Source organism: Parasteatoda tepidariorum, chromosome 3 (assembly GCF_043381705.1).
Source record: "Parasteatoda tepidariorum isolate YZ-2023 chromosome 3, CAS_Ptep_4.0, whole genome shotgun sequence".
Classification (NCBI taxonomy): domain Eukaryota; kingdom Metazoa; phylum Arthropoda; class Arachnida; order Araneae; family Theridiidae; genus Parasteatoda; species Parasteatoda tepidariorum.
In genome coordinates this window covers 87,584,321-87,655,289 of record NC_092206.1, presented here as the reverse complement: position 1 = coordinate 87,655,289, position 70,969 = coordinate 87,584,321, and the positions used below count along the sequence as shown (strand labels likewise).

At 29.3% G+C, this 70,969-nt stretch overlaps 2 protein-coding genes across 2 annotated transcripts in view; both read left to right on the top strand.

Annotated features, from left to right (window-relative positions):
• Positions 1 to 12,209: 12,209 nt before the first annotated feature.
• Positions 12,210 to 38,980, top strand: LOC107454077 (paired mesoderm homeobox protein 2-like). The gene is made up of 5 exons (XM_016071130.3): positions 12,210 to 12,391; positions 17,830 to 17,902; positions 21,080 to 21,214; positions 27,205 to 27,449; positions 38,596 to 38,980. Exons 2-5 carry the CDS (start codon positions 17,834 to 17,836, stop codon positions 38,828 to 38,830), a joined length of 684 nt encoding a protein of 227 aa, XP_015926616.1. The 5' UTR covers positions 12,210 to 12,391; positions 17,830 to 17,833; the 3' UTR covers positions 38,831 to 38,980.
• Positions 38,981 to 57,720: 18,740 nt separating this feature from the next.
• Positions 57,721 to 70,969, top strand: part of LOC107454090 (uncharacterized) — a 72,903-nt gene continuing 59,654 nt past the window's right edge. Inside the window, exon 1 of the mRNA XM_016071146.3 lies at positions 57,721 to 57,845. Coding sequence (XP_015926632.1) covers positions 57,773 to 57,845 — 73 coding nt within the window. The 5' untranslated portion in view covers positions 57,721 to 57,772. The remainder of the gene's footprint in view (positions 57,846 to 70,969) is intronic.

Sequence of the window (70,969 nt, the reverse complement as noted above, 5' to 3'; positions counted from 1 at the left end):
AGAAGAAATGCATTTTACCTTAATACACACATCTGTAACAGTATCCGAAATCGGAAGTCATCAGTTGCAAGTTTGTTGATAATAGAAATTAAAAATTATTGAGGAATTTTTCTTCAAATGTTTGGCGTGTTCTGTTCCTGAAAGATTTACTAATATTCTGGAGATTTTTTTCAAGTTCTTCGGCCTTTTCCTTAGGGAAATTTTGTTTCTTATTTGCTGCTAAAAAATGGCGTCTGATTCAGTCAATGATTTCGATGGAACTAAATGAAAACGTGATAAATTAATGTCCGATATTTACAGGCTCCCGCTAGACGGCGTACTCGAGCGTTGCGATCGCGAATATGATTTTGAAAGGAACAAAAATTGTTTCCGTAGAGGTGTTTGTTAAAAAAAAATTGTTTCCGTGCATGCTCTAGAAACCTTCTAGTAGCACACTCATTAGAAACCTTTCTCAAATTACCGAATAATATTAAAATAAATATATTTTAATATTATATTCTCCCTCTGTTTTTAAAATAGGTAGGTAGGAAGGTATTTTATTTGCATCACACTAGAGCTGCACAATGGGCTATTGGCGACGGTCTGGAAAATATTCCCGAGGATGATCCGAAGACATGCCATCACAATTTTGATCCTATACAGTTAGGAATGCTTCTCCACTTTGGTAGCTCGAATTGGAGCCCTTTACGGTAGAACTGTTTAGCGAGGACCGATACCGCGCACCCTCAGTCCCTACGAAGGCTGATCAAAGTGGTCACCCACCAGCTTACTGACCGCAACCAGTGATGTTTTTAAAATAGATGAATACACATGCATTTTCTTTCAGATTCATGTTATAGATTTCAAATTTTGCGCAACTGTTATAATAAACCTTGATAAGATTTTTTTTATTCTGAAATATTATTGCGGAGGTAGAAAAATTAAGTTTTTGAGCGAACACGAGCAAAAACATAAACTAAGCAATTTTGCAATCTTTTAATTTTGAATCACTTCTAAGATTTAAGAGGAAGACAAATATTGAATAGAATCTAAAGCGCTTTGCATTGAAGCAAATATTGTGTTCAAACATTTTTAGTCATCTTAATCCGCAATTTAAAATGCAAATAATTGTTAGAGTTATTGTTTAAGTTAATTTCATAACTTATAAAAATGTAAATAGAGAGATTGTCAATAGGTGAAAATCTTTCTAAAGAATAAACATCTAATTGGGTATAATATAGCCTACGTCACAGGTTGTGTTGTTCCTACTAAATTTAACCCATGAACGGCATTTTCTGCGAACCTAACTTCAAGCCACAAATAAACAAACGAAGTGTTCGATCGTTTAAATAGCTGCTCGCCAGATTTTATTGCATTTTAAAGAAAAGTTATTGAAACTAAATACAACTAAATAAACAACAACAACTAAAACAAATAACAACAACTACTAATAACAATAACTAAATAAACAACAACTAAATTCCATTCGTTTAGCATTGCGTCATATGTTGTTCCTACTAAATCGAAGTAGTTGTGTTTTTGTCATATTATACCCAATTGATATCTGTTTGAGAAAAGCAAACGATTTTAAATCAAACGTGAACAACATGTTTTTGAAGGGAAACTTCTAATGCGACTTCCAACAAGGTTGCGTTAAGCGTTTAACGCAACGATCCTAGTCCTAGTGTTTAGATTTTACTGGGCACCTGGGCCGCGAAGCGGCCCCTATCCCATTCATCTGGAATTTTTGAACAGTTTTGGTTGAGCAATGAGGTAAGCAGGCAATGGAGTTGCTTTTATGAAAAACGCAACGATAAACAAAACGAAACATTAATAACAACAAAAAGTAGTTTGGTTGCCGGGCAACCAGCTAGAGTTGTAGTTATTACATCAGCAGACGATTTAAAACAATTATTCAAACTAACTGTTTATTGATGACGGAGCATCTTTATTGCCACTACACTATCCACTGCAGATTCACAAGCTCTGGCAGACGTACTGGGGAAGAAATTGATTATTGTGAGCTGCCTCTGCCTGTGATCCTTGCAGGAGATTTTAATGTGAATTTCTCGTTACCTGAAGCTGAAACATTATTAACCTTCCTTAAAGACAAATTTGGATTGGAAATGATAAATGGTAGGAATGATAAATGGTAGGAATGATCCAACAACCAAAGGGGGAACTACCATTGATACAGTTTTTGCAAGAAATATTGAAAAAATAGAACTCAAACATTTCGTATCTTACTTTAGTTATCATAATCCCATTGTAAATGTTATAGATTTGGATATTTCTCCACTCGAAAATGATAATTAAAAGATGCGATCAATTGTGAATTGTAAGCAATGTTAATAAAGTTTGTCTTAAAGAAACAATATGATTTCACTAAAAATCAATTTCTACCCCTTCTATTTTTATTTCCACATTACGAAGTTTCACTTCTTCCGCACGGAGGGACTCCACGCAATATTTTTTTTTTCTCAATGAGTGGCTCAAATTAAGGCAGTTGGTGCTTTTATACTATGTATCACTTAAAAATGAACCTATAATCGTCCGTAAAAAGTATGTTACAAGATTAAAATTCATTGATTTGCGTTGAATCCGTTTAAAAAGAATTATGTATGCTGTATGCTTACTAAAGGTTTGTTTTACTTGCATTAAATGTTTGTTGCTGTTGATTTTTGATGATGTTCAATTACTTAGTTGAAGTAATGTATTACTGAGTGAAGAAGAACGATCATCTGAATACTCTATACCAGATCTTAATAAATGGTAGTCCTATTTGACACTGTTCGTTTGAACATATAACATATAATAATTGTAGCAATGATGATATCACCAGAAATAGAATATTTCAATATTTACCAGAATAGAATATTTTTGCTGGATGTTGTATTTAACTCGGAAAAGTTTTGTTCCTTTCATGGTTTGGTTAATAGCCTTTGTATTCCAAGCCAAGATGTGATTTTTAGAAGTTTTGAGCTTTCGTAGTGGTTATATCAAAAGCAGAAAGTGATTTCTCAACTTCGTAAATTCCGTTTTGTTTGATTACACAACAAAAAGAGAAAAATCATTAAAAAGAGGTGATTCTTACTTATTTTGTTTTCTAGCATTTTTTTTTAATGGTGGGCACTTGGAACTATTGTCTATTGGCCACAGAAAGTGCCTGAACTGCTAAGTCTCTTTTCGTTACCCAGTGGGCACCTGTGGCGAAGCCACGGCTGTGGAGCAGCGTCGCCCACGTCGCACTACCACAACCCATTTTATAGGGCGGGTCACATTCACACACAAAGGAGAAAGGACATAGAACACAGATAGAGAGAAAGAAACATCCATGCCTTGCTCGGGATTCGAACCCAGAACCTTTCGGATTCAAGGACAGTTCGCTGCCCCCTACACAGGCCGGTCGGCTGTTTTCTTGCATATAAGCTCTTATATTAGAGAACACATTAGAAATTTGTGATTTAAGGTTAATGAGAATAAGTTTGTGTTTGAAGATTGATGATCAAGGAAAATTTATGCGTTTTGAATTCACTTTCGATTTTTCTAATTTCTCTGTTTAAAGGTTCTTTCATTTTCGAATATTTCATTCCTTAAGCAATAGAGCGCATGGCAAAATGATCGTTTATCTCCAATGTTCAAGGAATCGCCAAAGGGGTCTGATTTCAAATTACGCGGCCAGGATAGCCTGGTTCGCATCACGTTCGTGAGACAGCCATGTTCATGAGTTCGAATCCAGCCATCCGAAGACTCCCCGTGTAGTAAATGGTGGCTGGTGCACGTTACATCTGTCGGGTCACAAAGTCCTCCACGTTCCCCTAAATAATCATACCTTAAGGGGTATTGAATTGGATATTGATCGTCCTTTGGTTCAGGTCAAAATTACGATCTGTGAATGAATGAATGTGTGCATGAATGGGTCCGCCCTATAAATGGGCTGTGACGTGTGTGTGGCTGAAGATGTATTTTTGGCCATAGATGGCGCCATTGAAAAAAAAGAAACTCACCCTATGCCATAAATTTGCTTGGTTTTTTTCAAGCAGGCTTACTGGTATTGGCAAGTGGTATTAGAAACAACTTCGTATTTCCCTTTTCCAACTTACAATACATAACTATGTGACTTAATTTTGAGATATGTATGATATTTGACGTACTAAAGACGGTAATGGATTGCAGGTCTATCTGATTACAGACAAACGGCATAAATTATTTCACATTTTTTATTTCACATTAAAAAAAGAATCATATTTAACTAAAGGTTTTATGAAAAATGATACGTTGAATTTATTTTAATGCGAACTCTTAAGAAATTTATATGTCAGTTACTTTCATCAAAATAATTAAAAAACGCTTCCAAATAAATTCCAACGAAATTAACATGAAAAGCGCTACCAACTTATTAATACGTTAATATACGTTGGTCATCAGGTATATTTTCAATACCTTAAAGGCATGGTTATAGAAGAGCATTTGAACAAGAGTATTAAAAGACTTAAAATTAAAACGGGACAAAAATTTATTAATTATATATTTATAATAGTTTTTTTTTCTTCCTGGAAAGGAGCTTTAAAGAGTTCTTGACTTGAAGGTGACGGTGATTCAAGAAAGGTGAATACTATGGTTGAAATTCAACTTCTTCATCGTAAAATAATCATTTTTAATTTCCTCCTTATTTAAAAAATAAAAAATCTGTAAGTTACATCTGCTTTCCGTTAAAAAAAACGAAAAGAATAAATAGACTCTTATAAACAATTAGTTCACTGAAAATCAAAATTCGCGCATTTATTAACGTAGCCCTTTTACTTACCTTTTCTATTATAAAAATGAATAATAATCAGCATTTAATTTTTTATGTATTTACTCATAACAACTTTTATTTGTACAACCTTTTCTCTCGTCGTTAAAATTATGGCTAACGTTACGGGTAATGGATATAAATATTAAATAATGAGCTACTTCATCATATCTATCACAGGTGTGTAATCTTGAACTGACATTTGAGATGTGCAACACCGGTATAATTATTTTGATGAGCGCATATATGTAAACATGCGCTAAAATATTTTTTTGATTGCATTAACTTCAATCCACGCAAGTCTATATCTAAATATAGTTATTTTTCTTTAATTTCTTCCATATTTTTAAAAAAAAAAAAAAAAAAAAAAACTTCCTTATTTTATAGGGAAACCTCTCGGGATCGACCACTCTCTGTTCCACATTAAAATGGACGCTCTAAGGGGTTACCTCCATTGACTTCAAAATGTTATCGAAGGTACAGTGCGCAAATATATAAACGGACCACCCTGAATAACTTTTAATTTAATGATCGGATCTTCACATTCTCAGATTCAATCTTAATGGTTCAAGAAGATGACCTCAAATATGCTAATTAATTAGTGCAGACGATATTTAAGTTAGGAAATCAGACTCAGAAACGTACTTTTTCTGAAGAAACAAACAATTTTTTCGATGAATTTGGATTTCTGACCTCCAAAATATAGGGTAAGCTGTAATCTGGGAAATATAGTCCCAATAATTAGGTCAGAATGGTCCAAAGATTGAGCCCCTCAATCTATATATATCAATATATATATATATANCCGTGAATATCGTATATATATATATATATGTATATGAAAATATCATTTGTGAGAATGACAAAGGAATCACAAAAACACGCTATTAAAATTGAACTATTGCAGTCAAGCAAATAATTATTGGAAAGCGGAGGAACACAAAACATCAAAACCTGTTTGATTGCCGGAGGAAACACGAGAGCATTTTTTACTAATCGTCTTTGAATTTCTATCTGCTATTTCCTGAAATTACACATTTTTTGAATACCTCCCTTCCTCAACAGTGCTTTATCAGATTTTCACAGCGCTTTTTTTTACTTTTTGTGGTTCTTAACGTGTGTACTTTTTTGAATTCGTTTATGACAAGGATTCTTGAAATATATAAAAATTGGTTAGTACAAAACATCTTGTTTTAATCTTTTTTTTTAAAAAAAAAGAATATGTTAAAATGAGTTTGAAAAATTTTCTAAATTGCAAATTATTACTATTTAATAATTTGTAAGTACTCGCTCTTTGTAATGGAATTTTTATTACTAATATATTGATGATATGTTATGATGATATTTTTGATTGGTAATAATTTTGATTGATAATAATTTTGATTGGTGATACTTTTGATAGATGATATTCTTACATCATAATATTGCACATCGCATAAATTTTATTTGTTATACTCTATCTCACAATCTCTTATTTTTTTGGATTTGAGAAATAATCATTAAAAATACAATCTACACGATCAGAGAATGTGTAAAGCATCATAAAGAAAACTATGCCATTTTTTAAATACTTAGATATTAGAGTGGAACAAATCAGAGAAACGAAATTTTAGAACTTCTTCTTTGCTGATACACACTGACACCAATATGTACTTATTGCTCAACCTGCCTGCGTCACAATCAAGAAGCAATATTCCATTCGTATCATTAAGTAAAAGCGTATCACATTGCATTTCTTTCTCGAGCAATACTTTGAAAAAGCCCAACTCCTTTTACCCATTCAAACTTGCAAACGATTCTTATGACGCATTGGTCGGTAGAAATTTGATCCCTGTTTTCCCCTTCCAAAATAGTATCACGAGCATAAATACGGGTGAAGGGATTTCTTACAATTGATATTTTCAATCAACTGATAAATACCGAAAATATTGGGAGAACATCTGAATTGACTCCATGAGAACATACGCTCATTAGGATTATCCTTTCACTCTAAAAAATGATTCCGTGGCGCAGAAATAAGCTTTTTTTTCTTTACCCATTAGACACTGCTAGCCTGTCTGAATGAAACTGGAAACTGAAAGGAACCATTGCGTGTTACGGAATCATTGTTTACTTTTCTTTCTTCGTCATTTGTAATACTTTTTTATTATTGAAAAAATAAAAATACTAGTATGAGTTTCCACAAAAAATAATTTTCAGTAGAAAGTTATTTTAATGAGATAAAATAGTCATAGGTTCATGTATTTTTTCGACTTGATATGATAAGTGTTTCATGAAAAATGAAGAAAAAAAGGATCAATGTACAAGTAATTTAATGTTCAGATTGTCATTTATTAAGAAGCCATCGTATTTATTATTCGCGAGTGTAATCTTAATTATGGTAATATAGTATTGGAAATAAAAGCCCAAACGAGTACTTTCTCTGAATAAAGATGCGTTTTTATTAATAACGGATTTAGATTCCTAATCCACGAAGCGGTAACACAATCTGTAAAATATATTCTCAATAATTCAAAAGATATTTCCATTTTTAAATAATTTTTAGCAAATATTTATTATTTTTTATTATTTAATATTAGTCGAAAAATTTTGAAAGGTAAGACATACATTTTTTATTCATCATTTTCCCATCATTAAAAAAGTCATATATTTGAAATTTGATTCCTCAAGAACTTTTGGACCAATTTCGTTCAAGTTTTCCATTTTGCCGTTTTAAATAACGTTCTTCAAAATGTTTTAAGTTATTTGTGTACCTCGCAACAATTTAATTTTTCGACTTTTATTAAATTAAATAATTATAAAAAAATTATTATTATTTTGTATGGAATTATCTTAAGGTAAACGAATTTTGAAATTAAGAACAAAAATTTTTCGATTCGCTTTAAACGTTCTTGAAATGTGGTGAAATGCGCAAATTAGCACTGAGCGCTCTTCTGACCATACTACGCTTACCCCGTATTTTAAGTCATGAATCCGAATTCGTCGAAAGGTATGCTTATTCAGACAAAGTACATTTTTGTGCATGATTTCGAGGTTCTAAATATCGTCCGCAGGACTTATTTGGCATGATTACGGCTAGGTACTCGAACCAATAGGATTGAGTCTTAGTTCGTGAAAATCCGATTATTAGATCAAAAGTAGTTCAGGATGATCACTTTTTTACTTTTACTCACTTCATGTGTATATTCAATCACTAGATTAAAAATTATTAAATTGCTCAGTTTTTTTTTCTTCATATTTATTATTTATTTTTAAATAAATGATTAGTTCAAAGAATCCTCTCAAAAATTTTTTAAAAAATGTTCCGAGCTCATAGTTAATGTTTACTCATTTTGCAAAAATAAAAGAACGAAATGTCCTTTTAGAAAACCATTTGCTAAATAAGTTTGTTATATATCTATAAAGAAAAATGCGTAACATAAAAAAATATTGGATGTTTAAAACACTATTTTCAGGATAAATTTGTGAAGCACTTTGTGTGATTAAATAACCTTTTTCATACTTTTAATGAACAATTTCGAAGTTTTTCATAGTTTTCCTTGTTTAGCCGAGTTCGATAATGTTAAAAAAAATAAATTTGAGATATTTTAGAAATTGCGATCAAAACTATTGCAGTTATTATTATTTTTTTTTTGTGTCTTACTATTCTTTTTATGCAGGAAACGACATCTATTTTCGTATATAATAACAAGTATGCACAGTTTAATTGAAAAGTTAAATAAACGCTAAGTTGTTTATTGCTTAACTTGTAGTTAATGATGTTCAAGATAAATTTGTTTCAATGATTTGACGATCAATTCAATTTTTTGTTTCCTTCTTGCGTATGCAATACACAAAATGTCCCGAGTTAATTAAGTGTAATTATTTTTCCAGTTTGGGTTTTTAATAATTGTAACTCTAAAGATATTAAAAATTTTCATCCTAACAAACGTGACCGCATAGATCATATAGGGTTAAGCTGTTAAAAACCGCGGCACTAAGATGAAATAACCGTTATCTGCTTTTCAATATGCTCTATGGTAGTGTGAACTACACGCGCATGCGCTGTATTCTTTAGAATCACCACTGGTATAAGTATTTGACAGCCGTCAATAGCTCATTAATGTGAATTAAAGTATATCGTTAAATAAATGTTCAACACAACCTAACCAACATTTTTAGTCTATATGCATCCTTATATTTTGGTGAGAACTGGGTTTTTTTTAATTACAAAATTAATGTAATTATATATTGTAATTATATTATTACTGCGTTGATATTACTTAACTAGAAAATGGGATTTTAAATTAGGTTTGCTCCTAAAGCTGCAGATCTTTTTTTAATTGAAATTTTTAGTCTATTTTTTTGTCGAACTAGTTAAGTTTAAAAAGGCTTAATACAAAAGGGAGTCCCGTAAATGTTGTCACAAGCTTCTAGGAGAATTAGGGCACATATCTGCATAGGAACCCATGCCTGGAAATGTCCTCGTACGCTGCTAGGGAATCTTCCCCTATCATAACCTGTTCAGAAGCATACTAAGAAATAGTTCATAATAGGGAAGAGCTCTTAGAGGCGTATAATGACATTTCCGGATATGGGTTATGCAGCTTTAATTCTGATGATGTGCCCTAATTCTTTTAGAAGTTTGTCGCAACATTTGCGCGAGTCACAATTACTTACAATGTTTCTTGTACATTTTGGCAAAAAATATGCTAAAAATGACAATTAAAATAAACTTATAGTTTGGAGAGAGAAACCGATTTCAGATTTGAAATCAGTGATACGAATCTCACTGATCTTCGTATCTGAGATCTGTTAAAATCTCGTGCTGCAAAAAAAAAAAAAAAAAAAAAAAGTTTCCTGGTGTAATCGGTTAAAGAATGAATTTTTGATACGTCTTAAGATTGCTGCTTGTATTTCTTGCTTTATACCACAAACATGCACAAAACGTTTTTTTCATGTTTTCAAATTATCCTACCACAACTATTTTACAACAGATAACACGAATTTACAAATTAAATGCGATATAAAATACCTCTACTTTGATATATCTAAGCAAAATACTTTCTTTTAAACTCGTAAAAGGAAACAAGATGCTGTACTAGACCTTTATTGTTTTGATAACTCAAAATTCGTCAACAGGAACTTCTGGAGAATAACACAACTATTTTTTGCTCTGAGACTTAACTTCTTCGCTTTTTTCTCTCTCTCGTCAATCTTTTGAAATCAGAGGAACGACATGAAGTACCGTTCAAATTAAAATAACTAGAAAAAAATTTAATGTTTAAATTGAAAATGGAGTAATGATAATGAAAACATTAAGATTTCAGATAATATAAAATGTTTTAGACAATTCAATTAATTTTAACCATCTCAAAAGCGATTATTTTTTGACTAGAACAAAAACCAGAACCGTTATTTCAAACTATTCTACTTATTACAGTTAAAACAATCATGGATTAGGAAAAATATGGAACGATTCTTAGAATTTTTGATGATTATCTTTCAAAATATATTAGCCGCCAAAATATATTAGCTGTCAAAATGTATCACAGAGTTTTCATAGTGAAAGTGCTTTGCTCTTGGTAGTAAGTGCAAGATACACACTCTTATAACTAAACATTTAAGTGTAGTTTTCAATGAGTTATGAGTAAAAAATACAAGTAAAATTGCATAGCCTACTAGTAGAAATACAAAGTATTAAAAATACAACCTATCATAGATTTCTATTAAAATATGAGTAGAGAATAAAAAAGAATAAAACAATCTATATATTAATCAGCGTATGTAAGATATATTTGAAGAAGAAACGTACCTTTAATAACCTTTATAAATTTCATTTTTATAGTAAAACTTCGTAAAATAAATTATTGCATACACTTTACTAAGCAAATTATTTGTTATTTATATCATCAGCGAATGCAAATTATTTCTTCAGATAAAGAGAAAAATTACTGATATTTTTTCTACTTTAACTTGCCATTCCCTTTATATTGTGTAAAAAACGCAATCTAAGCAAAATGAACAAAACACAAAAACAAAAACAAAGAAAAATAAAAATTCCGGTTGTTTTTACACACAATTTACTTTGGATTGCGTTTTAGAACTCTTGTAGGGGATACAAATAAGGAGCATTAAAAACGAAACAATAACTATTCATTATAAGTAACGGTAACTTTACCTCTAAAAGTGAAAGTTCTAACCCTCGAGGATGTTTCCCTGACCAGTAGCCCATTATGCAGCTCTAGTGCGATATAAATAAAAGTACCGTATCGTTCATAGAAGTTTTAAAATTGAACGAAAATTGCAATAGCTATTTACAATTAATTCAGTTATCTCAAATTCGATGCACATAGCTTTTTCTGACCTTATTTAAAGTTTAATGAGATTTATGTTTAAATTGCAACAAAATTTAAAAACAAAATTACTTTCATATTACGATAACGAAACATTTGCTCCGTCCAAAATGTAAAGGAAAAAATTTTAAATTTGGAAGAAAAAAAGTTTTTTTTTCCTACCAAAGAAGTTATTTCAATACATCAAATAATTAATAAAGGAGAAATTCATTTAATATTAAGCTAGAGATCTAACTATAAAAGATGCGAAAGACATAATTACAGTACTTAATTACTTTGAGATGTAATTTTTTCATTATCTTTATCTCCTTTAACAAAATCCGAAACACGGCCAAAGAGCTTATAAAAAATTATCAAATAACTAAAGTTATTGAAACAAAATTAACACGATAAATGAATATATAAAGAAAGTACAAGAAAACTAATTAATAATCCCTAATACTAAACTCGTTATACTACGATGTTTTTAATCAAAGTCGCGCACAAAGGGGAGAAATCACATTTTTTTCCTTTCCAAAACCCGGCATTGCTTTAGATTATTGAGAGTCAAAGAGCTTATTTACGAGATGAAAGGAGATTTCTCTTTTACGAAAGGGAATTTTTAAGAGAAAGTGAAAAATTGGAGCTTTTCATTTGGATAATAGAGACTACAGATGAAACTACACGATCAGGGTTATGTATATAATATTTCCCTCTCTTTTTCCCTCTAACCTTTTCAATTCATTTTCCCCCCTCTCCCTCATTGCTATTGAATACCACGCTGTGGTATTCTCTACATTAGGAAACTCATCATTTTCATAAGGCGCTTTGGAACTTTAATAATAACGACGTCAATACGCAAAACGCGGTAACATAATGAAGACTGCATCTCCACATAATTAATTACTACTCCCCCTGTATCACTCCTGCTGGCTTACGCTTCTATTGATGCATGCGGTGAGTTAGGTATGGAATAAAGGAAGGTTCGAGAGGGCTATGACAGGAGCATTTAGTGTAATTAGGAAAGAAGACACCGATGGAGGGGAAAGGTAGGGGGGATGAGAGATTTGTTGGATATCAAATCTTTCTACCTGATTGGTTTGATGCTGTGAATGGTGGAAATTTGCGCATGCCATGTATGTGCGGCAAGGATTGATAGGAGAAGGATATTAGAATATATTTTCCTCACCATGAAGTTCTAGATTTTGGTAATTTTATTCTAAGTTGCGATATCGAGACGAGAAAATGTTTTAACAAGTTAAAGTTGTGACGTCCTTTCAATTGGAAGCTTTGGATCGTTCGTGTAAGACAAAGTTTTCTTTGCTTTTTATTAATAATATTAATATAGTGTAAATTTTATACTTATTTATTTATTTAGCTTTTCAGAATGGCAAACACGATCAAATGAAAAATTTAAAATTCAGTTTTTTTTTTAAGGAATTAATTTTATATATTTTAATAGCAACTGAAATTTAAGTAATTATTGTGATCTTTAAAAACTATTTGGTTCGAGTTTTTAAAATAGCTTTCTTGTCAAACGGAATTCATTTTTTTAAAGGCAAAAAAATTTTTTAAAAAATTCAAGCGATCTTTATTTCACATATAGTGTTAAAAAGATAAATATTATTGGTCTTTTACGGGCATTATGAACTAAATATTTTTTAATTTTAATGATAATAAACTGACAAATTAGAAGTCCATGTTTTAAAAAAAGTTTTTAATGCCATTTTTAAGTACTTTTTAATATTCAAAAAATTTTATGAATAGATTTGAAACATCATGTTATATTGTAAGTACAAATATGAATCTTGTAACTGTTAAATTATTTAATTTAAATATATTTAAGCACAAAATATTGTTTGTAAAAATTTGTTTATATCTTTTAAATCTTAATTCTGACTATGCATCTGCCTGTTTCAAACATACAGATGCATAGGCGGGATTAAGATTTTGTTACAAAAGTGCTAAAAGTTTGTTACACAAAACTTTTTACACTTTTCAAACAATAAACATTGAGTAAAAACTAACACACATATGTTTCACGTAAATATCATTTTCTAACACTAAGTTATAATAGAAACAAGGTTAACCGGAAGATAAAGATCCTTCTTTGAACTGTCAAGTCAACACCTATCTGGATGGATTTTTATATTTACTTTGATTTTATGTTTAAAAAAATAATATATCAGCCGGGAAACAATTAAATAAAAGTTACGTGTGAAAATAACACAAAAAAATTAATTCGCAGAAATCTTTATTCTCAAAATAACACGATTATTATCCTTATAAAAATTCGGAGACCGCTAGAACAGCACTGACCGAACTCAAATAATAGCAACAGAAATGGAAAATTTGTTTTGATATTTCACAAGATTACAGACATTGAACTAGTACAATGGTGCTACTCTTCAGTCGTGGGGGCTGAAATCAGTCTTGAGAAAAAATCAGTAGACTAAATTTCATTAATTAATAGCTCTTTTCCACTTGTTGTTTAAATTAAAATGTCCTTTTTTCCTTAAAAATTTAGTAAATATTTTCTGTTAAAAATATAATACATTTTTATGAAAACATTGTTATTTTTCATAATTATAGCTAAATGATCATGTAATGATGTCACACCGAAAGGAAAAAATGAGATTGATGCTACTAATGCACAAGTATTCAAAAGCATAAGAGTTAGGCAAACAATGAGGGTCTTTAAACAATATTTCAATACATGCTTGCTTGCACAAAATTTTTACTATTATTGTGTCGAATTTTGTTTCAGTTTTCATTTTGCCTCCCAATGTTTTGAAAAGCTGACCGAAGTTAAAATAGTTTTTGTTTTTTTTAAATTAGAGAAAGACAAAAAAGTAACGGTGAAGCAAAAAATAAGTAGAGGTACGATTAGCTTCATGAAAAATTTAGTGATTTATTATTCAGTGATTGGTGTAAGAAGATGTATAAAGTTGGTTGTTATTTTTATCTTGATTGCTGTAAAAAGATAAATAATAAAAGGAGAAAAAGTTTTAGAAAAGTAATCAATTCTTTGATTTAATATATGTGCCATCATTATAGAAAGATATATTTTCGAATCAGTAAGCTATAAATTTCTAAAAATTCCTATAAACCATTTTAGATTGTGTTAATTAGTCGGAAAATAAGTTCAGTCTTAAATTTCTTTTAAACTGGCACCCATGCTAGTATAATTCAGCATATTCTATATTTGATGAAATTCTATATTCGATCAGATTCTATATTCGATCAGATTCTATATTCGATCAAATTCTATATTCGGTCACGGCAACTAAATCTGTTCCTTGGTACACCGTATACAAACATATTCCAACCACGTAATAATATGAAAATAGTTGATACTATATATGACATTATTTTTAAAGAGATAAAAAGACAATTGTTATTGAAAAAAAGTATGGTCAAAACTACCAGCGCATAAATTCACCATATTTCTGGTTCTATAGGGACACCAAAAAGCTCGGCAATTGTTATGAAAGTACTTTAGTAATGATTTTGGTAAAATTAATAATAAAATATAATCTTATAATATGGGATAAAATTTGAAAAATGTGGTAATTTTATCCAAGGTATGATGATAATGATTATATTTATTTTTCAGTTTTGTATGTTTTATTGAATGTGTGGTAATAAGAACTATAGTTTCGATTTATATGCATACATATTCATCTTATAAGAAAACTTCATTTAAAAATCACTATTAATATTAGACTACTATTACCAAAAATTATTTCAATCACTTGTCTTTTTTAAAACAAATGTAGAACTGATAGATTACTGTTATATTTATTCTATATTCAAATGTTGACAAATTAAGTATCTATGGTAATTTATATAATTTAAATAATAGCCTCCTGTACTATAAGTGGCTTGAAATAGTTTTAAACTAAAAAGTATTTAGAAAAAGAAGTTTTTCAAAATACCAAAATAAAAATATTATTATTTCTGAAATGAATATTAAAAAAAACGATTTCCGAGATATACAGAAGGAAAGCTTAATTTTTTTTTTATTTTGACTATAAGTTGCTTTTGGATTAACTTAACAGATTACACGAAGGAAAAAAATTATGGTAAAATGGTGTATAGTAATGACATTTCTAGTAAAATAAACCGTAACTCTGGTTAATAAAACCAGAATATACTGTATTGAAACCATTTGTATGGTAATGGTTTATCGGAAATTTGGGTTTCCAAAATTATAGTTCTTTTAATTACATATTTAGTAAGAAAATCAAATCAAAAAAGTGAATTTAATCGAATAAATAGTTATATCTAAGGTATGATAAAATCAATAAATTTTTCACCTTTTGCTAAATTTTATCACATGTCATAAAACCACATTTTATTGTACCCTATTTCATTGTTGATTTTACAAAAATTATTACCAAAATGCTTTGGTAAAAGTTACCGTATAGCTAGAAACGTGGTAAATTTTACCGAATTTTGATAGTTTTGACCATACTTTTTTCTCAGTATTGACATTTTAAAAAATTAAGAAATCATGTATGCACATTTATCTGTAAGAAAGAAATGAAGAATAAAACTAACAGGTGATACCTATTGGACTGCAACAAAACTGTTTCAAATTCTTATAAAAATTGATTCGAGGAACCATAATACCGTAACTACTATCTGCTACACTAATAGTGTTAAATTAAACAACAAAAAAATTTTCTTTTGTTCATTTGCTTTTTAAATTATTCTTTAAAACGAAGTAAATATCTATTCCAATCTATCTAACCTCTAACTTTTACCATATTGCTATAAATTATAAAGAAATGTAATTTTTATACTGAAAAAGATATTGTTAAAGTGTTGTGAAAAAGAGCATTTGGAGAACCACAACGGATAAACGGAAATAAACTGGTTATTAAATTTAAACTAGTAGTTAAATAATAATAAATGATAAGACAATCTTTAGACAAATTATTATTATTTTTCAACCTGCAAAAAATCGAATTGTACAATGTTAAGAGAACGATCTTTATTTAAACTGACATTAAAATAGATGATCACAGTGTATATAAGTTCCTCTGCTGAGCGATAAATACAAAGGAAAAACAACTTTTACAGAGAAAAAATATATTGAGAAATTAATAAGAAGCTAAGTTTTTGTGAAAGGACAAAATTAAAATCTTAAATATAGTAACAACGTTTTAACAATCATTAACAAATAATTCAAATCATTAGATAAACTTGTTTTTATTAAATACTACTATTTATTTTGTTGTAGTGCCGTATAAAGAAGCAATTGATAATAATAAGAGCTTTCTATGGGATAAAGAATAGTCAACTAAAAAAAAAGTTTCGAACAGGGGGTGCTTATCTTTTTTGGAAGCTTTCTTTTCAAACAATAAATCTCTAGAATTAAATAAAATGAAAACAGAGAATATTTATTTTAATAGTTATAGAATAGTCAAATTCTAACATTTGGAGCACAGTTTTAATTCACTACCAATCATTATGCTTTTTCTCGGATTATACCAATACTGTTAGAAATTTCCCTGTAAAAATGGTTAAATAACAATTTATTTAATTGTTATTTTACGATATTCAACCAAAACAGTAAAATAATCATAAAAAATATAATATTCAAACTGTTAAGTGTGAGAAAAATGCTTATTGATTGTTTTTACCTAGTACGGTTTAATAATCAGAATTCTACAAGCGCCGACTAGTCCCACCTTATGGAAGCCATTTTGTTCCACGCAGCTTGCTACAAACTGTATTTGAGAGGGTTAATCGGTTAATCTTATGACCGGCTGAATCGGGGTTTGAATCTCAACCTTGATATCACAATATTTCTTCCATTCCTTCTATGCATAGAGCGTTTCCCGTGTTCTGCATTCTCCAATCTGTGTATGTATTCTGCATTCATTCTGTGTCTGCATTCTTCAATCCCGTGTTCTGCATTCTTCAAAAAATGAAGGAAACAAATTCTAGGAAAATGGTGCATATGGTCAGTTAGAATTCGAAACTATCATTCACGCATAATTGGCACAGCACCCATAAAACTCCTATGGTCGCTTAAAATTTATTTTCATGGTTTCGAAACTATGCTAGTTGTAAATGGTTACAAAACAGTATACTTTCGAATTCACGTTTCAGTACCAGTTGTAACCGGTTTCAAAACCGTAAATGTAAAAAAAACGTTCCCAACCATAAACTTCATGATTAATTGGACGAGTAGGCTGCTGCCAATTATTTTGCCGTAATTTCTCAATTAAAATTCTAACAGTGTACATACAGAAGTTTTTCTTCTCTCCCTTTCTCTCTCTTTTGAATATCTAGATGTGGGTTGGAATAATTTAAAGAACTAGCGCTTGTTTTTGACTCCAGTTAATTTTTATCTTCAAAAAAATAATTCTTATGCCTAACTCACAAACGCGACGTTGATTGGATAAAAAAAAACATTATTGACAAATTTGTTCGTATAAACAGTTATAATTCTCGTCTGTGGACTTACCAATTCTATAGCCTTTTTTAATGAACAAAGCGACACGTAATACTGAAACCTCTTTCGTTTCCTGCTCTAAATTTTCCCTCAAAAAGGATGCTTAGTAAAATTCAGACGATTAAAGATTATTTGAATGACTGAAGCACTTTTTGAAATAGTAATTATAATTAAAAATGCGTAAGACATAACTTTCATCCTGCTTTATTTAAACCAATCAAACATTTTTTGAGAAAAAAATAATATATCTTTTTTTTTTCTTTTTTTAAAAGGATCATGGCATTTGTTCCCTCTTTAGCATCTCATGTGAGCATGGATGATTATCTTCTAACACGAAGAAGGCAGGTAAGAATGCATATATATTATAATTTGAGTTCAGATTTCTTTTGCATGAATAAAAAATATTTCTATCCTCAATTTTGAATTACAACTTTGAAAATAAACTCAAAAATTAGTTATTATTATTTTTATTGCATTAAAGTATGGTTTATATTATTAAATATTTTTATTTCAGATAAAAATTCGCTAGAAATTGAATCTTTTTTCACGCTTTTTATTCCAATACCATTCCGTCATTTCGAGTTCCGAGGAATTCCTTCATACAAGCGGAAAAACTCATTTAACTAATCCTATCGAATTTCAACATAAGGTATTAAAAACCGCATTCGTTAACGAATTTCCTAATTAAAGAATTAATTTTGCTAGGAATTAACAAGTTGAAATTTTTCAATAATATTTAAAATGCATTAAATACAATAAAATTAACTGCAGAAAATACTAAACTCCTACTAATAACTAATATGTATTGCTTAAAAGCTTTTGACTTCAGTTTAAAAAGTAAAAAAGTTGTAAAGTTTTTTTGTGCGGCTTGTTCTCGATTGAATCCTTTTGCTATCAATTAAAACAGTGATTTTTTAAGTGCGCGCCACATATTCCAAGGCAGTTGTGATATCTTTAATAACAGTATTCAATAGATACGAAAGTTGTTAAACAATACATATAAGAGTTGTTAAACTACAGGTTCTAGTGATTAATTCATTTTCATCTTTATCTCCTATTTATGTTCAGAAGTTCTTTGATTTTAAGATGGGAGCCATGGAAAAATAATAATTAAAAAAAAGGTCAGTGACTCAAAAGTTTGAATGACATTAAAGTTAAATGAAAAGTTTTAAAATTAATGAAAATTTTTATCTATGACATTATTCTGGCTGTCTAACTTGAGAGACTAGCCATAGCCAATCAAGCTGAGTTTTTACATAAATAAGTAACTCAGAAGTTAGAAATTGAGCAACGGAAATTTATTTCCCTATTTCATTTTTGGTTAGGAAAACTTAACTTATTAAAAAAGTTTCTAAGAAATGAATTACAAAGTTTTCATCAAAGAAGCAATAAATTTAAATTTAGTAGAACCATTTTTTTTTTTAAGATTCGTTGATGCAACGGAAAGTAATTTTTTTAAAACGAAAGAATGACGTCTATATTTTTCCTCTAACTAAAATAACAATTAAATGAATAATTAAGTAAATTTAGTAGAACCCTTTTTTTTTTAAGATTTGTCGATGCAACGGAGAGTAATTTTTTTAAAACGAAAGAATGACATCTATATTTTTCCTCTAACTAAAATAACAATTAAATGAATAATTAAGTAAATAATTAAGCAAATTTAGTAGAACCATTTTTTTTTTAAGATTTGTCGATGCAACGGAGAGTAGTTTTTTTAAAACGAAAGAATGACATCTATATTTTTCCTCTAACTAAAATAACAATCAAATGAATAATTAAGTAAATAATTAAGTAAATTTAGTAGAACCATTTTTTTTTAAAGATTTGTTGATGCAACGGAGAGTAATTTTTTTAAAACGAAAGAATGACATCTATATTTTTCCTCTAACTAAAATAACAATTAAATGAATAATTAAGTAAATAATTTTTATGAAACACATTTTCCATATTTTTATAAATAAAAAAAAATCTTTAAAGAAGATTGCGCAGAAGCGTCTGAAATATCTTGATTGATTGGGTCTGTTCCACGATACGATGCTCTTGGGCCCCGCTCCAAGTTTCTTAACTTATGAGAAGTTTATCGTTTACCGGTTAACGGTTGTTAATCGTTTAACGATTAACGAACGTTCGGAAGAACCATATCGAGAAACTGACCCATTGTTTTTCTCACTTTTATACTTATTATAAGTACTTTTAATCCTTTAAATAATGAAATGTATGGTTTTTAAAGTAAGAACGAATTTAGATTACAGAAATTAGCGTCACACTTATGGTTAAAATTAGAATTTAAAATAACTTATAAATTTGTAAAAACTTTAAAATTGAAGAAAAAGCAAATCCATATAATATTTTCTAATTTGAAAATCTATTATTATTACTATTATTATTTCGTTTTTGTCTCAATTGGTGAATGACAATTCAGGTTTCTTTATCTTTAAACAGATGGAATATTATTATCGTTTTAATAACGATATTAGAGAACAAAAAACAATTCTATAATGCATTCATATTAATAAGTTAAGAGTGTTTCTTAAAGATCTTTCACAAAGAAAACAAAAAGCTACAGTTTAAGTATTTTGAACTTGAATTATCTGGGTTTCAGATCAAACAACTTAAATAATATGAATAATCTAAAAAAAACTGTTGCGGAAATACGTATATCTCCATTAAAAAAACTTCATTATCTTTAAAAACTATGGTGGAAATGGTTGACATGTTTTGAGAGCCCGAAACAGACGCTCATTATCAAGATCCACGAACTAGTGAGTTGCGCGTTGTTTCGTCTTAGTAATGGGCTTTATTTTGTTTTGTGAATTTTTAGAAATACTTTTTAAATTATTCATTTTTAGAGCTTCAGTTTAGCTCAGAAAGTTTGTTTAGTAATTTTGTGGAAATTGTATATATTTCTATTTATTCTTTTACCCAAAAGCTTGCCATTATGCTTGCTTGAAATCTTGTTCTTCTTGTCTGAAATTTTGCACCAGCCAAAATACTAAAAATCAGCTTTTATAAAACTTGTCAAAATACCTGGCATTTGTCCCTGTTTAGGATAATGAAACTTTTTTAAAGTGTTTGCGTTAAAATCCTGCCCTAATGCTTGACAAAATCTGTTAGAGTGCTAAAAATTTACTTTTTAAAATAATCATTCCCCTCCTTGGTTGAAATAATTATTTGACACTCTCTATGAAAAAAATAGATCTTTATTTTAAAAATATATATAATCCCTACGTATTTTAGTATTATTTTAAATTGCTGTAGTTTCTAACTTAAAAAATACATCTTTCAATTTCAGTTAGTTATTTAAATTCAATATAGTAGATTGTTGTTAAGGAGAAACTCTGACAACTGCATTTAATTTGAATGTTCATTCATTTATATTCATATTATTTCATATTAATACTCAAATATTAAGATTACAATTTCAGAAAATCAAATGTAGTTATAAAATAAGAATACGTATATTTAACAAATTCTGTATAGTTTATGGAACTACAAAGGTATTTTTTTTATTGTTTATAGCGTAGAAATCGAACCACGTTTAACCCACAGCAGCTAACTGAGTTAGAAGTCCTTTTTGAAAAAACACATTACCCGGATGTATTTCTAAGAGAAGAAGTGGCCAAGAAAATTAATCTGTCTGAAGCTCGAGTGCAGGTACGTGTACTACATACGTGTAAGTAGGTACGTTAATTACGTGTATACCTGCATCACCGACATTTAACTATTATCTTTTAATTACTGATAAAAAAGTGTTTTGATTTTGTCTTTTATATTTAAAATGCTTGAAGTCTTTCTCTAAGTAATCATTTTTTTAACTTTTCTGTATTCACTGTTAAAATTCAAAAACATTATATTCTAAATCCTAAACATTTCAGAAATTCATCGAACAAAATGAGTAAAGGTACAAATACTTGGAAATATTTATGAATTTTGTCAAAAAATACCATTTATCATTATGCAAATACTTCTGAAAATATGTAAATTCCATCTAGATCGTAAGAATATTTAAATATACAACACTGAACACTGTAAAAAATTCCGGATCAAATTACGGCATAAAATACCAGCACTTTGAGTGCATCATCGATAAAATCAATTTTACAGTAAAATCCATTTTTACTGTAAAATATTTTGCCGTAATCTTTACAATAATATTTATTTTATTATAGCGATTCAGAAATTTTACGGTAGTAATGCATTAATGTAAAATTAATAGTATATCAGATTTTTTTGTTCCATAACATGTTTCGTTAAAAATGGATTTTACGGTAAAAAAAAAACACCGACACCCGTACCGTTAATACACTGAATAAACTTTTTACAGTAATTTGATCGGGAATTTTTTAAAGTGTACAAATGCCTGAATATAAGTGAATTTGAGATCTTATGAATACTTAAACATAGCTGTGCAGGAATACTTCTGAATGTATGTGAATTCCATCGAGATCATAAGAATATTTAAACATATAATATTCTAGAAGTACTTCTGAATATAGATCAATTTTATCGAGACAGTAAGGAATTTAAGCGTATAGAATTGTACAAATACTACTGAATATTTGTGAATTCTATCAAGATCATAAGATTTCTAAAACATACAACAGTGCACAAGTAGTCTTGAATATTTGTGAATTCCATTGAAAAACTGTGAATATAAGAGCATGCAAAATTCGTTTGAAAATATATGAATTCGATCAGTAAAATGCAAACATTTAAACATCATTTCAAGGAAACATTTTAACATTTGAAAAATTCACTTGAAAAAAATTAATAATAATTAATTTAATGGAAATTTCAAAGTATCGAACCTACCAAAAGAAATAACACTGTGTGTATGTTAAAAGGAAAATCAATAAAAGGAAATTGAGTTTTCTAATTACTTGAAAAACTTTTTATAATTATTTCATCATTAATTACTTTAAAAGTTCCGAGTGCTTTTTAATTATTCATATTTATATGTTCTAATACAATATTACTCTAATTTAAGAAATCTCTTAATGCCGTTTAATTAACGAAAAGTATTATAACGTTCACAAATGAGAAGCATCTTAAAAATTCTCCAACAATCATTCCATTAGAAAAAACCAAGCTGAGACAATTTTCTTAATTAAATTAGATAAATATCCTTCATTAAAAAAAACTTTCATATGCATATTCTTAATTTTACTGATTAGAATTGAAATTAGAGTAAGAACAATGGTCTATACTTCGCTTCTTTAAAAAACATAAGTAATTTTTTTTGCATTTGTTCATGTCGCTAATTAATTTCATTTATTTACTTAAATATAATTGTTTCAATAATTAACTGAAAGAAAATTAATTAATTTTTGTAATTTAAAACCTAACTTGATGATCATTTTACAAAGTGGTAATTAATTTAGTTTCTACTATGCATTATTTTTAATTAGAGATCACTTTACAGAAAAAAATATAATTATATATTTTTCCAGTATAGAAATATTGTTTATAGTGTTGAGGAAGATCTTTTTAATGTGTTTATAACTATGCTGATTGGGGTTATCTAAGACAGGTCGTAATTAATTAGTTTGATTTTAAGTAATAGGAGGGACTTTATTTAAAGTGTATTTTATGGATTGAATAAATTGATTTGCTGTTATAGTGTCTGCAAAGGAGACATAATGTATTTACAATGCTTATGTACTGTATAATCTGAAAAAAAAGTATGGTATAACTACCAGAATATTGTAAATTTACCATGTTTCTAACTCTATGGGAACACCAAATAACTCGGTAATTTTACCAAAACGCTTTGGTAAGGATTTTGATAAAATTAACAATAAAATACGGCTTTATGACATACAATTAAAGATGGTGAATGTATTAAAATTTGATAATTTTATCTTAACACCTAAGAACATGACATAAAAACCATTTATTCTGTTAAATTTATTTTTCAGTTTTTTATATATATTTTTTTTACTAAATATGTGGTAATATGAACTGTAATTTTGAAAATCAGAATGTGTGGCAAAATGTTGTCATATGAACGAAAAAATTACCAAATGAATAGTTTTAATTTGGGTTTATTAACCAGAATTATCGTTTATTTTACCAGAATGTCATTACCATACAAAACATTTTCACAGAATTTTTTCCTCCGTGCAGATAGATATACAGGAATTCTTACTTTGTATTATTTTAACTGTATAACTTCTAATAGAAAAGTAAAAGTTAAAGTAAGTGTGGAAAATGTATTAGTAAATATTTGGTGGACTAATGTGAAATTAAAATTTTTCTCTGTTTATTTAGTTAAAATAATAATTTTTTTTTTCACTGAACAGCATGTTTTCGAGTCTACTTTAGCACAAGCCTATGTTACAGTAAATATGTTGCAGCTTCCATCTTGTTTTAGCCATATTGTAGCTTCACAGATAAATTTAAACTAAACTAATAAAAGCAATACTGTTTATATTGTTAAAATTATTTTTGGAATTGCATTCATTTCTTAAGTATCCCAGTACTAACGTATAGTATGAAAAAAAAATTTTAAATTTTGCTTAAATTTATAGATTTAATTAGCATAAAATTCTAGCCACTTTTTTTCATACATTGCCTTATAGTAACCCTAAATGAAGAGTAACATTAGCCAGGTATAAAAAGCCCAATATAATTTCAATGAAAAAATTACTGTTAATAACTCGATTTAAAAAAATATATATATTTACCATTTACAAAAAACAAACATTTAAAAAAAATAATTATTTAAGAAGCTTGTCAACAACATTTTCTTTTGTACTAGCTTAAATGCCACTAAAGTTGCTAAAAAAATGTTTTAATACACGTATGAAACAAACTTTTTTTCTCTCGCGTGTGTTAAATGAAATAAAAGGATCATGTGAAATCAATGTGTAACGTCCTTATAGACAAGGAAAACTTAAAAAAACACCGTATATTACGTTAAAACTTTTCTATACAGTGTCATTTTCTGCTTGATTGCTTATGTTGCACCTATGTAATGTTTTAAAATAAAGAGGTTGAAGCAATGATAATTCATGTTTTTGATGGATTGAATAGATACTTTCGATGTGTTTTAGGAACGGTTTTGATGAAAAACGACACGATTTTTATGTAAGATGTTGTTAAGATGCTTATGTGTATTTTACTGCCATTTAATGAAAATTCTAGAAAATAAAGTTATAGTCTGTTCGCAATAGTACTTACACATCGATGGCAAATTTCTAAAATGAGTTAAATAAGAACATTCACATATTTTTTAATTAAGCTCAATAGCTAATGTAAAGCCAAAATAATTTGAACAATGACTAATAAGCCAAATTGAGACGAAATCATAATATTTTTTTCCTCCATACTTTCTATTCGGGAATCGTGATAATTAAATAAGCTTTAAAGCCCCTGCTTTAAAATTCAAATCTTCTTAAACATTTCGGTGTAATTGTTTTTGGGTTAGTTTTTTTAAAAATTATAGCAGTACTCAATTAATGTGTACTATTCTATATTATATAATTTGATTTTAACTTGCAAGAAAATTAAATTGTTTAAATTTATTTTTCTATAAATTGAAAAATATTACTTAAGAAGATAAGAAAATTAATAAGATAAGTTACTTACAAGGGATAGGATACTCCAAATGCCAATCATCAATTGAGCTGGACTTTTATATAAAGAACTATTTCAAAGTTGGGGATTAAGCTTAATTTTTTTTAATTATTCTTTGGTTTTAGTAGCATAGACATATGCATTATATGTCTATACTACCAAAACACATGGTAGTATTTGGTAGTAGTACAAAAACATTTTAAGCGAATTATCCTGTTTTCCTTAAAAACTTATTTGGCAGAATCAATGTTAAGAAGCAAAAAATAATCCATCAATGCAGAGAAATTTAATATATCAATGGATCAATAGATCTTATTCCTTTTATAACAACTTAGAAAGTAATTCGTTAAGTAAATAGAGCACTGGATTATATTTACTTTGAGTACGAAATATATTCATAATTAATTCAAAATCTGTTCTTTTAATACGAGAACTATTGCGGAAATGCCTCTGTAATCGCTAACTAAACAAATTGTTCACACTCTCATAAATAAATATTTTTCATTAATTTAAAACAAAAAATATAGCATATAAGAGCAATTTCTATGGTCAAAATTACTGTATAAAAATAGTTTGAAGCATATTTATAAAATAATTTGGTAACATAATTCATATTAATGAAATGATTCTGAAAATCTTACTTTAGCTACAGTAACCTTTTACCTTCAATTTTATCGTTTTCCGATTAAAAAAGAAATTGACATCATATTTAATAAGAATATTTCTATTTTAAATAGTCCATATTTTCAAAAATATTCTAAAACTGTTAAAGAATTTTACACGGTTAATGTGAGGTTTTAAAATCAATCTTCATAAGAAAATTCAGCTTATTGGGTGAGTAAAACTGAAGGTACCTGTCTTGATAAGACTGTAAAATTTAGATTAAACTTGTGTTTGTCTTTTTTGATGACCATGCTTTGAATTACATTCCTGAAAAAAAATGTTGTTGATGGTAATGGTGGTTGATGTTAATAGTCAAACACTGGTTGATGTTAATAGTCATACATACTGTTAACGTCATATTACATAATTCCATGTCCATGAGAGCGTTATCCAACTCATTTAAAGTATAAAACAAACTCCTGAAAAACGAACGATAAACTTTTATTGGATTTTATGTAAATAACCACTAAAATTTTGCAAAAAAGAACTTACGTTTTGACAATCGTATCCAAATCGAAAATCGTTATTCTAAGCCCGTATTCTTCCAAGTTTACAGAATTAGCTTAAGGCTTAAAAAATTAAATTTGGATGAAATAAGATTGTAAAGTGCCAAATGCTGGCAAAATACATTACACACTTTGCTTGCATGTCGCAAATAAATCTAAAAGTTGTTTTGTAAGTAACCACATGCGCTAATAAAGCCACACAATGCAGCCCAACAAGTCTGATGTTTAAACTATAACTTTATACATCACACTTCTCTTCAAATGGTGCTTATTTGCGTTAATAAGTAAAGACAGTTTTTATATGGGTTGAATTTTGCCACGTCCTTTATAGATCTGTGAAAACACTCGATGACTGAACAAAAAATTTTTAATATTGTTTGTAAATAATAGGACTAACAATTGTTCATAATCTTCGTGACTATCTAATTTCAAATTGTTGCTTTTAACTTTTAATAATATCAAAAATCTCATACGGTTTTGTCAATTAATATGGACATTTCTTGGAGTGAAGTGTTACATTTTACGCAACATTCAAATTCCGGTATGTTATCATGTATGAATATTTTCTTCATCATTTTTTTTAAATAACTTATTTTGTTTTCTAAATAAATACAAAAATTTGAATAACTATAAAAATTTGAATGACCAGGAAATCTACCAAAAACCTCTTGAAAGCTTATAAATCTTTTCTCCTTGCGATCTCAACTGTTATAGGGAATATTTCATGATACATAAAGTTACGAAAGATTGTCGCAATATTTTATAATATTTATATTTAAACAAGATAAAAATATCGAATAGGTTCTTCTTACATTTCCTAAAGAACAGTTTTATGATATATTTTTCTTATCTGAGAAATATTTTGATTTATTTTTTTCTCTGCGCATTTTCTTGAAGGTTTGGTTTCAGAACAGACGAGCGAAATGGAGAAAACAAACTCGAGCCCAACTCATTCAGGATGTTTGGCGGCGATACAAGCTTGGGGCGGCTGCTCCACCTCCCGATGGTTGGTTGGCGGCTCACAGATTCCAAACCACTCCGCACACGGCACCGCCCTCCGCCAGCCCTACCCCAACCGCTCCGCCCCTCTACTCGGCTGTGCCCCATGTTCTCTACAGCGATAGACTTGCCGTTTCTCAAAGGTAAATATAAATATTTATAAATGCTATTATCTTGATGTTCTGTCTACTGATTCGAATATGCTCACTATCTGACAAAAAGTTTAGATCGATTTTTATTCTTAACATGGTTTTTCGAAGATCTTTCACCAAGAAAAAAACAATGTTTAAGTACCTTTTACTTGGAAGCAAAGCTATAATTTTTAACCTTACGTACCATCTTGCCCTGAAGAATTAATTGTGCTTTAGAACAGACAAATGACTTAAATATTTTGAAAATTAATATTAAACTTTTTGTGAAAATCGCCAATTTGGCGTAGTTTTTCCACCTTGATGAAAATTGCCAAAATCACTGCCTTATTCTTAGTTTTTGTAAACTTTTATGAGCCCTGATAATGCTGCATTGGAGTAAATTTTTAAATAATAAAAAATTAAACAGCAAACGCTTTTCACTTTCACAAAACTGTGACTTTTCTCCATGTTTACGTTTTGCGCCATTTTCAGAATTAACATAGAGGGCGCTGGTTAAAGATATTCTGAATTTGACCTAATCACATGTGATGTCTAACTGTTGCCAACTCTCAGCAGTTATGAAAATAGCATATTATTCGCAAAAAAGTATCATTTCACATATCGACGAAGCTTTTGTCTTTCTTATTTCTGAGATAATTGTTTACCGACGAGTACCGCACGTTTTTAGCGATTTTGGGAAAAAAACCATCTTGACGTGCGTGACACGTCATTTCCCCGCAAGTGGCTTAATTTCAAAGAAATTTATCATTATAGTTTTCAATTTTTTTAACCAGCAAAAGTAGTTCACCAAGCTCAGAGAAAACTCAAAGCTCCTTTATTAAAGCTCCTTACGCGGCATAGGAATTCGAAAACTCATCAATTTATCAGAAGATAAAGTGGCTTACATTTTTATACTACTAAATTTTCATTTTAATAAAGTGAAAAGAGCTGTTTAAGGGAAATGACATTAGATATTTTGATTATGTGTTGAGACATTTTCGTGTTACACTTTAGATTTATTCACATTAAAAAAAGAAAGAAAAAAAGCAGTTCTTTTCTATTCCAAATAGCAATAAAAAATTGACAACAGGTAACGATTTAAAAAATTCAAACCATTCTTTTTGAAAGGATATTCTTCTTGTTTTATATTTTACAATAATTTTTTTTTTATTCTGAAAAATCTTAAATGGCTCGTCATTATTATTAATTTATTTTATTGAAATTTGGCACCAAAATTATGAAGACATTGAACTTTGAGTAGACAATAAAAAAAATAAAAAAAAGACAAATATTAATACACACATACAAAATGTATGTTCCTTTTTTAAAAGAAATTAGTTAAAAAAAACTTTACTTTAAGAAAATGAGACATTAATTGCCAAATAATTTATTTTGAAAAAAGCTTGAATTTTAATATTCAAGTTTGATTTTTTGTTGTGAAAAGAATCATATAAATAATAGTTCTAGCGAAAAATCATATAAATGGTAGTTAATAAAAAATAAAAAAATCATATAAATGGCAGTTTTCAAAATACCATTGATGGAGCAGTTAGCTTGGTGAACATAAACATAATTATTGCTGCAAGTGCGTCTCTCGAAATAAAGAACCAAAAATCGAACAAGTTTCCCGTGAAATTTTGAAAATTTGGCATGAACACAAATACAAAATATAAACAATGTATGCACTGAAAAACATACAGTTCGCACAAATAATAAAATGAAACCGGTTAAAAGAGCAGAAAAATTTGTTGTTTTAATTTCATGCAATATTTGTATTTTAATTCAAATGAACAGAATTTTGCAACAAAATACTGCACATTGTTAAATTTTTAAAGTTCGTGTTTCGTAATACATTGCTTAAAGCATTTTTAATCTTCGATAACAATGCTTCTCTATTTGTAGGCGCTGAAAAACATCAAATCGTCAGTTAGTAATTCGACTAATGCGTTAAGCATTTAATTTTTTATTGCATTCTCTTGAATCAAAATGTACGAATTATTCTCTTCATTGAAGGCGCTTAAATATTTATATTGACTGTGATCAAAAACTGGGCACGTAAGATTTTTTTCCATGTTTTGAAATAGCTTGAGGCTGGCTGGCGAAATCTCTACTTATCGTTATTGTTTATCTCTTATCAATGAACAGTGTTGCCAGGTGCCGATAACCGTTCACCCCCGGATGGCGTTGTAAAATCCCCTAAAACTTTTTAAAAAACCCCAAAATTTTTAACTTAATGTATAAGTATTTAAAAAATAGTACAAAGTTGAAAAATGTGTAGAAAACATTGCTTTAATACTTTTTAGTATTTTATTATCAACAAATTATTTTTTTTTACATTTCAATCGTTACCTTATTTTTAATTTCTACTAAAATATTTAAGATATTTTTTCAATGCACATTTTTTTATAAATATTTTATTATCAACGATATAGTCTTTTTAATATTTTAATTCTAACATTATGCTTAAATTTCAGATAAAATATCCAAAATATTTTCATCAATACTTTCTGATTTGTACATGTTTTCGCTGTTAAACATTTTTAACATAGAAGAAGTAGGTACAAAATTTTGACAACCGTTAGAAAGTTCATATACAACGCGCAAAATAGCATCGGCTGTAGTTATAGACATTTTATTTCTCAATTTGTCTTTAATAATAATTAATATGGAGAAACATCTCTCCACAGCTGCATTTGAAAACGAAATACTTAATAAAGCTAAAACAAGAGTCGAGCTAAGTAAACTTAAGTCGATCACTAAGTAAACTTATGTCGAGATTCGAGCTAAGTAATAGCTTACTGCATTTACATTCAACAAAGGGGTTAAGTTCTAAAATTAAATCTTCATCTTTTTGTTTTGGTTTAACATATTGATTTTCATATTACCATCTTACACATTCAGTTATTAAATTTGATATTAAAACGTAACCAAAATGAAACTAGTAAAATTCACAAATAACCCTAAAACAAACCCCTAAAAACAAATTCCCCTAAAATACCCACTGAAGATAAAAAAAAATCCCCCTAAATCTAGGGGGAAAACCCCTAATCTGGCAACACTGTCACTGAACCATTTTCCTGTTATTAAGTATTCTCCTATTAATCCAGTATTGTAGCAGCTGTCTCTTCGAAAAAATTAATTACCAATATTTTTTTGAAGCAAATTTATCGTTGTTGCTGTTATCGTAGGCCATTAAAGCAAATGATGCGATAGTTCTTGTTTTCCAGTGGTACCATCTATGGCGATGATGGTACCACTGGAAAACAAGACTTCTCAGTTCGATTCGACTTCTCATACGTCACACGCAGACTCGACTTCTCATACGTCACACGCGTTTTAGGGCGGACTCATTCATACATTCATAAACCGTAATTTTGACCTGAACCAGAGAACGATCAATCTCCAATTCAGTACTCCAAGTGGTATTGATTTATTAAAGGAACATTCATATTCATGTGATTTTAAAATCCAAGATTGCTGTTTGTATTCACACGATTTTAAATTATCTTGATTCTTGTAAGAAGTAATTTTTTTTCTCGAATTAGCTACTATTGAAATCCCGCTTTGTGACCCAACATTTTTAACGTGCACCAGTCACCATTTACTCACACGGGGAGTTTACGGCCGGCTGGATTCGAACTCCCGTTCACACGAACTTGAGTCCAGCAACCTGATAACCAGGCTATCCAGACCCCAAAACTTTATTGAAACGTTATATTATACATAAAATCTCTCCCATCTCTACTCTGTAAGCTTGCCAGTGTTTTCTTTTTCTTTATTATTATTATTCAGAGGAAATGAGGGTGATTTATGGAAAGAATTGTAATATCCACTATACAGACAATTGATATGGTGTTTCCGATGTATTTGTTTGCGCTCAATCGAAAATAAGTTCTATCACCAGACGATTGGACCTATAGTTTAGAATTTATAAGAGTTTTATGCACAAAGGGTACAGTTTTGCACTCATACCAACTTGTGCCTCAGATATTACTATCGAAACAGGTGCGACATTTTTTCCTGTGTACTTTCTTGCTATGAATTGAATGAAACTATGCATGAGTTAGTAGAATGAATGCTTTAGAAGTTACGTAGATTTTTATTTTTAGAACATACGATTTTTAACATGTCTTAAGCATACTTTTTAAATATCTATCCGGAGTCTATCTGAACTTATAAAGTATATTTTCCAGTGCAATTTTTTAAACTAAATTGAGGGAAATCAATCTTGAAATAATCGCACTATCAACTAAGAAGTTGTAATGGTTTTTATAAGTATAAAAAGTACAGGTTTGGACGCATAGTCTAGCAAAATATACTTATTAGAACTTTTATAACTTCTTAAATATGAGTCGAATTACCCCGGAATTCATTTCATTCAATTTAGCAGTAAACATTAGATTGGAAAATCTACCTTACATGTTTAGATAATCTCTGATCTAAAAAAAGTGTATATAAGTCTTGTCAAAATTCATACATTTAATACACGAAAAGCTATGTAATTTCTGAATAATTCCTTACATTTATTCGTGTTTAGTTCCATTCGATTCATCATAAAAAAAAGTCCATGGGGAACAATGCCGCGCTGAATTAAATTACAATGATGCATAAATAGGTACAAGTACGAAGTTGAACATTTTGTACATAAGACCCTAGTAACTTCAAAATTATTGATCGCATCGTCTCTCAAATAGTTTCATTCGATTCAGCCGGAAAAATACATCTGATACAATGTCTCACTCGCCTGTTTAGAAGAAATTTAGCTCCCCTCAAATCACCCCCATTTATTTCAAAAAGAAGGATAAGCATAAAGGGAAGAGAAAAAGAATTTTCAGGTATCATTTATAAGGGAATAACAAAGTTCTCGACGGAAAAAAAATCTCGGAAGTTAACTTTTCCGAAAAAAAGTATAATTTTATTGGACTATAAATGTTTTTTTTTTCAGATATAAATTATCAATTTTGAGCTTTCAGAAATTTCTTAATTTCCATTAAAATGTTCACAATAAATTAAGTGGATTTTTGAAGAAAACAAATATTAATCATGGAAACAATTGCGAAATCGAAATTCACGTCATGACAGTCATACAAGAAAGGAAACTCTCGAATGGTAATCCCAGTCATTACTATTCGAGAACGCTTTAGATCTAATCTAAGGATTTGTATCCATTAGTTCATTTTATGGTTTTTCATAGGCTCTTAAAGGTAGGAAGCGCAGAGATCTTCGTCATTGATATATTCAAGATTCATTGTGAATTTCAAATAAAACGGTTGAGAAAACTGTCCGTACCAATTAGGAGAAGCGTGTAAAACACTTATTGCAGGGCCCGTTCTCAGCATTCGCCACCTCGCCATAAAATTGCTAATTTGGCGAAAGAATTTTCTTTTCGCGAAAGTACACTCTATAACAAAAAAATCGAAGCACCAAGAAGGAGTTGCGCGATTGAAGTGAAAATTGGTGGATAGGAAGACAATGTACAAAATAGTAAATGATTAAAATTTCAGAACAATTGAATAATTTATTGCAGAGTTACAGTAACAAGTTCAATAAGGTGCTGACCAGACTCTAGCCTGGATACAAGCTACCACACGGCGTGGCATGAACCGATAAAGCTCCCGGATGGTCTTTTGCCGTATTTCCTGCCAAATTCGATCCAATTGTCGAACGAGGTCATCAACATTCCGTGCCAGATGCAATCGCCTTCCCATCATATCCCAGACATGCTCGATGGGAGAGAGATCTGGTGATCTGGCAGGCCAATAAAGAGTTTGACAAGCTTGCAGACAGTTCATAGCAACACGTGCCGTATGTGGTCTGGCATTGTCCTGCTGAAAAACTAGCCCAGGGCACTGCAAAAGGAACGGTTGCAAAACAGGTCTTAGGATGTTGTCGACGTACCGCTGTGCAGTAAGTGTACCTCTAATGACGACCAAAGGGGTCCGGCTGTCAAAGGAAATGGCACCCCAGACCATAATGCCTTGTTGAGGGCCGGTGTGGCGTGCAATAGTGAAGGCAGAATCCTCCCTCTGCCCTGTGCGTCTCCAAACACATCTTCGATGATCGTCAGGACACAGTTGGAAGCGGGATTCGTCGCTAAAGACTATACGTCCCCAGTCTGCATCATTCCAGTCTGATCGAGCCATGCACCACTGTAATCTGGCACCAAGAAGCAATCGAATGATTGCTTCTTGGTGCGTCGAGTTTTTTGTTATAGAGTGTATATGCAAACGATTTTTTCTGCCGAAAAGAAAAATATGTATACCCCTCGATCCTAAAAATTACGTCAATAGGAATTTTTCTGAATAGATCTTGTATTTTTTATTCGATTACAGAAATTTCTGTTGGATACGTCACGTAACAAATTAGAATTATATTATATCCAGATAATGTAAGTGACAAGAAGTATGATGCAAGCATAAAAATACAGATTCGTCGTTAATAATAAGCGAAGCATTCCAAATAATAAGCGAAGCATTCTAAATTCTTTCATTTAAAAATAAAAGACTTAAATAACGAAACATTTTGTTTGAAATGAAATATATTTATTTAAGCGATAGTAGGAATATTATATATATAAAGAAACATCACATGTTGCTTCAGGTTTATCCATGTACTACTGGTCTAATCTAAGAAGTTATCAAAAATTAGACCCAACGTATTCTAATTTCTTTTCCTCAAAGACTATAAAACATCGACATTCTTCATTCTCTGTCACATTCATCGTTCATTTACACCTCCTCAATTGTAAAATAGTTCAATTTATATTATAGTTTTTATAAAATATTATAGCTCTTTTATAAAATAGTTCAATTTATAGTAAATTTGTACATTGATTTGTGTGAGCCGAACCCTAGAAGTATCAATTCTCTTAAGTTACTCATTCTAGATTCTTTCACAAAGATTTTACTTCTTTCACTAGATATTTTGTACTTAACACAATGATAAGCATGAAGTCACGTAGAACATAAACAAATTAATTATGAATCGAAGTTTCCAGTTACACAAAACAAAAATATATCACCAGTAACAATAAAAGACATAAATAAATAATAAATCTAAGTTGAATAATAGACGTAGACGAGAAATAATTACGTCATATTTCAACAAATTTGATGCGCGATACAGCGTTATATTTAATTAACTTAATCTAAATTAGCGTTCTAACTTATGAGGAGAAACTTATCTCAACTTTAACACGCCATTTTGCTTATAAACGATTAGCTGGCACTGACGTTATAGGTCACATGTGTGGGTATTAGTGGTTTTCTTCTTCTTGAAGAGCTAGTACCCGTAATATATAATTTTTAACCCTTTTATAAAATGAGCTCAGAAAATGAAACGCATTAAGAGTCACGAACTAATCGGAAAAGCAAATGAGAGATTAAAATAATCAAATACCAGTTAGGTGATCCAGTTCTTCCAAATTTTAATTACAAATAAAGTAGCTTCAGATTATTTTAATCTCCCTTGATTAAAATAATCTGAATTGACCTGTTATTGATCTCGATATTGGTTGGTCACAATCAGGATGGAAACGTTTTTGCTCATCCTTTTTCAATATTACTTGATATTATATATCTATTAAAACGCTTACAATAAAATATCTTGCATGTGTTTCAGTTACAGCAGACACTGTAATAAATTCTGGGTCAAATTACGGTAAGAAATACTGGTACCCCGAGGGCAGCATCCGTAAAATCCATTTTACCGTAAAATTTCATGCCATAATTTTTACAGTAATATTTATTCAATTACAGTGATTTAGTAATTTTCGGTAAACATTACTGTAAAGTTACGGCATATAGGATTTCTGTACTGTAAAGTTTTGCGTTAAAAATGGATTTTACGGTCTAAGTTCTAACACCCTGAGTACCATTACTTTTCACCATAATCTGAACCAAAGAATTTTTACAGTGTAGAATATTTTTAAAATGAGTGAAATCTAGGGGTGGGTGAGGTGAGTTGATGGGCGTAAACTTCAGGTATCTATCCTAAATTCAGTAAGTGGCTTAAAAACTTGAAATTTATGGAGAAAAAAAACTTCAAACTTTAGGTTTTATAAGTAAGTAAAAAAAATAATGGAAAAATTTTCATTCCCTTTGGGTAAAGACAAAATATTCTCCCCTTCCAAAAAAAGAAAGTATTTTTGTCATTAATTGAGATAAAATGATCGAAGGTAGTTAGTAAGTTGATGAGTAAATAACTAAATGCTAGTAACTGACAAAACTGTAAAAAATTTCGGATCAAATTACGGTAAAACGGACTGGTGTTCCGAATGCAACCTCCATAAAACATTCCATTGAATTGGCAGGTGATGCTAGCTATAATTACGTCTGAGAAATACTCGAGCTCGTCCTCTTCACTTTAATCATCTTACCCTATTTTTCCTTACGAGTTTCATAAACTTATAACCATTTCATAATTATCTTGGACGTATAAACATGCATAATGGACCATTCTGATTGGTCAGCTAATATATGTCCTCCCTGTGTTTTAAAATTTTACGATTTTTTTTTTTTTTTTTTTGAGATTTGAAACTATTTAGAAAAACAAATTAGTTAACACACTTCAACCTTCATGAGTTAGAAGAATTGATACTAAAATTTATATGCATACATATCTATAAATTAGTGATTTGACAAAAAAAAACTACTTGAAAATAGTGCAAAAAAGTAGTAACACATAAAAAGCATGCAGTAATGCATTTTCATTAAAAAAAATTACAAATGCATGTTTGTCTGTCTATCAATTTTATTTAATTCTCTATTTATTGGAATTTCATAAAATAGACTAATAAGCTCTGATCGAATTTCTTAATTCACTTATTTTTTTAAATTTTATTATGCATTTCAACAATTTTCAGTCCTTAAATTCTAAATTAAAATATTAAAGATTTTACTTATTAAAGATTATACTTAATCCGAGAAACTTTGACTCTACAATTTTCTTACAAACTAATTTAAAAATTTATATTTTAAATTTAAAAAAATACCTCTCTGCAGTTCTTTAAATTATTATTTTTATCAAACAACCGATTGAACATCAGCTTATTTACAAACAAAAAAAATGAAATAATAGTCTGTAGGAAAATTTTTCCTTTAAGCAATTACTTTGAAACATTATAAAAAATCCTAAGTATAAATTTCTAAAATAAAACAAAACACACTCTTGTTTGAAATGCAGTCTAAATTTACCGTATGCCGAAAAATTCGAAAGTAGCTTGCTACTTTTTTTTCCCTTTCCAATATAAGTATCTTATAACATTTGGTTAATAAAGAGAATGGTTGATTCACTTTACTGTTATCGTAAAAGAAACGAAACCGCATCAACCTCATCCGTTTTCTTATTGTTTCCCTTTTGTTTTCCTGATATCATGAATTCATCATCAGACTCAATCACTCAGAATGATAAAGAAACGGTGGACCTAATCAAGATGTAATATTGCCGCATCTTTAATCAAGCCCTTCCCCCCTGCCCCTTGTATGAAGAAATATCATTTTCATGGAGCTATGGCAACTTTCATTTTTCGAAGATCTTATCTAAACATTCAATTTATTTCCTCGTTATTTACGAAAATTTTTGAGATTGCTTCAAAAGCTTTTATTTTAATGAGCTTGTAAATTCTAAACGATGAAGATTTGTGAAGTCATCGATAAATTGAGTAGACAAAATAAATCGATACTAATATTTTATTGTTGATAAAAATTTATTAAATATTATTAGTGCTAATATATTAAAAGGAAATGATTTTGTTTAAAAGTGGATAGTTGAAAGAATTGAAAGAATTATTAATTTTATTTTAGTTATTTAAAATCAACGTTATTTTTCAGTTATTCATTTTATTAGTATTATAAGTTACTTCGATGTCTCAATATCCTGGCTGCTTATTTTTGTGAGTAATATAAACCACGAAGTGTTTTAAAGTTTTTATTTCTTCAACTGTGGTTAATCAATAGACTTCAATCAATCAGTAAATAAATAAACTTCAAAACAAAACAATCGATCAATAAATAAACTTCAAAACAAATCAATCAATCAATAAATAAACTTTCACTTTTTAGAAACATGAAAGGTAAAGCAGATCTTTTTATTAAATACTACTCTACTATGATCACGATTTGCAAAACTTTTCTGGTCTATAATTTTGAATGTTTCGATTTATCGGTCCAATAGATTTTGATGTTTTCAGTTTCCTCAGTAGTGGTTCGTTAAATTTCGATGGTGTTTTTCATTTTCCCCTCTTCCAAACATTTAATTACAATCACTTATTTGACATCATTTCCGAGAAGGGTCGTAATAGTATATTTTAAGGGGGGTGAATACGGAACACCCTTATACATAATATGCTCATGAGAATGAGCAAGAAATATTTTTGAACTGGGATCCTTATTTTAGTTCAATAAAAGCAAGAGAGGATTTAAAATCATCTTAAACCAGAAAACGGGGTTAAGGATATAAAAGTTGTTATAATGTAAGCTAAAGGAAATTCATTCCCATTTTAGAAAAATAATATTGATTTTTTGATGATTTTATTCACTTTTCGGCCTCAACAAAGATTTGTCAGAATCTGAAAATTTTCCTTATAGAATAAATATGAGCCGTGGTGGCTCATGTGATAGAGCATTCGCCTCCCAATGAAGTGAGCAGGTTCGAATCCCAGTGGTGGCTAGCTGACACGAATTCAGCTCCCGGCTTGCACCGACCACAGTTCTGACGCGAAATATTCTCAAGAGGTAGACAGATCATGGGCTAGAATCTCTTTACCGTCGGCCTAAACAAAGGAATTTTTCGTGGTTTTCCTCACTATGTAACGCAAATGCGGTTAGTTCCATCAAAAATTCCTCCCTGCATTCTAATTTACCCCAATACTTGATGCAAAAGTTCTCTTGTCTTCTGGGTTGAATTCAAAATAACAAGGCCACCGAATTGAACAACGATAGTCATAAACTCAGTATTAGGTTGGATGTTCGACGCTAATTATAAAGCAAAATATAAAATTTAGAATAAAAAATTATAAATACCAATGCGCAAAATTTTTTAACTTAATATACAAGGAAATTCTAAAAATATGTATTAAGGGTGATCATTAAAGAACACCCTACATTTATGCAAAAAAAAAATATTAATAGCGCTTTTTTCTCTTATTCCTTTTTTGTAGCATATTTTCTCCGATGTCTTTGCCATGTACCATTTCGAAGCCTAAGAGCGACTGTTTCAGTTATTATACATGCCAGCTGGGGCTGCCTCCTACTGCCTATCCCCCTTCACTTTTTACTTCATCAGCGCCCTCTTCCATGCCCTTTGTCACGCCTCTCAAATCCATCTCCGCCCCATCTTCTGCAACAGAAACTGAGGACAAAACACGGAAGATATCCCTTTCGTTTGCTGAGTGAATTGAAGATGTGTTACTATATTGTTGGTATTTTATGTATGCTGAATGCTTCAAACAGATTTTCTGAGAAATGTCACTCCAATAGGATATCATTTTCTTTCAATTTACTTTATGGAAGGAAAATTTTGTACATATAAATTAGTTAGAAAGATGCTTAGTTATGTATGTTTTAGTATGTTTTCCTCATTCAAAAATAGGTATTATTTTTTTATTGTTGTGAATGAAAAAACGAAACGTTTAAAGTAAAAAACTGCATTTAAATTTGAAAAGTATTAATTTCGTACATAAAATTTAAACACGAATACTTCGCAATACAAATTTGATACCTCATATTTAACGCAAAAGTTTGCATTTTTTTTTAATACTACACATTATAATTTAAAATGGAGGAACACCTTTGAGAATATACAGGTTATTCTGTAATGATTGCTCGTAATATATATATATATAAACATGCATAATGGACCATTCTGATTGGTCAGCTAATATATGTCCTCCCTGTGTTTTAAAATTTTNTCCATATATATATATATATATATATATATATATATATATAGATGAACATTTTGTATAAAGCAAGAAAAATGTACATTGGGGACTGCAAATTAATATTTATTCTAGAAAAAAAAAGGCAATCGAAATTTGACCAAGCATCATCGAGGAAAACTGATAACACAATACCAAGCTTCAAGTGGTAATAGCAGTTTTTAATTTTTTGTACGTCTGTCTTCTTTAATAGCAATTTTCGAATTTGGATAGAGTTTTTTTTCCAACTTAAATATTAATTTGCAAACCCGTCACAGTTGGTATTTTTTTTTTTTTTTTTGGTNGTTTTTTTTTTTTTTTTTTGGTCTTCACTTTTGTTTGTCATGGATTCGAAAAATATATATTACCGCAAAACACCTGTATATTGCTTGATTAAAAACCTTCATTGGCTTCAAAAATATACAGATGAAAATAAAAGTCTCATTCTTAAAGCGCTCAAAAAGAGGCGCCCACACTCAAGACTTACCATTAAACGTGATTGAGAAGATGCAAAAATGAATTGAAATATAAAACTTAAAGTTGCTAACGGAAAATATGGAAAAAAATTGGAGAAATAAAACTAGAAAAACCGCAATAGCAGAGAGTAAAACAGACCTAAAGTTGAAGAAACAGAACAAGAAAAACCACTGTGGATGAGAGGAGCAAATCAGGGTAAAATTCATTTCCACGTGCTATGGAGAGGTGGTGTGGAACTAATGTCATTAACAAGGGAATCAGCATTCATATGAATGAAACAAGACTCCAATGCAGCAAGATGAGCTGATGTGACTGGGGTGCAAGCAATTTTAGAATTGTTGAAACTGAATTTATGCCCAAGATTCCAACAATGTGCAGCAATTGATGATTTATCGTATTCTTGATAACAGTCATTAACAAATTGCTTAGAAGAGCCAATGAACTTTAAAGCAATGAAGTGTTTTAATAAGTACCACCCTGTATATTGTTTCAAGCAACGAATAAAAGAAGAAAAAAATTTTGATGTTCTCATAGTGGATAGACTTTTTTCTTTAACTAGTGGGCTGCGCCCCCTGCACGCTAACGCTCGCCAACCCCCGAAAATTGCTACGCAATCTTATATGGTTTGCTTCTCTCGCTACTATCTTAGGTACATTGCAAATGTACAAAATTCTAAGAATTCAAAAACAATCATTCAAATCCATATAACAACTTTTTTTTAAAAAAAAATTGCATATTTTTAGTAAATACTAAGTCATGTAATTCATTGACACGTTAATTCATTCAAATGACATGTAATTCATTAAATCTATTACAAATGTGCTATAGTATAAAATCTTAAAGCGTAACAGCACGACTGAGATTCATTTATCAATGAATAACTAATAATAATAATAAGACAAATAAATTCATGATATAAATCAAAAATCGTCAAATAAATTCGTAATATATAAATTCGTGAAAAAAAGCGCTTTTGACAAAATACTAAAATAGAGATCTATCGACAAAGACTACTCACTTTTGCCTAGCTTAATAGTATGAGATTGCCGCAGATGATAATAGGGTGAGTTTCGGAAGAGATCACATTTGGTGAGAATGCTCTCTCTGGTTATTTCAGTTTCCGGTTTTAAAAGAGCTATACGTTGTGCCACCTCAGCTAGATTTGGCATGTGACATTTTTAGCGTCAATCATTGGTCGATTTTCCAGCGTTGCCATTCGGGGAGTTTTAATGAGGCTTTTTTTGTCGCCGTGTAAGAGATATATATATATATATAGAATATAAAAGCATGGCTACCCAACTTCTTAAACTACTAGCACTCTTTCAGAATTCTTCGATTTAAGAGGTAATAATTTTTACAATAACATTTGCAAAATTTTGAATAATTTATGAAATAAATACGGAAACGTATATTTTTATTATGTTTTGCAGTATACTTAAGAATATGTAGCGACTTTCCTCGCACTGTTGCTGCAAAGTATTTATTTTGAAATGTAAAGTATACATTTCATAGCGCAAAGTACCCGTTTTACGGAGAAATATTAGAATTCATTTTTTTTTAATGCATCATATTTTTCTTAACGTTGGAACAATTTCTTTTTATGTTTAAGAAATTTTTATCTTAGTCGAATGGCTTAACCAAACTTGAATATAAATTAAAAATGATTTTAATTTCATTTTTTAACTTCATTGGCTCAACAGCCAGTTTTGAACCATGGCCTTCTCGAGAAACTTTTTCCAGGCAAGTCTTCTATTTGTAAAAAAAATATGGTATTTATCAGCTGAAAATGATCAAAAATAAATAACAAATAATTACAACCCAGTTTAATAAGTATATTTTAGAAATGACTTATGAGTGCATTTTTTAAAATTCTGCATTATATCACCCCCGTGTATTAGCCAAACTTTTCGGATTTTTGTTTTAATTAATGGTGTGGGGCTTAAATTTAAATACGGATCCCTTTTTATCGATATATCCTATACAAATAGAACAGAAAGCTTATACAAAATGCTGATTCAATTAATTTTTAGATAGCTTTTTGATGTTCAGAATAAAAGTTATGGAGTGATACTTATACAAACAAAGAAATAAATAATAAATAAAAAAAATTACCCTCAAGAAGGAAAAAAACGCCACGAAAGAGAATTTCATTTAAATTCGTAAGAGGTTTGTTTTCACTTTTTTTTTCAGATTCAACTGTTGGAGTTTTTTTTTAAACTTTAATTTAATAAATTTACTTTTAGTCACTGAGTCGTCTGAATGCATCATCATCTCTTATTGTAATTTATGAGGAAATAGAATTCTTGCAGCTAATTCATGTTACAGAGGATTAAATGTTTGGGAATGCAGAGAATATGTATTTTTCTTTATTTCTTTTTTTTTTTTTTTTATTTGTTTNTTTTTTTTTTTTTTTTTTTTTTTTTTTGTATTCTCTGGTTTTAATTATCTCGCTATAAATTGTTCAGTGGATAGGAAGCTATAAATTGAAGAAAAAATAATTATTGATACACAAGTTTACTATTTGCAACGCCATCTGCCGCAAACGTTTTAAACTGAAACGTAAAACTCTAGGCGGAAATAGTTTCCTAATTTTCGTAAATTTTCTGCAAGAATTTATTTAATTATTTATTTTGAAAACTGCCTAATTTAGGATATTGCTGCCCGTTTTCCACCCTTTTTTTTGTTTTAAAATTTAAAAAAAAATGGCGGAAACGTGTCGTCATGAAATTCATTGAACTTTGTTTTCAACATTTATTTACCAATAAATATACAAAACTATACTATTATAAATACTCTTACGATGTATTTTTTGAGAACTTCAAATAGCTTTCGTTGAAAACAAAGATTAATATTAAAAAGAAATTGTTTGAAAGTGAAGAGTGCGATCTCTCTTAATTGAAAGAACAGGCAAACAAAACTAGTTGTAGAAACTGTGAAAAATTTGTTGAATAGAAAGTTTAAACTTAAGAGAACTAAGTTTTAAATACGTAGTCTTAATCATCAAACTAATCACTAAAATGTTTCATTCTTCTTAAATAATATATCTTTAAACTATTCATTACTTTAAATTTTAATAATTCTAAAAATGTAAATTATATTTGATTTAAAAACAGTCTATACTTGGATATGTTTATATACTGTGGTAATACAAAATCATAAGTCAACATTGTCATTGTATTCTTTAACATTCTACAAATCTTAAAATTCTTCAAAATTCTAACAAAGACTTTAAATACTTATTAGACAAAGATGAAGCAAAATAATATGTATTTATTATAAAGCGTGTTTAATTTTTTTTGTTTATTTTAAAATTTCAAACAACAAAACATTTGCAAAAAATAAAGAATCTTTTAGATCAATTAAACTGGTTGGCAAATTTTCATTTTTTTTAAAAATTAAAAATGAATTTCTCTTTACCTTTGTGTCAAATATTTGAAATATGATAAAAGTTTCTCAGATAATAAGAAAAGAAAAGAAAATGTGTTATTTTTTAATAATTTGTTATGTTCAAGCTTAAAATATTTCAAAACCAAAAAGCCAAAAAAATAAAATAAGTGATAAAAATGAAAATAAAATAAAAAGATAAAATCAAATAAAAATCGTGCTAAGCTGTTAAGTACCCTTCTCTTGAAGTAAGTAGTAAAAAGTTACTCGTTCTTGTGTGAAGAGTTTTGGCGGAATAGTGGAGAAATGAGGTTAAATGAGGAGGGAGAAACTCAAATATAGCTATCTAAATAAATTAATTGTTTCCAAAGTATTTTTTCACATTGAAAGAATGAGACCAAAGTCAAGTCAATAAAATAATAGTTCAGTAAAATTAGTCTTTTTTTTTCGGAACAATTAATTACCGAGATTTTTTTTCAAAGAAAGCCTTATTTACTTTTTAAGAAATTCCAATTTTTCCAGACTTTTTTTTTTTTTTTTTTTTACAATTTCAATATATTCGAAAGATATTGCAATTTTAAATGCTTTTTCGTGAATTTTTTCTAATTTTAACTGCATTTTTACTCCTTTGTGTTACATTTTTTTTTTGCTGCGCAATATCTATCAGACTTAGAAACCTTAAATTAATATGGTGCGTAGAAAGATGTACAAAAAATTCGACGGAATGAAAAATATTGTTGTTGTTGTTATTCGTTGTTATTCGATTATTAGTTCGACAAGCATCAAATGTTAAACGTGAAGAAAGAAAAAAAGTTTGTCGGTCCATCTCGTGTGTAGAGTTTTGATGGAATAGTGGGAATGCCCTCTGAAATGTAACATCGGAGTTGAAATTGACGTGTTTAAAAAGCCATTTTAAGTGACACGAAATTGGAGATTCCATTTTTTTGCAATTTTAAGTCCTTTTTATGAGAATGTTTTAACTGTTTTGCTTTAAATAATGATGTTTTATCCATTATTGTCAAAAAATGTATCTATCTTGAAATCATTTTAATAGATCGTGCTTGACAGTGTCAAAAGTAACAAAAAATGGATAAATGAAAGAAAAGAAAAAAGAGAAAGCGACCAGTTGTTTCCAGATATAAGTCATAACATTTATATCGAACCTTTTTAAAAATATGAATATTGCGAGAGAGATAAAAATCGCTTGCAATTTGATTGTAATGTAATATAAGGTTATCGGCATAGATTGTTTTTAAGTAAAATTACTTCTTATTTATTATTTTTCATTGTATTACACATTCTATATTCCAAAGTTTAGTTTTTTTCTTCCTAGAAAATTTATTTATTTTCATATCCAAGTAATCGTTCATTTGTTGCAATTAACATATTGAAAAAAATGATCTTACATAAAATTATAATATTTACACATTTTTTAAACAAAATTATCTTTTTTTTCTTCATAAGTTGCGTACAAAGATGAATGAAAGACAACTATTGGGATAGCCGAGAGAAGCGAGCAGGCATGCGAAGTGAAGCCTACTAGTATATTTAAAAATCGTCAAAGCCGCCACCGCTGTTTTGGGTATTCAACTTAACGTTACATTTTCTTTTGCAGAGCGCTTTAAGGCTTAAAAACTTAAAATTACGAAAATGTGTAAAAAAAATTTCGGAGAGTATGATAAAATAAAAAAAAAATTAACATTTGAAAATTAGTTCTAGAATTACTAATTATCAAACTTGTAGTAAAAAAATATGCGGGCAGCTCTGCAGGCCGCGTAAATACAACTACAGTTATTGAAATTTGACGTGTTGAAAGGGGAGTTTTTATTTAGAAATCTAACGTAATTTTATTATTATTATTCTTTGAAATTCTAATTTGTACAAAAGTTATTGCAATTTTAAGTGCCTTTTCGCATATTCTTTCCCAGCGATTTGCTTTACATTGTGTATACTTATCCTTCGTTGTAGAAAAATTTATTCCAATCAAGATCTTCATTTTATTAGCTCATGCTTGAATTGATGTTAAAAGTAACATGAGAAAAATCTATACTTAAAAAATGAGAGAGCGAAAAATTGGATGTTGCCAGATTTAAATCTTAATATTTAATCGAAATTTTTAAAAATATAAGAGGCTCAAATTGTTTCCGATTTGAACTGTTATATGATATAAGGTTGTTGTTGGATACACTGTAAAAATGTCTGGACAAAATTACAATTGAAAGTGCTGGCACTGAGGGTGCCAGAACTTTCTATTTTTTATCATAAAATCCTCCAATAAGAATTCCATTTTAAAAAAATCTTCTTTTTCTTTACTTATAAAATCTAGCACTTTATAATATCCATAATATTCAGAAAGATTCTATGAAATTCACGATATTTTCAATAGAAGAATAATAAATAAATAAAAATTAACATTTTATAGAGTGCAAAATGCCAATAATTAAAAGATATTACTCCGAGAAAAAAATTCTGGGTAAATTTGTGTACGGTAATTTAAGAAAATTTCTGATTAAAAAAAAAACATAATTCTGGTAATAAAAACCAAAATATAAAGTATTTAAATAATTCATTTGTTTACCCAGGATATTATAAAGTGCATTTATATTTTCCTTAATATGATAACGGTTCACCGGAAATTTTGGTTTTCAAAATTATAGTTCTTATTACCTCACATTTAGTAAGAAATACAAAACTGAATTGTAAATTAAACCGAATAAATGATTTTAATACCATGTTCTATAAAATTACTAAATTTTACCTCATTGACCAAATTTTATTATATATTATAAAACAATTTTTTTTTACCAATTTTACCAAAAGTATTAACGAAGCACTTCGGTAAAAATTACCGAGCTTTTCGGTGTTTCCATGGAGCCAGAAACACGGCAAATTTTACTATATTTTGATAGTTGTGATAATATATTTTTTACTTAGTGCACTAAGCCATATGGGTCTCCAAAATTTGTAAGCACAGGACATCCTAAAGTATGAGAGAGGCCAGAAAGATACGTGGCTTCTGTCATGGGGAACCGAGATTCTAAACCCAACTACGAATAATTAAGTCATATTCTTCACTAACGAACAACTCTAATGTCACCGACTACAATGCATTATTCCCCGAGAAGTCTTTAAATGTCTTTTACAAGCTTCTAAGACTCTCCAATTGAAAAAGAATTTCTCACTTCATTCCCCCTCTGCAAAATACTAAATAGTAATTAAGTATGTCCCTCTGAAACGTCACAGCAACGCCTTTCTTTAAGTTTTTTTTTAGGCCCAAGTAACCGAAGAGCTGCTAATGTTGCTGATTTGAAAAACGTACGTTTTACAATTTCCGTACTACTTACAATTCTCTATCATAATTATATTTATTCCCTTTCCGCTTCTTTTGTTATTTTATTCTGTTATGGGACAAATTCTACCATAAACAGAGGGAAAAATATACCTATATAGTTGATCGAAAATTTATTTATGTGGTATTTATAAGCATTAACTCGTATCAGTATTTATTCTTCTGTTTGCTTAAAAACATTTGCTGTGCATATCAAGCATAAAAAATAAGCATTATATTTCAACGTGAAAATATATTTAAAAATAAAAAATACGGAGAAGTTAAAATTTTAACTTTAATATTTTTTTTACATTACGAAAACTATTCCTTCACTTCGTATTTTCTAGCACTCAGCATTTTTAAAGAATAAAATATTTCATAGAATAATAATGAAACATATAACTAAATGTTAAAAAATAATTTCACAAGTTCAATTAATAATAAAGAATCCTCGTCTAACTACTAATAATGCTTATTACCGCAATGGGGCACTAAATACATAAGGACAAAAAAGTATTACCACTTTACTGCTCTTTAAAGAAATCGTTTCTTTTTCGTATGCTCTAGTATTAGAGTTTATTATTAAAAAAAACTAAACTCATTGGCGCGACAACCCATAGAGGGCCAAGGATTACCGTACCCATCTCAGTTTTCTTAACCGTGGGCTCTGGGGTGCAGAAGCTGATTTTCCGATTAGGTGGTCAGCCGAACGCGAAACCCCCAGTCTTTATTTCCCAAGCATGCTTGGTACTCATTTATCGACCGGGATGAAAGGCTGAATCAACATTGCCCGACCCGAGGATCGAACCCAGGACATGTGCCACGGGAGCGCAAAAGGCTACCACTCAGCCACCGGGAGTCAGAGTTCATTATTAAGCTTTCATAAGTTTTACGAAAATTGATAAATCATTTTCAAGAAAATTTTGAAACACAAGACACATTATTCCAGAAACAAAAAAAGCTTTTACAAAGAAAATTATTCAGCATTTTTAACGCAGTTCTTTGGCCTTAGATTATAATTGTCTCTGGGATGGATAATATAAATTAATCTCGAAGATATTAAAAAAAAATAAACGATTAGAAAACGTTTTTATTTAGATCAGAGATGTTCATTTTATTAAGGTTCATTTTGCGTGAAAGCCTTTTTTTAATTTTTCTTCACAACAAAGCGTGTAAAAAGTAATGGGAACAAACTTTACTAAAACAAAAAGTAATGGGACTTTCCCTGATTTGAGGAAAATATAATTAATGAAAACTATATTTCGTGCTTTTTGCATTAGACTAGTTTAACGGTTCGTTAATTTTGGAAGTAATAAACTTTGGTCCCTGAGAAAATTACACTTTTTCTTTTAGATGAATATTCTTAGGGGAAAAAGTTGCTTTATTCACCTTGAAAGCCCATACTTCAACTTAATAAAATAAAGATCTTTGCCAAATGACTCTTTCATAAATAATGCTCAGAAAAGGAAAAAAAGAGAACACCTCCGTAAGTAGTGAAGAAAGGAGCACTTTTTACAAATTTGCTAAATTACTTTACTAATTATTATCTAGTATTTTTAAAATTTAATGTTTCTACTTTTTTTTCTAAGTAAAATTTGAACGCTTGTCTTCGTTTTGAATGTTACATAAGCTAGCTTGGATGCATACTTTTTTCATAATCTTTTTTTAAGAAAACCGTTGTTTTTGTCCACACAAGCCCTTTATCACGGTTGAAATCTATTATTTAGAGCGTTGCTATAGTCCTGAAACCAATTACATCATGAATTAAGTCATGAAACCACCTATTTAATGTACTGTTATTTATAAACGAGCTAGTAAAACCAAAATGGAACTGTTTTCAGTCTGTAAAAATACTATCTTGGGTAAATAATCTGAGAAAAAATATATGATCAAAAGAACCACAATATGATAAAATTTACTGGTCTTTCTGGCTCAAAAGGAACACATGGTGTTTTCAACGAAGCGCTTTGGTAATGATTTTGGTAAAATTAACAGTAAAACATGGTTTTATAACATGTGTTAAAATTTGGTAATTTTATCATGATACCTTGGAGAATGACATAAAAACCATTCATTCTGTTATTCAATTCTGTACTTCTTACTAAATGTGTGTTAATAAGAACTATTGAAAACCAGAATTTCCGGTAAACAGCTAAAATATGAATGGAATAATTACCAAATAAATAGTTTAAATACTTTAAATTTCGGCTTTATTAATCCAAATCAGATTTTTTGTTTACTAGAAATGTCATTGCCAAAAAGAACCGTAATTTTACTGGATTTTTTTTTGTTTTTTTTTTTGTTTAATAACGTTAATTTTCACGAATAATGAAACTTAATCTGCATAAAATGCCAACTTCACTTGGTTTAACAAATGTTTTTCTTTCTTTTCTTTTTCGAATACTCATAGCGTGTTAGCAAATGTCCAGCTTTGTCATTTGATTTTTTTCAATAAAATTTATTTACAATGATTTCAACCGCCACAACTTATAAACAATTTAAGCCAATATATAAGACCTGATAATAGCTAGATAATAAATAAACCTAGATAATAAACATCAATTGCTATTTAATTGCTAAAGATAAATAAATCTCACTTGCTATTTAACAGCCACTTTAAATATTGAAAGACTCTACAACTCTTCGGGTTCGTAAATATTAGTTTGTATTTTATAACCGAAATATGCATGTTCCAAAAAAACCTGTTTCGTTAAAAAATGACTGCATTTAAAGTGAATATTTTTAATTTATTTAGCAGAATGACAGAACAAATGTTATTCTTTTTAATAAAACGACTCCCGCAGTGGACTGATCGTTAAGACACGGTTCCCAGCAGATCACCGAAGTCAAGCATCACTGGCTGCGGTCAGTGGGCGGGTGGGTGACCACTTGGATCAGTCTGCGTAGGGACCGAGGGTGTGCGGTATTGGTCCTCGTTAAACTGTGCTACCGTAAAGACTCTGCGCGCAGATCGTCGGGCTACCGAAGCGGGGGCGCCATCCCCTCCGCAGAGGATCAAAATTGTGATGGCATGTCTTCGGATCATCCTCCGGGATGTTTCCCAGACCGTCGCCAATAGCCCATTGTTCAGCTCTAGTGCGACGTAAATTAACAACAACAACAATAATAAAACGAGGTTAGTTTTTATTTTATAAAGGAGTTCAATATTAAACTTTAAATGAGAGGTAGTTCCCATTACATTACAACGGCAATAAAAAATTAAAAGAAAAATTCAAAATGTAATAAGTATTCTGAGCTAAAAAAAGTTTTAACAGCATTATTTGCAATTTTATGAGAACTAATTGAAATTAATAAACACAGTAGAAAACAATTGTAAATAAGTTGAATATTTTCCAAAATAATCTAATTTCTTAAACAAATACCTTGATTTATGGTGTATTAGTAGTTAACTCACATTTATATTGCAGAAAGCTTAATAAGGGTGTTGTCTAATAGAAACATAAAAATCTACCTCTGTTAACGAAATGAGACAAACGTCTATCATTTGACCTTTTTTTGACAACCACTACGCAAGAAACATATGCGAACTTTGCCCTACCAGACTACTAAACGTAAAATGGTAACTTAGAAAAAGGAAATTCCTGTTAGTATTAGCGCGAATTTACTTCCATTGTTGAATTTTTCTTAGAACCGGGGGAAGCCTGACAATATTGAAATGTCTACAGTAACCCTGCATCTATGTGTCCAATGGAGTCATTAACTCTTTTAAGCTTTGATTTTTGAGTTAAAGAAAGCCATATTAAAAGTTACTATTACCATAAAAATATGTAATAAGCCCTAGAAATCCCTAGAAACGGAAGAGATAAAATATTGTCTGATTAAAAACTTCATTCGCTTCAAAATATACAAAATGGAAACAAGAGTTGACATGTTTCGAGTGCTCAAAATAAGCGCCCATTGTTAGGACTTGCCAAACGTAAATGAGAAGAAACAAAAGTGATTTGAAATAAAAAACATAGCGTTGCCAACACGAAATGGAAAAATAAAGGTGAGCAAAACTGGAACAACCATAGTAGCCGAAATTTGAAAAAAAAATATGAAAAAGAGAGCAAGAAAACCCACAGTGACCGAGAAGGGCAAATCAGGGTAAAATGCATTTCCACGCGCTATGAAGAGTTGGCGAGGAACTACCTGATAAATCTATATTCATTCAGCAGAGATGTTTGAAAAATTGAGTTTTTTCATCGATTTAGAAAAGGCAATTGTTTTAACCACAGAGATATGAAGAGCTCTACTCCAATGCTAGAAAGTGTAAAAAAAAAAAAAATAAAAAAAAAAAAACACAATACGGGAAACATCCCTGACGATGATCTGAAGGGATTGTTGTTTAGAATTATAGTTCACGGTCTTTAATACAGAAAAATACATTTAACATTTCTACTCTAATGTTAGAGTATATAAAAAGGCAGTGCGATTTTTTTCAATGCGTGGCAAAAAGGCGAAACTCTCGCCTAAATTGTTTCAGCACCAAGAAAAGGCCAAAAGTTGAACTATTCGTCAGATTAATGATGATTAGAATCATTAATTTTTATTGTTTTTAAATGAATTTATGAAGTTCGCCGTACACATTCGTTATTTGTTTTGTTTAGTTCCCAATAATGTTTAGATGTTAATTCTTTAAAGGCGTGAATTACTGAAGGCATAAGTACATTTCGTATATTTAATTAGGATTTATTTTAAATGTTTTAATTTCTCACTACTTTCTTTTCCCTTAGACTTATATCAATGTTGAATAAAATACATATTGGGTTCGGGATAGCTTGGTTGGCAGGGTGCTGGGCGCACATTCTTGAGAACGGGAGTTCGAATCTAACTGGTCGAAGACTCCCCGCGTAGTAAATGGTGTCTGGTGCATGTTAAATCTTTCAGGTCAGAAAGTCCTCCATACTTCCATAGCAAATTATACCTCTAGGGGTACTGAATTGCAGATCGATCGTACTCTGGTGCAGGTAAAAATTACGATCTGTGGATGAATGTATGACTTGGTCCATTCTATAAACGGGAGTGGGAAATACATAAAATACATGCATTATTAATAATTTTAAATTGCCCGCCTAATTAATGCTTAACCTTCCTAATTAACTAATTAATTTTAAATTAAGAATAAATACGAAACGCTGTTACTCATGTCAATGTTTTCTTTGCTTACAGTGGAATTTATCATACGACAGAATGAAATAAGCAAGAGTAAATTACAATATGACAGAAACATAGAACTAAAATCTGATGAAAAAGTGTATGGATATGAATAGAAATATTTTTTTATGTTTCTACAAAAAGGCATAACGTGGAAACATTTTTAAACACTGAAATAAATCCTAGCAATCCAAAATTCAAAAATTTTTATTGAAATGAATCATAATAACTCTTAAAAAATTTTATTATTCATTTATACTACAATAAAAATTGTGCAAAAATAAACAAAAGTATGGCAGAGAGTAAATTATAAGCTGTTGAGTGTCAATTTTTCAAATCTACTGTATTAACGAACCATTTCCTTTAAGTGTTTCTTGATGATGGTTAATAATGATTTTGATCCAAACTATGGAATAATGCCCAAATTGATCTTTACTTTGTGGGATGACTTTTTAAAATCATTCACCTGAAGAACTGACCCCCATTATTTTTGAGTTTTTTAATGAAAATTATAGACTATGCTAACTGTTGCTCGTCAACTAATGGCAGATGCCGCAGACAGGCGTAGGATTAAAAATTAAATAATTTTACTAAGATCTCGAATTATAGGGAAAAGAAATGTTGCTAAGGGGCCGTTCAAAAAGTACGTACATCCCGAAGGGGAGGGGATTTGCTATTTTGTACGGTTTTGTACAATGGGGAGGGGGGAGGTATTATACTAAGTGCGTACATTATAAGCATACACCAAATTTAAATTTGACTTTTTCCTACACATGTATTATACATATGTTTGTTCTTGTATTTTTTTTTCACTCGGTGACCACTTGTTAGAATGAGTAAATCAGTCCTCAAAAAAAGTTGCCTCGCAAAATAAAAAATTGCAAACACTAAACTTTCCCTCCCCGAATATTAATCAACCACGAGTAACTTTTTCATCATTATTTTTATCTCAAACGTTGGAGCCAATTGTAAAACCTGTTGTTAAAAAATAGGTTTGAACTCCATCACAGAAATACCATACGATGCAGCATGCCCATCGGTAGGAGGGGATATTAAACGCAAAATTTGTCCTACTTGTGGTACATATTTTGCATCTTTAACTTGTTTGAAAGATCACAAGAAAATATGCAAATCTTCTTTGTAAATCAACAAAGTAAGACCAGTTCGTGTAGCAGCTCGTCGACACAAAGAACTTTTGGTTATCCTCCGAAACCAGGAAACCGAAGATGATGCAGAGAGTGGATCGAAGATGATCTCGTTGATGAAGATAATCTAAATTTTTCATCAGTCGCAGACAAGAGTAACGCTGAATTGGTGTCTCTCGAGAAGCATTTGGAATGTCCTTGGGAAAATACTGTAGATTAGTTGTATTGGTTGTAGGAAATTTTTATGTTGATCAGATAAGATTGTTTTATTTATAGATTCAAAGATAAAGTTGGGTGTTATTGTTTAAATAATTTAAATGAATAAATTATTTTAAATAAATATTTAATTTTATTTAAAACATAATTATTTTAATTTTTATGAAAAAGGGGGGTAGACTAATAAAATGTACGTGGTCTAAGGGGGGGGGGGAGTAAGATCTTATGTACGGTAATGTATGAAGGCGGGAGGGGGTTAAAATTTCTACATTTATGTGCACGTACTTTTTGAACGGTCCCTAATTATATATAGCCTTATGAACTTACGTTAAAGTCATCTCTTTAAAACGTAGGCTTAGCGACGGGGATAGGACAGGGGAGCGCGTGCCCCCTCAATAATTTTTAAAACTTCAGAACTTTTTAAATCCGCGATTTTTTTTTATTTTTAAAAACACCAAAAAACTGTTTTTAATTTAATAAAAAATTAATTATTTAGATAATTTATCAATAATTTAAAAAATATAGTTCTATGCTTAGCACTTTTATATAAATGGTATCCTTAATGATTTTTTAAAAAACATTTCGATTATTACTTAATGATTTCAGCATTAGTTCACAATAGTGGCTTCTAGTTATATAGTTTAATTTATGCTCTACATAATTTTTTAAACAGATTCCATTCTATTAAACATATTCTATCAATCTATTGTAATAACTTTTAAACATACTACTTGCATAACATACTTACATAACTACTTACATAACATTATCATAACTTTAAGTCTTCATTTCGTCTTTCAAAAAACATCTCTATTTCAGCCAATTAAAGATTTGATGATGAAATAGGCAAGGAAAGAAATAGGACGCAAGATGCTTCTATTTCTGTCTAATTCTATTTTATTAGTCAGTCAGTCTAATAATTTCTCATAGTAATGAAAAAGCTCATATACCAGTTCGAATGTTAACTAAGCTAGTGGGGAGCTTTGCTAAGCTTTGCGATTTGCTAATTTCTGAAAGTTATTTGCTAATTTCTCCTACGTATGACCAAAACCCCTACTTATCGAAAAAAGAAATTAAAGTTTGAAATCCAATCGGAATTTATTTGAATGTATCAGCTCGAATGTTACCTAAGCTCTTGAAAAGGAATGGTTAGCGATTTGCTTATTTTAGCAAATAATATGATAATTTCTTCCACGTATGACCAAAAATTCTCTTTATCGAGAAAAGAAATTGAAACTTGAATTTGATTTGGAACTTATTCGAATGTACCAGTTCGAATGTTACCTAAGCTCCTGAGGAGAAATGATATGAGGTTACTAATTTCAGCAAGTAATTTGCTTATCTTTTTCATGTATAAAAAAAAATTCTCTTTATCGGAAAAAGAAATTAAAACTGGGGGAGGGGATTACATATTAAATGGAAAAAAATAAGTTAGGAAACGGTTAGTAGCGTGTTAATTTTTACTCAAAAAAGTGGACCCAAAATTAATTAAAATATGTTTAAATATCTGTAAAGCATATTTTTTCAAAACAAATTTATGCTAAAAATTGTTCCTTCTTCTTGGAGATGTCAGTTACGAAAATTTAGAAAGTTTAAACTATTGTTTGCAAGTTCGATAGCCGTACAAAATAATAAGAACTCGTAAAGTTAATGTTATGCCATAAACAACAACGGTACATCATACTTACCACTCACGCAAAATTAGCTAGATAATTGCTTCCCACCTATTTTACGTCAACAAATTTTTAAAAAACATAAGTTTTGAGTAACAAATTTTAGAAGGTACATATTTCGACTATGAAGGAATTAAGAAATTAGATTTTAGTGCCGAAGATATTAAAAACGAAATAATTATGTAACCTTTCAATGTAAGCAGTCCTTTATAAATAAATCGTAGAGCACTTTTCTGATCAGATATCATGGTTACACAACAACAAACTTCTCAGAAGACATTATGTTGACTACATACCATCGCATCGTTCTTTTAGTATCGCCGTCACCCCCAATTAATACCAAAACAACGTTTTCTTCGCCTAAGTATATCTCTCAAATGTTATGTTGAAATAGTGTTTTAATTGTTTTTGAAATGGTTGGAAAACTGATGCTAAGTTTCGTTTTGTCTGAAACTCTTTTATTTATGCCATGAATAGAGTAATTAAGTTCTTAGAATCTAAAGAATCTTAGACTCAGTTCCAAGAACATAAAATTTATGTAAAATGTATATAACTTCCAGCTTGTTTGAGAAACTCTAAATTTATATTCTGATTTTCTCCAAATATTAATTTCTAAATATAACTTGATAGAGTAATTATGTTTAATATTTTTATAAGTTTTATCCAATAAGTTCTATTTCATTCGAAATATTCTTTTTTCATTACTGGTGAACTTCATATCTAGAGTTCGAATTTTCGGCATCTTTCTATAGAATGTGTTCTAAATTATTTTATTTGATTAGTAAATAACTTTTAAAAACCTATCACTGAACTTGAAAGAACGGATTGCACTAAATGCATAAAAATGCAAAAACTGGCATATTATTGCACACAGTGAAAAATCTATTCTTTTAGTATATAAAGGAATTAGGGAACTGCCCTTGCATCAGAAAGGTTCTGGGTTCGAATCCCGGCAAGGCATGGATGTTCTTTCCTTCGCTGTACTATCTGTCCTTACTGTGGGAGCAACTTTGGCTCACTTAATATGGTGGGTGCCAAAGCCTCCTAGTGGCCTTGTGGGTGCCCCCGAAGGAGTGGCCAACAAATCTGCCCTTCAGATGCCTGTATGACCTACCTCATAATCCAGGTGGGCATTGGGGAAAAAGTATATAAGGGAATCTCTTACCCAGGAATAACATTGTTAAATTATAAATAAAGTACATTATGATAGATCTAATTTTCTTATAATTTTCCGGGTAATAGTTAAAAACGAACTAAGTCTGTAAAACCATTTTTACGTTTTGAGCACTGAGAGTAAAGCGACGATATCACTAAATACAAGCCTAGACTAATTTCATTCATACTTCTGTTTTATTAAAAATTTATTTTGTGACAATTAGGTTAGGAGAGTTTTGGATTTTATTCTATTTTCCTATTGCAACTATATGGTTTAAAATTAATATTTATAAAAAAGCGGACTATGACTTGAATAATTTTTAATCTAATGATCCGATCTTCACGTTCTTGGACTCAATTTAAACATGCAAAAAGTAAAATTAACATTAAGGGGACCAAACTTCAGATCGCTCTCCTGATCAAACCATGGGGACCATATCTCTCCGATTACGGCTACCCTCTATATTTCGGGGATCAGAGACCTGAATCCGTCACGAAAAGGGGTATGTTCATTGTTCATTCAGAGAAATTACGTTTCTATTTCTCTGAATGAACAATATTACGTGTTACGTTTTTTTCCAGAGAAATATCATCTGCATTAGTTATTGTTGCTGTTCATTTACTTCGCACTAGAGCTGCACATTGAGCTATTGGCGACGGTCTGGGAAACATCCCTGAGGATGATCCGAAGACATGCCATCCCAATTTTGATCCTCTGAAAAGGGGATGGTTCCCCCGCTTCAGTAGCCCGACGAATTGCACGCGAAGTCGAGCACTTTACGGTAGAACAGTTTAGCGAGGACCAATACCGCACACCCTCGGTCCCTACGCAGATTGATCCAAGTGGTCACCCATTCGCACACTGACCGTAGCCAGTGATGCTTGACTTCGGTGATCTGCTGGGAACCGTGTCTTAACGATCAGTCCACTGCGGGACCTACATTAGTTAATTAGCTAATTGAGGTGACCCCCTTGAGCCATTAAGATTGAGTCTTAGAAAGTGAAGATCATTAAATCAAAAATAATTCGTGCTTTTTTTTTTTTTTTTTTTTTTTTTTTTTTTTTGCGCACTGCATTGTCAACCTTGACCTTGACAGAAAGTGGTTTTAAATGAGAATTTTTACCGTGGCTTTTTTTTCCTTAAATTTTTAGAAAATAAAACGTCGAAATTCAGATATGCTAATACATTACAGAATCCAGCATGAAAGTTTTTAAATAAAGCCAAAAATTTCTTTCACGCTACGTTTATGCTTTCAAGCCCTTAATCGTTTTGCTAAAACTTTTGTCTTTTTTTTTTCTACCACCGCCGGACCTAGGATGGGCTACGGTGAAGAAATATTTAGTTCTGTGACCTACACCACTGTAATATAATTGTAACAGTTTATAATAATAAGAAGTGTATTGTATTATTGTTTACTTATAGCAATGGCATAAGTTCTTGCATTTCGTTCTTTTTCTTTTTCTAAAATAAATTAATATTTGTTCTGTAAATTTAATTGTTTTTTTAACAAAAAACTTTTAATAAAAATGTTTCAAATTTTAAGTGAATCTATTTTATAGCAATTATAAAGTTAAAAAGTGCAATAATATTTGGTATAAGCAAAATTTTAAATCATTGAAATTACGTTTTGATATACGACAGAAAACGGTTAACATTTTTATTTTTTTCATATTTTAAGCGGAAAGTGAAGTTCATCATTTTGCTTCCAGATGGCATTCAAAGTAACACAACTTAATTTTTCGGACTAGTTTTTGCTTCTGCCCCTAGATGGCAGAGCGTACGCATCGAATTGAATGAGAAAGCGGGAAACGGTTGATTGAGATGAAATCTACGCAGATCATTTCATCCCTCTCCCAAGGTAAGAAGGGAATGAGAGCGGAAGATGTCGTCCATCCACTTCCCATATGCTCTCCTTGTGATCTTATTTGCTTCCTGCTCTTCCGCCAGGTGTCAAGGTAAGTGGTTTTTCTATTTCACATTACGAGGTGACAATTTAAATTATTTAAACTTAGGAATTTTTTGTTGCTTCTTGTGATCATTTGGTTGGTTTTATTTTCTTCAAAATCTTTTTTAAAAGAATCACATTCTTATTTTTCTTTAGTTTGATAAATCCATCTTATTTTTTAATCAAAGAAAACAAAAATCAATCTCATAATGTCGAAACGTAAGATAATATGCGTCGTATTTTATTCAAAAATAATTATTTAAAGTGAGAAAAAGTACAAATTTTCTGCAATAAGTACAACATTTGAGGCAGAATTTTAATATTGTTTTTTTAATTTAAGCTTCCAGTTCAATCTTTTTTATTATTATTACATATTACATATCACATATTACATATCACATTATTATTATTATTCATAAAGTTTTGCTCTCTTGAGATATTTTTTGAGGAAAACAATTATTTAACAGCGAAATCCGAACTCAAATTCTTCATATTTCTTTAAAATAACAAATCGTTTTACATACATAATACTGTTGTTACCGAATGTTTCAAGTTCAGGCATTATAAATTTCTATTTTTTGTAGTTTGGAACTTGTTATCAAATTTTAAGACCATGAAAAATTATTTATTCAGAATCATTTGTTCTTTTTTGTTTTTTCTGTTTGATTTAACAGATAAAATTGAAAATAAGAAAAAGAATACGAAAATGCTTCATTTGTTAAATCGTTTTCTAAAAAAAATAATTGTTACTGTTTTTTTCTTCAAAATAAAGCATTTCAAAACTTTTTGTTAGGTGATATATCATTGTGCAACAATAGTTTACACGAATACTCTTGTCAATTAATTGTTTACACAATTTTTCAATTTAAAATGCAAATAAATATCTGCAAAACTCAGCGCAAATTAATATCAGCAGATTTGTGAAAAACGTAAAGTAAAAAGAATAAAAATTTTGGAAAAAAATAAGCGAAGTATTTTTTGAACGAAGAATTGTAAAAATAAAAATTCAAATAAAAGCAATAAGTTGCCCTTCTTTGCTACATAAGTGTAAATATTTCATAGATTCTTCTTATATTTTTATGGCTCTAAAACTTGAAGTGTAGATACGTATAATTTATTTACAGTTGACAAGTATAATATGGAAATTCGAATGAAAAATTCATTCCGTTCTCTTTTATTAGTTTATTTATATTTTTAAAATTCTTTGAAAGCATGAAAATAATCTGCAATGTATGTATACACAACAGGTAATAGTTTAAGAATTAACATGTTATACTTAATTTATTCGATTAAAATTTTACACTATCAAAAGATTTGTTTTGTTATTAATCAGGTAGGAAAACTTTAAATTTATTCCAAATGAAAATAATTTTGCATTGTCGGTAAATAGAAATTGTAAGTTTTTCTTTAAAAAAATCATTTTTTAGGAAAAAATTTAAATCAATTTTACAACAGCTTTTAAGATTTTTATTTGAATCAACTAATAATTCGTTTTTGGCATTCATAATGCAAGCTTGCAAAATATTAATCTGCCCGTGTGTGAAAGCAACATCGTCGATAGAATTATCAATGTCATTTAAGAAATACATATATTTGTCGAATTTTCTCAAACCATTAATTATCTGACTTGCCCTTTTTCCCTTTAAACAATTATCATTTTAATAATACTTGCAAACATGTTTCAAATCTAACTTCTTGTTTGATTAAGACTATTTAGCATAACTTTTATTATTAACTATATATTTTCAATGCAAAAAAGATGCATTTCATAATAGATTTAGAAAAGTCAAAATCAATTTAGGTTTTGCATAAAAAAACATTTCTCATTTATGATTGTAAATTCTGTAATTGAAATAGAATTTTAGTTATTATATTTCTATGATAAATAAATTTTTAGCGTTTATTTATGTAAAAAATTATTGTTTGGAAGGGGAAACTTTCAAATTTATTTAATTGTCTTTTAAAAGTCTGATCAAAGTTTGCCAGAATTGCGTATTTTCACTTAATATATTTATTATTAAGTATTGTTATACTTAACGTAAATTTTAGAATGTTTTCCTTTTTAATTATCTCAAAAGTGTATAAATAGCTGTAATTACATTTATAAAGTTTTTATATTTTTGATGTTGAAACATCAAATAATTATATCTTCACTATGCATCAGTTAATTTGTGTTTAAATACACAACTTAGAAATGCTTTTTTGTTACCTAAAATCTAAAAATTAATACTAAAACAAAGATCACTTTGTGCACCAAAAATTTAATACTCTTGATATAATTTTTCTCCTCTTTTTCCAAGAGTTGAATGTACTGAAAGCATAGAAACGTTCGAAAAGCAGACGAGAGAAAACGGCCGTAAGAGCGCATGTTTTGTTATCGATCAGAAAAGTATGCTCGCGCAACTAAGAGAGATTCTTACAATTGAGAGAGAACATTTATCACGTGGTACGAAGAAATAATGAAAAAAGAAATCCTAGCACTTTGTCTTCCACGCATGTAGTTTGATCAAAGAGGATAAAAATAATTCAAAAAATTTATTCAATTTTATCTTTTATTTATTTATTTATTTTTACTTTGTATTTTATAAAGAGTGACATGTTTGATTATTCTTATTCACTCAGTGCATCATTTACTCAAGTTGCTTGCTTCATTCAAAACGATTTTATTGATTTTTAATGTTTTCTTATCATTTTTGTTGCGAGAATTCCCTCGTCTGCTTTTTATTTTTTTAAAAAGTCGTCTGAGTAAATCGATGAAAATAAAGCCTTTCAAGTCAATATACTGTAATTTTTTATTGTCTGAAAAAAGTTCAACACGTCTCAATTTTCTTGCTTCACAAGAAGACAACAGTTAATTGATAAAATATTTTTTTTTTGAAAATATTTTCTTTTATACTTTTAAACTTTCTAAAATGACTCCATGAGTGTTTGTTTAAACCAAACGAAATCATTTTGGCTTCAAATAATGAAAATGAAAGAAGTCAAATGTGGTGAAAAATATCGATTTAGAAAAGATCACCTAACTCAATTGTTATTTTTTATTTATTTAAAAAAATATTTTTTAACATTATGATTATGAATGTTATGACTTTTTTTGTGTATTTCTAGTAAATGTTTTCTTGTAAAGCATTAATTGATAGTTTCTGTACGAAAAAAAATCAGCTGATGAAAAAGATGTTTAAAAAATTATTCTTGTTAGAAAAAAAAAACTTTTATCGGATACACATTTTAGAGGTTGTTACGGTGAGTTTTGAAACAAATTTAACGAGATGTAATATTATATCGTATTTGTGAAAATTATAACTTTTTAAAAACACTAATTAAAGAACCAGTTCATAATAGATTTTATGAAAAACAATATCATTCTTTAAAACTTGATAGTATTTAAATATATTTAAATAGTATTTAAAAAGTATTTGAAAAGTATTTAAATTAAATTCTATAAAGAAGTTTAAATCAAAATCTTTATTATTTTGACTTTATTCCCTTTTTTCATGGTGCTTCACAGTTTTTTGCTAATTAAATTTATCATTATGACTAACAATCATTTTCTTGCCCAATATTTAATTTCGAACAATAACATCTCAAACTCAATTAAAAATTAACGGATTACCTGAGAGGAATTATTTTTGTGATGAAACAGTTAAAAAAATTATTCAAATATTCTTTTATTTTTTGTTTTAACTTAATATTTCAACTCCTAATGAAAAATAAAATATGATGATATTTTTTTATGTTGTTAGCAGGGCAATGTAAAGATAATATTATTTATCAAAACAGTTGTTACAAAAAATAAATAAATAATAGTAAATTATGATACGTTAATAAAAAAGAAAAAAAAAATTTTAAAAATTGAGGAAAAAATAACACTATTTTCAACAAAATACAAAGAAATGCTTATTGCTAAATTGGCTAAAAAAATTTATTGTAAAGTGATAATATGAGTTTAATTAGTTCAAAAATTAGAAAAGATTGATGAAATAATAAAAAATGATGTTTTATTTCAACTTAGTTAAAAAAATTTGGTTGTGTACAGTCAGCCTTAAATAAAAGTTTGAAGACATGAACTTGAAAACGGGTTTTAAAAAAAACAAAGCAAAATTAACGCGCTTAAGATTCTCTTGTTTTCCTTTCAATTTAAATTTGTTTGAAAACCAAACATAATAATATGCTTTCAAGTTATTAGTTTAAAAAAAATTTGCAATCTTAATTAAATGTTAAAAGGATGCTTTTTTTCTTTGAAATTGAAACTTAAAATAACGAAACAGGCATTAAAAAGATTTGTTTGCAAAGTAAAAGGGTTAAAATTAAGATATGATCAAGATTGCAGCCACTTTTTTGTATGATAATAGAGTTCAAAGAAAATTATTATTTTTCAATAATTATTGCGCAAAATAAGCATAAATTTATTTTAAATATGAAACGAATTACTTTTATTTAAATTGGTGTAATGTATATTTTATACAAAGTACGCAGAGTATTTAACATAAATGAAAGCTAAATATATTTTAAATTTCATATGCTTAAAATTAATTTGTATTAAATCACATTTTAAAAAATATCATTGTTTATTCATAATTAATCATTCTTATTTGTTAAATAAGTTTGTTTTTTAACTATTTAGAGAAAAATTCATTTATAAAATAATGTATATCATAAAAAATGTATTTATTATGCAAAATTTATGAAACTGAAAATATTTTTAATGGTTCAGATAAATATCAGGAACTCAATTATTTTAAAATAATTATTAAAAAAAATAACATATTTAAAGAAACAATTGAAACCTAAAAAAGTATTCTTAGGGGTACAGTTTTTTAATCTTAGAAAATGCAAAAATATCGCATTGATGTTTTTTTATTAAAGAAAGAATAAATATCGGCTTCAAAATTCTTCAATATTAATAAAATATTGCTGAAAAAATAGTTTTTATTTAAAGAAAAGGTTTGATAAGCCTTACATAATCCGAAAAACAAAAGCTTAAAATAAACGTTTTGAAGAACTTTTTAAAATTCTTTTATTTTTTAAAGTCACTTCAAAGAAATATCATTTTTTCTCATTTGGGTTAATAAAATGAGTAATTATTTATCTACTTATATTTCGGGTAACAAATATTATTCCAGAAATAATTCATTTAATTCTGAAATAATATTTTTTCAAACGAAACAAAGATATATCTCGATCGTAATTATATGGATTCACACTATAAAAATGTCCCCAGAAGTATGTGGGAAAATAGAGAAGGCAAAATTTATTATCAAAAGCCCATCTTTTATGAACGTATTTTTTGGTAAGCTCTTTCTCACGATCTGTAACAACTTAACATGTTTTCAGAGAAAGGGAGTTGGAGATTACCGCGTTAAGCTGAATCCGAAAAATATTATCTCTCCCATTACACATTTTGTAAAACCACTTTTCTTCGATGATCTTAGAACAAAGAAAATAAAAAAATGCACTACTTGAGTTCCTTTAACTCGAATTGAAGCTTTCATTCCATACAACCTGCATCATTTTGCCTGAAAAGAATTGTTTGGACTTCAAAAGGAAACAAATGCTTTAAATATTAAAAAGAACGAAATATTGTACTTTTTAAAAAGTCGCCAATTCATCAAGATCTTTTGACGAAAATCCTTAAATTCATTAAAAAATTCTCAATTTTTGGATATTTTTCTGCTCCCAAACAATGTAGAAACCCAAAATCAGATTACAGAAACCTAAAATCTTACACTCCCACACTGTAAAAAAAAAAATTCTGTTTTATAACGGAAAATTTCTGACAGCAAACTGGGTAGAAATTGTCCCTATGCTACAGGAAAAACACGCTTACAGAAATTTCCTGTATCAAAACATGACAAAAAAAATCTGTCCGCATCAGATATTTTCCGTACGGCAGAGAAATTTGACATGGTTTGCGCTGGAGTCCAGATTTTTTAAAATTTTGTTTATTTCCTTAATTATTCTATTTTTTGTGTGACCTTTCGTGACATTTGAGTATTCGAAAATTATAACAATTGTAAAAATTATTGAATAATTTTTTTTCCATCATTCCAACGTCCCTGGTAGCCCGCCAGCTCCTTGACCACCATAGGGGCCAATCAGCACCTGTTTCTATGTATCAAATTAATTGTAGACCGCTCTGATAGTTAAGTTTTTCATATTCGAAACTGAGAAAATTTGTACTCAACAGATGCAATCTGTCTCAATAGTTACAGATTTTATTTATTAACCGAAAAAAATATCTCCTTTGGCAGATAACGATGTAGTTAAACAGTAAATTTCTGTAATTTTAGAGAACAGAAATTGTCAGTGGGAAAGTTAATTATTCTGTTTTTTAATGCAAATGTTTACAGTGTATATAAGGCCTACAGTATATAATATCTATATAATAGCCTAGAGGATGTAAAGCTGCAGCCCGCAAATCTCAAATTTATGGGATGCGGCTAACAGAGGAGAGTAGAGAACAAAGCAGAGGGCCTTATTTGCCACTGGGCATGAAAAGAGATGATGAACATGCTGATAACACAATGTAACATTCAAGTAATGAATAATCAGGGCGCAAACTGACGATTTCCTCAATATTGAAATTTTGCGCCATTTCTATATTTAGCATGAAGGGTGTTGGCTACAAATTGACAAAATTTAGCCAACAGTCAAGTATAACTGTTACAAAATGGCATCAGTAATAAAAATAGCATATTATTAAAAAATGAAGGCATTTCTTAAGGCGACACAGCCTTCAGAAAGAAAAAAGATAAATTACGCAGAACTAGAGGAGTTATTTCAGGCTGTAATTTTATGCATACAGTATAATGAATTATTTCGTAAAATACAATTTTCATAGTTTCAAGAATATCATTTTCAATACTCGCGAGTAATTAATTTAAGCGTTGTCTATTTTTTCGAATACAGTTGCCAAGCGCAAACTTTTTAAGGAATAATTTTTTAATAAGAACTTTCCATTTCAGACCTTAACTATCCTAGAAACCCCTCATCCATAGTACGAAGACTCCGAACAGGGCACTTCAAGGACATAAAAATACCTCCAGACAAGACCACCAGATACTACCCAATATGCAAACATTCCCCCCGTACCCAATTAATGCCAAAACACCTTTTCAACTGACAGGCCATCCTAGTTGCTCTCTTTAAACCCGACCTACCGTCAGAGAACATCCTCATGCATTAGAACTCGCAAAACTCATACTCCAAACGCTTGGAAATATTTACTACATAATCTTTCCTTTATTCTTTTTGCATATTTTGCACCATAAATTGTTGTAGAAAAAAGTACAGGAATCTTGCGTGTAGCTACATCTTAGCATACATTTTCTAGAATTTTAACTGTTATTTTTTTTCCTTCTCGTTCATTTTTTCAACAAAATAATGGCATACTTAAAAAAAAAATGTCCAAAAATGTAGAGTTTTGCCAAAAATTCAACATCGAAGAGAAAAAAGTCTAGGTCAATAAAAATATTTTAAAATTTGATTTACTATAACAAGTGGCAAAATTATAAACAAAGTTTTCAAAGGAAACACACGTTTTAACATGGTTTTTCGAAGCTCTGTCGCCAAAGAAAATTAAAAAAACACATTTTAAATGCCTTACACTTGAAGGAAAGCGATGATTTTAGCCGTGAGTAATTATCTGGGCTTTAAAACGCACAAATAACTTAAATATTTTATAAGTCATTAAACTTTCTTATAAATCGCCAATTTGGCGTCATTTTTCCACCTTGATGAAAATTATCAAAATCACTGCCGTATTCTTTGTTTTTGCAAATTTTTATGAGGCTAGGTTACGCAGCATTGGAGTAAGTTATTAAATATTAAAAAATTAGACCACAAATGCTTTTTATTTTCTCCAAAATTGTGGCTTTTCTCTATATTGATGTTTCGCCCCATTTTCCAAAACAAGCGTAGGGAGCGCTGGCTTTAGATGGGCCAAACTTGTCTAAACAGCCATGAATAACTGTTATGAAAACAGCATATTATTCGCAAAAAAGCATAATTTCACAAAACGGCTGAGCATTCGAAAAACAGCCTTAAATGTTTGAAATATTTTCTAGTTTAAATTACTTTTCTAAAACCATTCATTCTTTCTGAAGAGGTAGATTATTAGAGAAGAAGTAATGGTGCTCTTAGACATCTTTTATCTACATCCGTCTGTTGAGAATTCCTAGGTGTAGGGCTGGTACAGAAAGAAAAAAATATTCGAATGCAGAACAACTCGGTCTTTGTCATTCTGATGAGATTCGCTGTCATTTATTTTCTCCGGTGAGGGATGAAGGCTGTCCAACCAGAACGCAGAGTCATGGTCGAGTTAGCCATTGTTTCTCAATTCTTATGTAGAGATGATGTCTACTCGACACTCAGGGGTCAAGTTCGTGGTCAGTTTTGTCGAGGTGAAGAGCCGCTTAACTGTGCTCTGCAGAAAAGTGTTTATTTTATTTCTCGTTTGGCGCTTGGCGGTGCTTGGGAAGAATTCTAAGGAAACATATCCATTTCATTGAAAGTGAATTTATTGCATTTAGTTTTTCCCTGCTTTGATTGTGTAAAGGATTTCGTTTTTTTGTGATGATAATTAAGTTAGGATTTATTGCTTGCAATTTAATGATGAATGAAAAAACTTTTTTTTTCTTTAACTTGAATTTTAAAGAGAATAAAGTCAAATCAATAAGGAGCTACTCCTGTTTATAACTCTCAATAACTCCCCTTCATAGCTAATGAAAATATTTTTCTTTATTTTACCTAATATCCAGATTTTGAATTTTTAAAAAGTTATTATTTTATGTAATATTTGTAATAATAAATTTTGCTTCCAAACATTCTGGCAATTTTACCAGAATTTTTTCTTCGCGATGACATATGTGTTAGTTTTAATAACCATTTTTGCAAAACTTTGAGGCACTTAAGAAATTCTTAAGAAATTCTATTCTTCATTAAGAAATTCTATTAATTCTTAAAAACAATTAATCATGTCCAACAGGGTTAAATCGCATGATTTGTGAGGTCAGTTGTGATCACCAAATTGACAGTTTACTCGACTAGGAAGTGATTAATGTTCGAAATTTTACTAAACAATGAAGACGCATTGTTCTTTCACGTAACATTCCATGTTTAATGAGCTTTGACGATTATTGGTTGTTTCTCTGTCCTCTTTTTTTTGTTAATACATTATACCATAAATGGTTAAGCATCTTTAGTTAATGCATTAATAATTAAAATGTATTTTGTCTAGCTTGTGTGTGCACAAGAAATAAAAGACACTTTAACTGCATTCAATTTTTTATGAATTTATTCATTATTAGTTCTTAAGCTCTATTCCCAATCCATTTTTTAAACACTTTTTTAGATACTTAAAAACTAGCACTCAAAAACACTACTGTAAGAGAGCAAATTCAGTTCCTTTAGATGTATGTTTAAATTTTTTAAATGTCGTGGCTCACTGTTATCAGTATAATTTTAAGGAATTTTTTAAAAACGAGAAATAAATATTAAAATAAAAATACATGCTGTACCTGAAAAACTTTTTTTTTGCTCAACTAGTTAAGTTGAAAGCTGAGTACTTACAATTCGAAAAGAAAATATCAGTTATTTTTATATCATATAATCTGTAGGCTGTTGGTCTGCAAGTATAATTGTTGTGCGTTGAGGCTTCGAGTGCATAAATTTGTAAAATATTTTAATGGGTAGTAGACCAAGAGCAAATAATATGAAATAGTTTTTAATTTCTTTAAAAAAAATTCGCATGCCAACTATTTGAAGTTCTATGTAAGCTTATAGAAGTTTCAAATCAATAAAGTTTTAATCGCGTTTCTACAAAATGCAAGTTAACTTCATGGTGGTATAATTGCCTTCTGTCTCCGTAACCATAGCAACTTCGGAATGAAAATCCTGGGATGATGTATTCGTTTCACTGCGCAGAAGAATGGTTTCGCGTCCAAAGAGAAAATTCCCTTAAAAAATAAATATTAAAGAAATAAAAGACTTTAAATCTAGCTGAAAACATTTTGAACAATAAATTTCGAAACCCCCACTTCCCATCTTTGTCTAAAACAAACTAGTTTTCTCATTATTTTATAAACTTTTTTTTTTCTTTATGTGAAAGTGAAAATTTATTTTTCGATTTCTTTCCAATTGTATTAGGAAAAATAGCAGTAATTTAATTAAATTATTGTTTTTGTTTTATTTACTTCAGTAAGCTTCGTGTTGAACAAAAAGGTAATGAAGAGACAATTACCCATAAACTTTCCCTTAATTAAAGAGCTGTGCGACATTTGTTAATTAAAAGTTAACGTAAGGTTAAAATTAATTGAGCGTGTTGCTTGTCTGTTTCTGTAACCGGATATTTATAATGTTATATTTGATGTTTATAATCAAATGTCGGATATTTATAATGTTATAATGGATATTTATAATATATATATTGTTTATGTTGTTGAAACGTGACATTTGTTTACTATCAACTGTTCTCTCCATTCTATTTCGAATAAGCCAAGCAATTCAAGCATCAATTCTTTTAAGTGATACATTCTACATTCTTACACAAAAAATTTTTCACAAAGATTTCAATTCTTTCACTATATTTTTCCTATGCACCGAAGTTGACAGGTGCACAAAGCAGAAATATATCACGGTTACCATAAAATACATAAACAAATAATTAATAAATATTTAACTAAATATAATAACTAAATTAAGTAAAAGATATAGAAGAGAAAGAATTATATTTCAGCAAATTCGATTTGCGATACGACGCTATATTTATTTGACTTTACGTTAATTAACATTCTAACTGATGAGGAGAAACTTAGCTCAACTTTAAGACGCTATTTTGCTTTTAAACGATTGACTGACACTGACGTCATATGTCTCAGGTGTGAGTATCCGTGATCTTCTTCTTGAAGTACCTAATTCAGGAATTAAACGCATTTTTTTTTTCGAAAATAATTAAAACTTATAAGGTCATTTATTGACTTCCTCTCAAATTTTTAAAGAATTTCCTGATATAAATTTGACAAAATAAAAATATTATTTTTAATAAAACATTTTCATCTTTAAATTTTAACTGTTTAGTGAATGTTTATTTTACCTGATGGAGAAATAAATATAAATAGAAACTCGATTTCATTTTAATAAGTTTTGTTAATCTCTATCAGTTTTTTTTAATAAACGCTGCCCATAATAACGTCATTACTTATTATTACTATTTATCTTATTATATTTCTTATATTTTTATTGACTATTTTTTTATTTTTATTGCTTACCTTTTATCTCTAAACCAAAAGTTTTTTTTAACCTAACCAAAACTCACTTAACAATGATACTTAAAAAACAAATACCTAGTGGAATACTTTTTTTAATGATTTAATGCATAAGAATTTAATTTTATTAACCTTCGTATAAATGAAACATATTAGACGAATTTCCCTAATAAGTTTAAAATTTTTACTTAATCATTACAATTGAAGCACTTGGAGTAATAAGCCACATTTTCAAATTGACCAGAAGAGCACTTTTTGTGAAAAACATTATGATTTCTATCACGATGTTTTTGGTATCTGGCTGTAATCTAGATAAATAGTCTTATTATTATTTTTTCATCTAATCGATATTCTAGCTGCTTGTAAAACACATATCTAAAAACAATACAAAGGAACAGTTTGATGAATTAACTGCCATTTGTGGGGAAAGAAATGTGGTCCATCACAAAAACTTAGATTCCTAATAGCACTGATAATAATGCATTGAAACATTGAAAGAAGATTTCATTCTAAAGTTGAAATAATAATTATATGAATCAAAAAAAATAAATGATCACGTTTGCAAACAATAAATTAAAGCGTATTTTAATCCGGATGGAGAAGAAACAACAACCCGTATCACAACATAAAATCCAAGGGATGAGATAGAACGGATGCAGTATTCGAAACAGTGGCATCGTTCAGTGACAGAACTAGTAACCTTGATTTGCGTGACAGATAATCGGATTTGAGAGATATTCAGAATACACGCACGCATATTGATACATGCATAAATGAGAGTTTAAAGTATTATGGATGCTATTCTCCACGCTTTTAAATATTCGTGAGTTCTCTAGTGAACCATTTTTACTTTTTAAACTACTTATACCTTTACTCGATAAAGAATGCAGTTTTTAAGTGTTTCTAAACTGTTAAGATGGGAATTTTTCGCACTTTTAGCTGAATGCACGCTTACTATTCAATCAGATCTTTTGTGCTTGGAAACTCAGTTTAATTAAACATATGTGCTTTTTTATAAAGAGAAGTATGAAAAATTCTTATGAAAAAATCTTACATTAAAAAATATTAGACGGGGAAAAAAATTATTTTTTTAAAATTATTAATGAGCAACATATAGTTTGTTAAATTATTAACTCAATGAAATTTTTATAAACCATAAGTATGAAGAAAACAAGTCATTTATATATTGGATAAATCGTAAAAAGAAAGAAAATATTTAAAAAAATTGCTATTCAAAATAGTGGTTCAAAAAATATATATAGATAAATTTACGAAGTTAATGATATATGAAAAATATTTACCTTATGATAAGACAAGGGTAATATATACACTATAATTACAGACATAATATAAACTGAATAGCTATTTTAAAAATAAATATTATAATCAATAATCCATTTATTATTATGTCTACTCGTAAAAAATTATTTTCAAACTTTCGCTCATTTCAAATACTAAACATATTATTTAAAATAATAACTTGTTTCATTTTTTCTAGTTTAACAGGTTTAAATTCTCATTGAAGTGTGATACAGACTAGTTCCGTGAATACAGATTTATTACACTGAGGAAAAAAAAGCGTGGTCAAAACTGTCGGAATATGGTAAAATTTACCGTGTTTCTGGATCTATGAGTCCACCAAAAAGGAATGTGGTTTGATAATAATTATGGTAAAATTAACAATAAAATATTGTTTTATAATACGCATTAAAATTTGATAAATGTGAAAAAATTTGATAGTTTTATCCTGATAGCTTTGAGCTTGTCATAAAATCCATTTATTTGGTTGAATTTACTTTTCAGTTTTGTACTTTTTACAAAGGGTGAGATAATAAGAAATATAATTTTGAAAACCAGAATTTCCCGGAAA

Excerpts from the sequence above, each read along its gene's own strand:
- LOC107454077 (XM_016071130.3), top strand. The coding sequence starts at position 17,834 with ATGGCATTTGTTCCCTCTTTAGCATCTCATGTGAGCATGGATGATTAT. Across the intron at positions 21,215-27,204 it reads TGTCTGAAGCTCGAGTGCAG|GTTTGGTTTCAGAACAGACG; the intron begins GTACGTGTACTA and ends ATTTTCTTGAAG. Across the intron at positions 27,450-38,595 it reads AGACTTGCCGTTTCTCAAAG|CATATTTTCTCCGATGTCTT; the intron begins GTAAATATAAAT and ends CCTTTTTTGTAG.